Below are 72,089 nucleotides of genomic sequence, written 5' to 3' on the forward strand. Positions count from 1 at the left end.
ACGAATGGGAGGGGATAATTTTTTTCAATGCCCCTTCATCCTCGTTAAAAAATGATTTTATGCACATGTTGTCATCCTCCTCCATCTTCGAAAATGGAATACTAAATTTCTTTGCCCTCCCATGCTTCAGTCCACACATGAGAAATGATGAAGGGAATGAAAATATCCAATTTCAATCTTTCTCTCTCTTGTTTATCTCTCCTCTTCATTACTTGTTCATATGGTTGCATATGAGAGAAAGGGGCCGGGGGGTGCGGGTGGTGGGGGGATTGATGAATTGGAGATAAACGATGGCGTAATATCATATAGTTTGGGTGATTTGGATACATGCAACTAAAAAAATAGCATGAGCCACTCCTCTTTTTCAAAATGCAATGTGTATGTATGCGATTTTAAAGTAAGTAACTTTTATTTAATTTTTATGATAAATCTTTTGTGCATATGATGGAAAGATGATTAAAAATTATTGCAATATCTTTAAAATTTTTGCAAATTAAAAAACTCAGTCATTTTCCATTATACATATTAAAAATAATAAAACTACAAAACTTGAAACAAGAGATTTAATAAAAAATGGTGAAGTTCTTTTGGGTTTTGGGAAACAAACGATGTTCACATGGCATGAAAATGAGTATGCGAATGGATTACTCTTCACATTAGTCATATAAATAAGAAAACTAAAAATAATAATAATTAATATTAAAATACTTAGAACAATTTATGAAAAATAGTCAAATGAAGGAAAAAAAAGTAAGAAAAAATGAGTTTTGTGCATTATTGATATGGTATTAATAATAATTATAATAAACATTACGAAGTATATGGAGTGCTTTAATCCATGTAGCTCCTGATCTAAATTGCAATAGAGGGTAATAGGTCCATTGATCTACTTCTTAATTTTCAAGAGTAATTTTCTACCTCCATTCAGGGAAGTCATTGATTTTAAATTGCTTTGTGCCTCCATGTACAATGTCAATTTGTACTAGTGCTATTTTAGTCTACGTACTATTTAGTACTAAGATAGTTTAGTACTATTTACTTAAAATTTAGTAATTTTCAATTTGCGATAGTGCTATTTCAGTCAGGTTAGTACTAATTGCTTTGTGCCTCCATATACAATTTCAATTTGCGCTAGTGATATTTTAGTATGTGTTAGTGCTATTTAGTGCTATTTAGGTAGCCATTATATTCCAATAGATAGACCCAATATTCACGAAAAATATTTTTGAGAGACATATATAATTCCTATTGGCTTATAATAAAGAGAGGATTATGGACTAGAAAAAACCATGAGATGTAATGGGTTATGTCCTCCATGCAAAACATAATAAAGAACTATCGCTCGCCTTTTTTTATGTTGTAGGTTTAATGTGGAGGCTCTCCACTTTCTACGGGCCGTTATATCTGAAAATTCCATTCACAAGACATCATGGGAAAAACTTCTTTTGGGGAATCAAATGGCATTCTTACTTCCATTCGGGCATTTATTCAAGCCAATTTCCAATGGGAAATTTGGTATCAACAAAATGATACTATGTTTTGACTCTCCTTAATTTGGGAAATAAAAAAATCTAGACATATATGTTTTAAATTTTACATTAATTTTGATATTTACTTTATAAGCTAAAATCCTTCTAGTTTATAGTCTAATAGGAATTTCTCAAATCTAATTGGCTCTGCATATGATAAGCTAAGACACCACTTTCTCAAACACTTCTTTAGTACTAAAAACTAAGTATCAATATCTTTGCATAAGGCTGAAAAGTATTAGATTAAAGTGAAGAAAATATTTACAAGCATGCTTTAAAGCAATGGATAGTGGAACTAGAGACAAGTTTTACAAGAACTTATTTGAGAGGGAATATGTTGTTTGAGTAGTCATCATGTATACACAAGTTTACTCAAATATGTACTCTAGGCATCTATAGTGAAAGAGCTAATTTAAAAAAAGCCACTTAGAAACAACAGGCATCATCTTCAATGACAGTTGTAGTAGTTTGGGATTGTCAATAGCTGCATGTCTAGGGATTTTCAGTAATTGCATGTCTAGGATAGCTAGTAGATGGGAACCAACAAGCAATTTGCCAAATGAAATCCAATTTTACTATTTCTCTAACTTACTAAATCTAATTTTAGTGTTCTACTATTTCCCTAACTTACTAGTTTAGTATAAGTTAAGACTATCTTAGTATAGCTTTGTTTATGCTCAATAAAATTAGTTTTATTCTATCATAATTTTTTTGTGTATTACTATTCAAGTTGGCATAATCTATTAGAGGTGCGACTAGGCACCAAAACTGAAGCAGAAAATGAAGCATCTATGGTAAAAATAAAGAGACATTGGAGTTTTTAAAGCAAAAGTAGGTGGCCAAGAATGTGTTAGAAGAATCTATTCATCAATCAAAGTTTGTTATGGCCCATTTAAACTGGTGTAGCTTTAGTGTTACAAAGCATCTACTTAATCCAAATGCCAAAAATAACATCTAGGAGGCAAATTTAGTAGAAAACAACACTAGGAACGCAACTGCACTTTCAAATCTCGAATCCAAACTCGTTTGGCCCTCTGATTTTAGCGAAACCACTTGCTAAAAATGCGAACACAAAGGGGGTGAATTGGATAATTAATAACTAAGCTTAAGAAGCATAAAACAAAAAAAACTCAACAATTTTAGGGAGGTGGGCATTTTCTCAACACCCCCTCATTTCTCATGATTTCTTGATTTTCCAATTGTTTGATTCAACAAAAATACTCTTTGCCATGATTTGTTGAATTTCTTTGTCATCCATTGCTCTAGAGATCACACAAAATGATGCATTCTATCTTCAAAAGATCAATTTTTAGTCTTTCTTCTCTTTCTCTCTCACCATAATAGCTATTCATATGGGCTGAGAGGGAGAGGGAAAAGGGGTACTAAAATGTGATATGATGCAAGGTAATGGAGCAAACAAGAGTGAAGGTGTTATTAATGACTATATAGAGTGTCAACAAGCTACCTAAGCAATCCTAAAATCCTAGAAAATAAAGCGATTTCATGGAATATTTTACGATAAGTCTTGTTTTATTTGAAAATGGTAAGAAACGAATGGTAAGTTGTCTTGTTTTATTTGAAAATGGTAAGAAATGAATGGTATATGTGTGTATAAAGCATTCCTTAGTGAAAATAAAAAATACATTTTGTGAATGCTTAATCAATGTATTTTTATAATAATAATTGGATTTTAAAAGGCATTCATATCCAATAAATTACAGAAAATGGAGTTTTGAGAGAAATTGAATTATTAGATAGATCCAGATGTTGTGGAATAATAAATATATGTTTGTGCCATGTTTCTATGGGTTCCATAGCATGGATATTGGTTCAATGTGGCCTCATATTGTGTGTTAAGGTGTGTCCTTATGTGGTTTTTCTCATTTCACTACATATCTAAGAACATAACAATGCTTGCGAAATCTGTTGATAGGGGGTGGTGAGAAGGGAAAAATGAAATTAAATGTGCTAATTTTAGGATATTTTTCATGTACAAATAAGTCAACTTTTTAGTCTAAGAAAGATACTAGCACGGGCTTTCTCGGTGCTATCTTCTACATTGTTGCAATACATATGGTGAGTGTTATAGAATCTGAGATCCAAACTCGACTTTCTTATATACTTAAAATATATATATTGAATATTATGTTGGCACAGAGGGAGAATATATGAGAGAAAAGAAAGATGTAGAGAGAGAGGTAGAGAAATTGGCAACACACTAGGGATTGGGAAGATGGGCCAGTCCCCCCCTTTGTGGAGTTATGTTATTGACAAGGAGCAAGCTCCTACATTACACATAAGCCAGTTCTTACTTGTAGATCTTGGAAACAAGATCATGGTTCCTTGCACAGTATACAACCGGCTAACACTTGCACAACTTGGAAGTTGGCACCTTTTGATCCTTCTTGAGTCTCCTTCTCTGGAGCCCCAAGAGGAACACCAAGGAAAAGGGGATTCTCTTGCAAGAAAATCTATATTGTAACATCAACAAGCTTTTATTTCATTCTTTTGATCATCAAAACAAAGAAAACAATAATTCTTCACGCAACATCATAGTAGATTTCTCCCATGGATTTGATAGAATCAACCATAATCTTCAACATCTTCATAAAATTCTTCAATAGAACAAAGAACACAAAAGAATACACCATCTTTGAATGGAAATCAATCACATAATATACATCTTCAATGTCTTCATAGTTATCTCTCTCAATCTCTCACATACAGTTACAATGTTTTGATAGAATTGGCTATCTCTGGCTCTCTCTCTCTCTCTCTCTATCAATAATACATCATATCCTCACTACAATGCTCTCATAATAACCCTAAATAATCCTTCTTAGGTCGTGGATGCACCTCCCAAGAGGTATGTCTGATATGAAGAGTCACCAGAGCCACTATAGTGTCTTTTAACAGCTCACTACTGTCACAGTTACTTAGTCTTCTCTTCAGTCTTAAGCAGGTGCTTCTTCTGCTTGTTTTAGCTCTTTTGAACTTAGATTCATCCTTTCCAAAAGCTAGAAAACTTTTCCAAAGTCACATATACATTCTATAGAACACTTATAGAAGGTCTACAGAACAGTTACAGTACAATACCAGAACAACTACAATACATTTACAGTATAGAGACAAAGCAGAGATAGAGGCTCTACAGAGGGTCTACAGAGGGTTACAGAAGGTCATCAGAACTTCATTACTCATACTCAAACCATTCCAAACTATAAAAAACTATTCAATAGGCTTTCAAAAGATCTCAATCTTCATCAATCATCGATTCATGCTTCATACAGAAGACAATCAGAACAAAACAGAAGCTATACAGAAGGTATACAGAACCAAACAGAACATATCAGAACATCACATAACCTCCTATCTCCACTGAGAATCATCATGAACTTCCAAAACATAATCAATATCATCCAAAACACTCTCAAATACTTCCATTAACAACCATACATCACTCTAAATCCATCAAAAATCAATCATTCAGTCCTCAAAAACAACAAAAATCGTCACAAATTTAGTCTTTTTCCATTCTCAACATATCCCCACACTTAGAAAGGAAGCGTCCTCACGACCTAAGGAAAAGAAGAATATAAGTTCATTAAAGAGCTCAATTTGGATCCTCCATAGGATCTTCAATAATCTTGCTAAACCACGATCCCAACTTATCACCTGTATCTGATAGAAAAATACTACTAAAGGAAAACTTCCATTATTCATTAACTCATCTGATTAATCATTTAAAAGCCATAACAAATTTATAAAGGATATAAGAGGTTCTCTTCAGCTTTTCACCGTAGGCTTTTCATCCACCATCAATCTTTTGAAAAGAGCTCTCGAACAAATTATTCTTAATCAGCACGAACTCATCACACACAATTAATACAACACACACACAAACACTAACACAACCATCTGAATGACATCTCCAAAAAGAGATATATATAATTAAGAATCATCCAAAATACATTGCAAAGGCATCAATGAAGATGATCCCTTTTGAAGGCTTGGTGGTTTTGGAAGCGATCCACGGACAAGGATTCATCTACAAATGTCTTTGGAGGATTTTGAAAGAACTGCAAGCAGCACATCCTTTCTAGCAAGACAAAGTATCTGCTAAGGAGACATAGGGCATGAAAATACAGGACATTCAATTGGTGGGAGTCAATGTTCACATTGACATTCATACAAGTTTTCGAATGGCCTTTTGATCATTATGAGAATACCTATGCATGTATGCTAGATACTAAGAAAAATGGGCTGTCAATCTCACCGAAGGATCCAGAGATTGTGAATATTGGTGAGCAAAATGAAGGTAGTTCTGGTATGCTTGACTGGCAGTTGTCCAATCCCCTGGAATTATTGGCTAGTTTATCTAAGGTCCTGTAAGAGAATCAGTCGAGCTCCATTCTCTTCTTCTGGGAATCTGCTGATCAAACCCTTCATATTCACTAACCAACTGAGGGGGTTGAGAGATAGAAGTGGCAGGAGATGGAAGTGGAATAAGTAAAAGTGGATGAAGAGATGGGTAGACAAAATCATAAAAGGAGGAATAGGTTAAAGAAGTAGCTGAAAATTTTAGGGAATCAATTAGGAAGGGTGTTAATTGATAAATAGGAAAGGTAAAAGGTACATGGATAGATGGAGAAGGGCATGGTGGAGAAGGGGAAAATACTCTATCTTCGATAAAAGAGCAATATGTAAATATTGGAATTTGAGGAAAAGATTGAGGTTGGAAAAGAAGGGGTAAGATTGCTGTTGAATTGGTTTGATAGAGGAAAAAATAGGTATCATAACGGTGAGCCATTTGTTGATAGTACAGTAGGCTAGGAACAGAGGGACCTAAGATAGATCTTCTTTGATAGGCATAAAAAAAGGTTGAATCAAATGGATTATTTTTGGAAAGCTAAGCTAAGAGATCCACCCTCAGTTGGTTAGTGCTCTGTACATAGGGAGAAGCAATGTTCTCTCGTTGATTCAGGACCACGGAATCAATCACTGAGTGCCATGAATTATCAGGGCAAGTAGCCACTTTTGAGGAGTAACTCTGGAACATGTCATCTATTCGCAACTCCAAATAGTTGACCTACAAAACAGCTTGTAAAACCACATCTCCCACATACCAGGCCATATCTACTTCATTTGGAATCAACAAGTCTCCTCGTAGATACATATATGACATCAACATGGTATCTGTCGTCACATAATCTTCAAACACCATACGGACCACTTCTGTCAGTAGCTCAGGAGACCAAGCCCCACTCCAACCATCCTCTAGAAGAGGAAAATCCATCGTTGAAAGCTTCAGGTAAAAGTCCAACTTTTGTAATTGATAGTGGACAAAGAAAGAATGGTCCGGAGGAACATATTCCTGGAAATGCTCAAAGGTAGACCATAGCAGATCCATTCTGGATTGCAATCTTTCCACTTTATCTTGGAATAGAGGACACAAGGTAGCCTGTCTTTGGAGAACTGCCAAGTCCTGCTGTGAGAGAGAAGGGATCAATGGAACATTAGGGCTTGGAGGAATAGACCGTGACTGTGCTAGTTGGTCTTGCAACTGCTTGATTTGGGAAGCTTGTGATTCCACTATGTCATTAGCAGCCTGTAAGGCGGAGAGTTTTGCATCTAAAAGAGTTTGAAATTCTTGCGCTTCTTTAGACATCCTCTCCTTCTCCTCTGAGATTTTAGTGACCTCTAATTGAGCTTCTGTTAACTGAATCTTCAAAGAAGATATCTCTTCTCGTTGGGTCTCAATCATTTTGGTTTGTTGCTCCATCTGCTTAAACAGATCTGCCAGTGTGTCTTTGGCAGAGGCTAACTCTGATGTTGCCTTATGCAACTGGTCTTTGGACTGCATCAGGTCTTCATAAAAGGAAGCATACAGCTGTTGAACACAAGCTGTCACTAACAGTTCAATTGAACTCTAGATGTCTTTACAGAGGAATGGAATGGCATCTCCCAACACTACACTGTTCAGTGAAGGGATTGATATGTCTAAGGAACCCTCTCTATGTGCTCTGAACAAGTTGTTACAGGTGAGATAAGTAGGGAGGTCACTGCCAGATGTAGCAGAAATTGTAACTGAAGGAAGAACTGAAGGAGCTTTATTTGCCACCCGCTTCAAGCATTTGCGCTAAATGACCGGTGGAGGAGGAGAATCCAAATCCTCTATATCAATTGGTTCCGACTCTTCTGAAGGTGGAGGGGGAGGTACTAGATCAGACAGAGGAGGTGGAGGCACAACCTTCTTTAAACCTAAATAGGTCAAGAAAGCAGACAGGTAGGATCCATAGGTGATATTTGTAACATTGCCCCTGGTTACTTTAACGAAATGTTAATCCATCTTTGTGAGTAGGTAAGTGCTCCAATCAATAGCTACTCCTTTTAACACCATCCTTGAAGCTGTAAAGAGCTCTTTGGACAAGTAATGGGACGGCGTTTTGGCATGCATAAACCTGCCTTGGAGGAACTGGCAGACCAACTTCCACACAGGATCAGTGATCATGGAAAAGGAAACTCCTGAAGTGTTGATCACCTTCTTGACATCCATAATTTGCTTGGCTTGTTTCTGTAACAACTTCAAAATCTCATCGTTAGAGAATAGCTGTCGAGTTATAACAAAGGGCTCGCCTTTGTAGGGAAGAGACAGAGCCTTCCCTAACCCGCAGGGTGTCAATGTCATGGAAGTACCATGAACCAATCCCAACTTCTTGCCGTATGAGGCAAGGAACTCATCACACATGGATGGATCTTCTGGAATCAAGGGGAATGAGGCAGCCACGAAAGTTGCGAGTCCTGCCTTCGTGAGAGGCCCAAAAGTGAGTAGGGAAGAGTAATCCCTACTAACCAGTGGGACATACTGGATAGGGGGAGGAGCATGAGGGGCCATTCAAATGGTAAACACACACACCACAACACAGACAATCACAAAGAATGCCTGCAAAACAACCAAAGGGCTATAAAAAAGGAATCAATCAAAAGAAGGACACACATATAGACATAGATGTAACTAACCCAGTTACCACCCCAGACAATACACAGCCTAGAAAATTTTCGGCATGACCTCTACACGGATGCGACCGAAAACTTCATGTAATGCAACAATCAGGCATCCAAATCCTCGTAGGCAAGAAAAAAAGAACTACACACCGTACCCGTAATCGTAACACATAGACAAATTAGACGACCATAAGAATGTACATCAAGACTTGACCATAACCTGGACCATCAGTGTCAACTAAAAGTCTTTTACGCGCCCATCCCACGAAGCGTGTTTATTAAAAAGGGAGAAAAAGAAGTGCAGTGAGGGGGAATTATTTTAATGAAGGGTTCATTTTAAGAAATTATTAACAATGGGTGACATTTTATTAAGTTATAAACCTTAATAAGAAAATAGCGGTTCCTTCTTAACATTTTAATTACAAATTATTAAGTTGAAACGGTGCTTTAATGCAACCCGGACTACGATTCCCAGACTGGGTCTCTAAATGCAAATTCCTTAATTAAAAATTAATAGTGATGTGGAGCACTTTTTTGCCAGCGCGTGCTTGTTCGTAACGGCTGGTTCATTTTTATTACAAATTAAGGTGCCTCTTAAGCGCACGTAGCGTGTGCAAACTGAACGGCTGGTTGATTTTAAAATTAGTAAATTGTGTGTTTAGCGCGAATGCGTGTGGAAAATGTGGGTGAATAAACAATTCATTTTAGCAATTAATTTGTGATGAAGGGAGTAGTGAAAATAAATAAAGCTCACAAAATAAATACTTGGAAGGGGTGTGTATGCAATGGCCTGAAGGCCCACGGAAGAGTCCAAAAGCAATGAATCCAGTTAAACAAAATCAAAGACCACCGACTGAACAACAAAGAAAATACCTTAGTGGGTTTGATAATTTTTAATATATTTTTTATTTTTAAATAATAATAATATTATTATTTTTGGTTTTTTAGTTTGAATTGTGTGGAGGTTATATTTTAGGTGTATTTGTTTTGGTTTTATAGTGTGGTTTGGCTAATTTATTTTATTATTTGTGTTTGTTTGTTTTATGTGTGTTTTTCGGTTTTTATTGTTTAATAAATTGTATATGGTTGTTTTTTTTTCAAAAGAAATAATAATTAAATCAAGATATATAGCACATGGATATGCGATAAAAGGAAAAAAAAATTGCAGCCATTTAGGAAATATCCACAAGTTATGTTATGAAAATAAGTACTTTATTTGTATGTTTATTCTGTTTTTTTTTCAAAGAATATTGGGGCCTTGTATGAAAATATTTTGAAGTGAGAAATTAGTGGAAAAAGGTCGGGGGGGGGGGGGGGGATGGGTGGAATTTTTTGGAAATTTTCATATTTTTTTGTATTTTTTAAACTAATGTTAAATGAATTTTATACATTTTTAAGGTAATTTCGAAGGAATTGTCAAATATTTACTTTTCGTAAAAAAAATTTGGTTGAAATTTCCACTCGACAAATTTTCCAAAAAAGTGCAAAAATCTGCGAAAATTTTTAGAAATTTTGTTGGAATTTTTCTGAGTTGAAATGTAATTTTAAATTAACTAAATCAATTAAATTATGTAAATCAGGTTAGTTTGGTAAGTAGGGTCAAATCAAGTCAACTAAGTCATGTTAGTCTGAAGAAGTCAGGTTAGGTCAAGTTAGGTTAGTCAAGGTTGATTAGGTTAGTCTGGGTTAGTCTAGGGTTGACTAAGTCAATTAGGTTAGTCTGGAGTCAGTCTAGGTTAGTTAAGTTAGTCTAGGTAAGTTTTAACTAATCTAGGGGAGACTAACTAACTAACTAACCTAGGGTTAGTTAGTGGGATGGGGACTAACCTGAGTGAGGTTAATGGACTAACTACAGTTAGGTTAGGGTGAACCTAACCCTAGTTAGGTGAAGGTAGAATCTAACCTCGGTTAGGTTAGTTTTGACCTAACCCTAGGTAGGTTAGTTTTTAACCTAACCCTAGGTAGGTGAGTTTTTAACCTAAGATAGTTAGGGTTAACTAAAGCTAGGTTAGTAATCAATCACAATTAGGTTAGTGTTAAATTAACCTTAGGTCAATGGCTAACCTGGGGTGGGTTAGAGGGTGGGAGGAGGTGGGTAGAAGGACGAGGAGGTGGAGGTGGTGGGGAGGAGGAGGAGGAGAAAAAGGTGGGAGAAGGAGGAAGGGGAGGAGCTTGCGCACGGACGACAGGTGGAGGAGGCCGCTCCGGTGGCAGACGATGGCGGTGGTGCGTGGAAGAAGCCGGTAGGGCGGGAGGAAAGAGGCCGGGGCTGCGGCGGGTGGAGGAGGTCGCCGGGAGGGGAGAGAAGGGAGCCGAGGCAGGAGGCCATTGGGGGGCATGGAGGGCTGCCGGGCAGGGCGTGTGGGTCGTCGGGCAGGGGCGCATGAGGGATGCTGGGCAGGGGGAGGAAGGCGCTGTTGGTGGAGGGGTTGCGGGAGGACATAGAAGACTCAGCAAGAGGAAGGCGCTGTTGGTGGAGGGGCGCCGGGAGGATATAGAAGACTCAGCGGCGGGTGGGAGGCGCTGTTGGTGGAGGGGCGCCGGGAGGATATAGAAGAAGAAGAAGAAGAAGAAGAAGAAGAAGGAGCAAGAGCAGGAGAGGAGGAAGGGGAGGGAAGAGGAGGAGGCGGGAGGAAACCAACCAACAAGTACGTGGGGTTGTTTTTTTTTCTTTCTTTTTGATTTTTGATTTTTTGTGTTTTCTTTTTCCTTTTGGTGTTTTTATAAAAATATGGATTTTCCTTTGGGATTTATGTGTATGTGTGTGTGTTTTTTTTTTTCCTTTTCTTCTTCATTTTTTTGTTTTTTTTTAAAAGTTAGATTTTTTTAAAAATTGTCTTTGTTTTGTTTTAAATTGTGTGTATAGTTTATGTATATATATTTTTCTTTTTTAAAAAATATTAAATAATAAAAAAAGAAAAATAAAAGAAATAAGAAAAGAACACATCCTCGGCCCATGCGCATGCGTGGGCAGGGGTAATAAAATTTGCAATGACGGGTTCAAACAGATAGGGACGGGGACACATGAGCCATAGACGCCACGGGGCGTCCCGAGGCGCGTAAAACCAAAAACAAGCGTGTTCACGCGTGAGGCGAGAAACACAATTAACGGGAAAAATAAAGAAAAGTTAATAAAATCCAAACTGTTTGTCAGAAAAAAAATCTGTAAAAAGGAAAAATGGGCCGGGAGACAAGGATAAAATGTTGGAAATATGCAACACTGGTTCCGGGACAAAATCAGGGTGTTCACATGGAAAAAACACAAAAAATAAACCCAAAAACACATACGTGCATTAATATCGAAAAATCCATGCATTGGAATGAAGTACAGAAAGAAGGAAAAGTGTGCAGAACAATGTGTCAGACAACCCTTCACGAGAAAACACAGTTTTGATTGAGATAGGGCGCGTTCACATGGGAAAAACCCAAAAAATGGGCCCGAAAATGGACTGAGAAATTAACACAGGAAAAATCGTAAGTCGGAATAGAGGATAGTAAAAAGGAAAAATGTTCAAAAAAAAGGGATTCACAGGGCTGGCACATCAAAACTCAGTTTGGGGGAAATTAGGAGGGGTTCACGTGAAAAAAACCTAAAAAATGCATTAAAAAACGCTTGAAAAAATTAATAACTAAAAATTCGACAGTCGAAAAAGGGGTAAGAGAAAAGAAAAAAATGGGGGAAAGGCTGGCAGGACACGACTGTCAAATCAAACTGGAATTCTGGTGAAAATAGGAAAGGTTCACATGGAAAAATGTGAAAAATAGGTACGAAAAAGGTCCAAAAACTCACAAAAATTAATAACGGATGAACCGTGCATCGAAATGACATGGACTAAAAAGGAAAAATGTCAAGGGGAAAGGGTAGAATAGACCTGACTCATCAGATCAGGGTTCCGAAGCAAGAAAGACACGTTCACATGGAAGACTGTCTAATTTACTGGAATTACTTAAAAAATTAATAACTTGAGAATCGTCTGTCAGAACAGGGGTTGGTAAAAGGGGAAAATAGACAATTTGAAGGGACGAACATGGCTATAAGGTTGGATTGAGTTTTCGGTAAACGTAAGATCTGTTCGTATGAAAGAAGCGCAAAACCAAGAATAAGGGCAAACGGTCAAGGAACAACCCCAAGGATATGGTGAAATAGAAAGGAGGAGTAGGGAAGGGGCCCCATTAGGGTAAAATGAAATCATGGCATAGATGCATGATCAGAACCGGGTGTATGCATGGGGGTATGCAACATGGATGCACAGGGACGCGTCCCCACACTTAAAACCTTAATAGGAAGGGTAAACCGGACAATCAAGGATCTAGTACCACACCTCAGACCAACTACAAACGTCCCCAAACTTAAGACATGACCGGTACTACGAAACATAAGGTGTAGGGTTAGAAAAACTTGGCCCATATTGCTGAGAAGGAATGTCGACTATCGAGATTATATCTGGAGGCGTCATCGGCTGTTGCAGGAGGTAACAAAGTATCTTCACAGAACACGTCCTTCGTCCTTCGTGGCAGGGACCAAGTGACAACACCTAGGGAGGCAGCTGGTTGAAAGAATCACAGGAAATTCGTCGATGGCGATGGATATTACACTCAACTCACAATCACTCAAATAGATTGAAAGAGCAGGCACTCACCCCACTACTAATATCCCTTGAGGAAATCAAGATGAAACCCATAGCTCACACCTGGTTTAGAAATCGACAAAGGAATGATGTAGAGGGAGTATGCCAGAGTGTACAATTGATGGTGCATCAGTGCGTCTGACCCGTCTGGCATAGGTGTAAGGAGAAAGGCTAGGGAGCCTTATAGTGCAGTTGTACAGAATGATGTGTCTTGTGCTTATGGCAGAAACCCAGCCCGTGGGTGCATAGGGAAACGAGAACATACCTTACTCCAAAGGTCGTAACATCTCTCAATCCTCACCTCTCGGTAATTGATTGAAGAAACACTAGTCACACTCAGCCTACCCTCTGTCTCACGCTCTGTTGAAAGATACAGAGGGCAGCCCGTTCCTGAAACCTGTTGATGTAATTCTCATGGTCACTTGTGCAGAGATTGTATGCCTTGTGTGCATTTGATGGTGCAATTGTGCATCCCGCCCTCTGCCGGCATACAGTGCAAGAAGGAAGGCCAGGGAGCCTTATAATGCAGTGCACAGAAACAGATCGTGCTTTGTGCATTGAGAGGCCCATCCCATGTGTGCAACACTCCATTCATACATCTCACCTCTCATTTGATAAGACTAGTCACTCACCCCACCCTCTATCTCATTCTCTGTTAGATATAGAGGGCAGCCCATACTCACATCCCCATCCTGTTAGGATGAAAGCTTACATCACTCAAGGGCTTGGTGATGAAGATCATGTCAGCTGTTGGTGTCATTAGGATCTTGAGGGCAAGGCATACCCAGAGAGGTAGCCTAGAAATCTCGTACTTCAATGATTGGTAAGAAGAGTCGCCTGTTAAGAAGGGCAGACGGATTGATATTGCAAAGATAGTGCACCAAGGGAGGTGTCTTCAAATTACTTGTTGAAGAGGTTCTACTGGTGAGTTAGCTCTCCTGAACTGCGGGGTGTTATCACCTTTTCCACAGTCAGCTTCTCGCCCAAGGGTGTTTTCACATTTTATTGGAACGAGGCATGTTATGAAAGGGAATTTCTTCATTTTCTCCCATAATAGTTTTGTTGTTATTCTTTTTTTTTTCTTTTGCTTTTTTTTTCTCTTTTTTTTCTTTTGTTTTCTTTTTTTTCTTTTTTTTCTTTGTGTTTTTTTTTCTTAAAAAATAGAATGGTAGAAATACCATATATCAGGACTAATCTCGCTATCGTTGTTGGATCAGACGAGAAGAGAACAATGTTGGGTTGAGATATTTCTGTGAAGGGGTAGCAAAACGAGACCGCCTCATGAGGAGAATCACAATGGCTATCAGAAGCACGACAAGAAGGACAGTGCGACGCCCAAAAGGAAAGGGGTAGGTTGATTGTGATTGTCAAGATCCTCAGGGAGGGAAATACTTTTTCAGGCGATAGCCATTGATGAGGAAAGGATCATTAGAGGCATCAATGGTCTGCACCTGAAGAGAGCCATTAGGATTGACAACAAGTACCTTGTACGGGCCCATCCACCATTGTTGGAGCTTGCATGGAAACTTGCCAAATCTTGAAGCATAGGCTAGGACAAGATCACCTTCTTTGAACTCCTTGTGCCTGATGAAACTATCATGATAGGCCTTGCGTCACGCTTGAGTGGTTTCCATGCATTGTAGGGCCATCCGCCGTATCTCATCCAAGCATTCTAAGTGCAGGAGACGACGTTGCAATGACTCACGATCTCCCAAGCATTCTTTAACTGCCACTCACAAAGAGGGCAATTCCAGCTCAATAGGGAAGACAGCTTCTGTACCATACACTAGCTGAAAAGGGGTCTGTCCCCTGTAGCTGCCTTATGGGAGGTTCTGTATGCCCAGAGAGCCTCTGTAAGTCGATCGTCCCAGTCGTGACGATGTGTGGCAATCGTTCTTGTCAGAATCGAGCAAAGGATGCGATTGGTGACTTCAACTTGGCCGTTGGCTCTGGGGTAATAGGGAGTGGACTTACGATGGTGGATCTTATACAGTTCAGTCAGCTCCTCCATGATTTTGTTAAGGAAATGAGTACCTCTATCACTTACTAGCTCAAGGGGATTGCCAAAACGGGTGATGATATTCTCGTACATGAACAGGGCGACACTATTACTATCGTCCCGCTTCAAAGCTTTAGCTTCACACCACTTTGTGACATAATCTGTACATACTAAGATGTATCTATTCTGCTTTCATCTGGTGGGTGGATCAATGGGACCCACCAAATCAATCCCCCACTTCTCAAATGGCTTTAGGGGAAGAATGGGTTGCAATGGCATGGCACTTGTTTTGGTGGGTTTTCCCATTCGCTGACAAACATCACATCTTTTACAGTAATCATATGCATCCTTATGGAGGGTTGGCCACTAGTATCCTGCTAAGAGATCCTTCTTGGCTGTCACTTCTCCTGCGAAGTGTCCACCACATGGTTCGTCATAGCATGCTTTCAATACTATGCCAATTTCATTTCCTGCAACACATCTTCGTAGCACTTCATCTTTGCCTTTCTTATACAGGGCTTCGCCTAGCAAGGTGTAGGGGGCTAATTCTAACAGAAGCTTCTTCTTTTCACGGCTTTAGATACCAGGAGGATATTGTTGAGTTGCTAGGAGATTGGCTATGTCTACATACCAGGGAGTAACTGTTTCAACTAGAAACAAGGAAGCGTCAGGAAGGTCTGGATCATCCTGTTCCTCTTCTTCTGTTTGAGGGATCTGTGACAGATGATCGGCTAGGACATGGGAACGACCATGCTTAGTGACTACTTCAAAGTCGAACTCCTGGAATATGAGTAACCATCTCATCAGTCATTCTTTAACATCTGCTTTGTTCATTAGGAAGGATAGGGCTTCATGATCCACGTAGAACTTGAAATGCATTGACAATAGATAGTGTCGAAACTTCTCCAGTGCAAACACCATTGCCAAGCACTCAAGCTCTGTCACTGTATAGTTCTGTTCCCTATCAGTGACCTTTTGGCTTGCATAATATATCGGTTGATCTAATTTAGAGGGGTCCTTTTGACATAGGACAGCACCTAGCCCTTCAACTGATGCATCTATGTGCTTGGACTAGGCATTGTTTTAGGGTATTAAAGGATTCTTCACAGTCATCCGTCCAAAGGAAATCAGCTTCTTTTCTTAGGAGCTTGTGCAGAGGGGCTGCCTTAGTTGCAAAATGTGCAATAAATCTTCTGTAATAGCCCACATGGCCAAGAAATCCTCTTAATTGCTTGAGGTTTGTTGGTGCTGTTAAGGTGGAAATCTTCTCGATCTTCACCGGGTCTATTGCAATCCCTTGTGCAGAGACAATATGGCCTAAAAGAACTCCTGAGGAAACGCCAAAGACACATTTGTCAGGGTTGAGAGAAATCCCATACTCTCGGCATCTATCAAAACATTGCTCTAGGTGTCCCCAATGCTCATGGATCAAACTATAGACACAAAAGTCATCAAGATACACCTCAATGAAATCATGAAGATGATTCTGGAAGGTAGCCATCATTACTCGTTGGAAGGTGGGAGGAGCATTACAGAGTCCTCTTCTACAAATTGAACTTGGTTATATCCACTGAATCCATCCAAGAGGGAATAAAGCTCATGGCCTGCCATTGTGTCCAACAGTTGGTCCGTAAAAGGAATAGGGAAATGATCTTTCTTCATCTTTGAATTGAGCTTTTGAAAGTCGACACATATTCGAAGTTTCCCGTTCTTCTTGGGTACTATCACAATGGGCGAAACCCATTCATTGTTAGCCACGGGATAAATGAACTCTGCTTTAAGAAGTTTCAATAATTTGGCCTTTACCAAAGTAGAGTAATTAGGATTCATACGCCTTTGTCTTTGCCTTACAGGTTTGGCATCAGGCTCTAGATCAATGTGATGTTGGCATACTGTGGGATCAATCCCCTTTAGGTGTTTGTAGGACCAAGCAAACACGTCTAAGTTCTCTTTGAGTAGGTCTCGCAGGACCACTAGTTCTTCTTTTGGAAGATTGAGACCCACTTTCAGGTGATGTTCGATACCTTTCGTATCCAGGAATATTACTTGTCTTTCACCTTCCACTTCGCGGATAAATGTCCCAAGAATTGCTTCTGGGTAGAGGTCTGACTCGTTCAAGAGAGTAGTATCCTCGTCTGATGTCCCACTATAACCGGTGTCCTCCTTCTGAATAGATGACTCCTTTGTCTGTTTAGGTTGCTAGAAGGGTATCAGAGCTTTGTTTGCTTCGGTGTGAGTGGTAATTTCTTCTGGACTTAGGGATTCATCTTCAGAAGATGCATCCAGGAATGTCACGTAGCACGAACCTGCTAGAGGTTGACGGCTCTAGCTTCTGTTGGCAAGGGACATCCTCATCATCTTTTCTCTGGACTGAACAGTCAGGGCCACAGGAACCATTGGTGAACTTAATTTTTATGCTTTTAATCCATTGCTTATACAGATTCTGCATACTTTATGGTCCATTGATAAACCCAAACGGAACCATGGTCATTCCATCCAGTATCCTGAGATATTCGGCCTCTAAGGTCTCTGTAAGGACATCAACAAGATCGTCCACTATCAGAGGGAATTCTTCATCTACACTTTCATAACCTGCTTCATTTTCTTCCTCATCATTTTTATCCTCTTTCTCTGGAGTCTCTGCCTCTGTTTCTGTAGAGGCTCTGTAGTAGGAAAAGAACAGATCTCCTGCCTCTGCATCTACTTCTACTTCTGCTACAGCTTCTGACTCTGCTTCTGGCTCTGGCTCTGGCTCTATATCTGTTACTATCTCTATACCTGTCTTTGTATCCGCTCTGCCTCTGCTCTGTAGCCGCTTTGTATCTGCTCTGCCTTTGTACTGTCTCTGCTTTATAACTGTACTGTCTCTGCTCTGTAACTGTACTGTCTCTATACTGTCTCTGCTCTATCTCTGCAACTGTCATGTAACAGGGAGAACAGTACATCCATGCTTCTATTTCACTGTCAGAGATGATTTCAGAAGTTAATTCTAATTGAGGCAGGAGGTATTCTCCCATGGACAAGGATTTTGCTTCCCTTGGCAGTTGGCTTACAGTGCCCACTGTTAGGGACTATGCTTCTGTTTTCTTAAGAAAGATCTGCTTAACAGTCTCTTCATCTCTTGATGTACCATCTGTTACCTCATTAGAGGAGTCAGTTATAACTTCAATGGATGTGGATCCATTGCCTTTTTGCGATCCACATAGCTTTAATACCACTTTATTGGGTCCTTTGCCTAGGGTTAGGGTTCCTTTGAACCAGTCCGTCCTGGCTCTTGCTTCAAAAAGCCAAGGTCTTCCCAACAACAGAGGGTATAAAGTCCCATAAAAACTTGGTTTGACTACCAGATATATCAGCCAATAGTCTCTTCCTGCAAGGGTTGTTTTTACGCATGGGAGATGCCCAACGGTTTGACTCTACTTTGGTCTGCCAATCTGATAAGCCACTATGTAGGTTGAATTCCTTGCAACCCTAAGTCCTTCATTGTGACATCCGTCATTATGTTTATTGATGAGCCTCCATCAATCAATGCATCTGAAATAAAGCACCATTCTATCCATACACTAATCTCTGGGGTTCCAGGATCTAGGAAGACATTAGCCACATTGACTTCCTTTACAGGCTCTGGGGCCTTATTGGTCTTGGTCGCTGTTAAAGGAGCGATCCTTAGTCCACGTCTTCTTGTCAAGATGCATTTGAATTTCTTTCAGAAGCTAGGAGACATCATCAGTAACTATCGGAATGTTAGGTTTGGTTTAAACGTGTCTAGGTCTTTGACCAAGCCCGGGGGGTCCACCTTATAGGCCCGTAGGTGTAGCACGTGCACTCAACAGGAGGGGGTTTAATATCAGTTTCACCTACAGATTTAAAATGAAAGAAGGGGGTTAAATATTGTATCGCTTTTCCTTTTTCTTTATCTTGCTTTAGGTGTCTCAACCAGGTTCTTTAGATCGAAGCGTCATTGTAGTAATAAATCGGACTTAAAACCGCTTACAGGATCCATTGGGACATTATTAAAAACAGTTTTATTTTTGAAAATCCAAATATTCCAGAGATAATGACTCCAAGGGAACCAACTTTTTGATCCGGTAAATAAATATAAATGAAATAACTATAAATATAAATATAAATATAAATATAAATAAATCTAAATATCAATGAAGTTTTGGGCAGGGCTGTGGGCGGCGGGCCGCCGACTAGGGCCCTTTTTCAAAGGGACTGGGACTGAGACAGCAGACAATTCTGCTTATTCTTCTTTTGCGGCTTCTCCTGTTGGTGCAGGTGCAATGGAGACAGGCTATGGAGGCGGACACCCTTACTCTGCGCCCGTGGGGCAGTTCCCCATCCCATCGCTACAGCAATTTCCTGGGCAGGCAGCCGCTCCTCTCATCTACCCCCCTGCGCCCCCGCCTCCCCCCCTGCAGTACCCTGGATCCTACCCCTCCATACCCTACCCTCACTTTGCACCCCCAGCTGTGCCCCTCCAGCCTGTTCCCCAGGCCTTCTTCAACCCCTGGGAGCCCCCGCCCCCCATCATGCCCCCTCCCATCGACCCTGAGCTCCACAAGCGCATAGACAAGCTCGTCGAGTATGCGGCCAAGAATGGCCCCGAGTTTGAGAAAATGCTCAAGGAGAAGCAGAAGGAGAACCCTGCCTACGCTTTCTTGTTTGGCGCCGAGGGCTATGGCTACTACAGGTACAAGCTTTGGATCACGGTCAATCCTCCTTTAGGTGGTTTCATGGGCCCCGTGGCGGCACCCCTGCCGCATTTGAACCCGGCATTATCGCCTTTGAATCCTGCACTGGCACCTCTGAGCCATTCTGTGAGTCCGTCTCTCAATCCGGCTTTTAATGCATCCCTCACTCCACCTCTTCACAGTGGCCCAAGTCCTCCAGTTTTGTCTCACTACTACGATTAGCAGCAACAGCCACATCATCAACTGCCACAGTCGCAGCCATACTTTGAACCTACTTACCAGGAATCTGGGTTCAAGGGGCTTTCGGGCCCTCTTCCTACAGATGTTGCAGTTGAATTACAGGGAGTCTTAGAGAACCTAACTGGCACCAAGGAGTCTATCAAGGGGGCTAAGAATTGGTTCATGCAAAGGTCCCCATTTGCTCCTGCGTTGGCTGAGGCCCTGCGTGAGCGAGTGCTTGCTTTAGATGATGATGTACGACAATTGCATATTATCTACTTGGCAAATGACATTCTATTCGACAGGTAAAAACTACCATATTTTCTTGCTTAATGATGTAGGAGTCATTTAAATTATCTGTTAATGATAGATGGTGATGAATTGTACTGCTATTTCTATTTTCTCACCATTGGGATAACCAGCGTAAGCATCCTTTAGTGTACACAAATTAATTTAGTAATTCATTCAGCTCTAGGATACGTGATTACCCCTTGAGATTTTGAAGATCATTGTCAAATGGTCCACGTTAGATATCCATGGACTTTGGTGATGCTCAACCAATTGATTTTGTTCATAGATGAGGTTTTGAGCATTTAGCAAATGGCATGTCCACATACCTCAACACAGAATGTCTTTGATTGGCTAAGGTTTCGGAACATTTAATGGCCTTGGGATTTGTATTTCTGTAGGAAACTGTAAACGCCCCGAACAACGTAGTATGCTTAACAATTATGATATTCGCTTGTTTTTGAGATTTAATATAAAAGAGAATGAACACTTAAAGCTGAAAATGAAAATTGCTCACAAAATTACAGCCATGAAAATGTAAAAGTAATGGAGACAAAATTGAGGGTTGAAGATGGGCAACCCCCCCCCGAAGGAATGTATTTCTGCTCAACCCAAGTCCCTTAGAGAAGAGCTCAGCTACAATCAACCTGAGAGTGAGAAGAAGTAATTCTCACTCTCACAAGATCATGCAAAGATGTACAAACACACATGCATTATCTATTATGCAATGATAAGAACTGATTTCTTTACAATATGAGAGAAGAAAAAGGGAAATTCAGCCTTTCTCCATCGTTGATCACCAGTGAAGAGTTCTGACGAAGATGTCCCAGGAACTCCTACAAGAATTTCTGATGAAGAGGCTCATGCATCTGCAAGGAGCGTCATGGACACCAGCGATGGGGAATGCATTCCTGTGGAAGCCCCAGTTGCAGATGCTTCCTTATCTTCTTACAAGGAGGAGGAGAAAGGGAAAGCACAGACTCTAGAGCTGTCAGATGTTGATGTAACTCATAAGTCAGATGGTGGCTTCTTTGCTGTATGCGAAGATGCCAAGGCTACTGAACTTTTGAAGGATGATAAATTGCCACACGTTGAGAGGGGTTGTCACATTGTTTCATTTCCCATGGAATTGGGCACTAATGAACGTCACGATAGTAAGTTTGCATCTGAGCCAGACTCTGTACCTCACACACCTTGGGATGAAGCAGCTGGAAAGGGAGTGCCAAGTGCTACTTTGTCTCAACTTCTCTCTGAGAGTACTGGCCAGGTGGTGCATATTGCATCCTCAGCAAGTGGTTCTGCATCATTTCGTGCTAATCTAGCAAGTGGAGAGCAATATGCGCCCAGAGTCTCTCCTATGAAAGCTGCGTACATGGCTAGCTCAAGTTTGAAGCGTCTAGGCGCTATCATTCCTGACTACTTCAGTCCCTCTGCTGCTACCCTTGTGGAGTCCCCAGTTGGAAGTCTTGCTTCTCGGGATTCTTCTGGAGTTCAGTATTCTTCTGATACGGATCTCACTCACTCACAAAAGAAGTTGGGCTCCTCTCAAAAGTCTATAGTAGTGATCGTTCCACCCAAAGAACCTGCAAGAGGTTTCAAGCGCTTGCTGAAGTTCGGTCGAAAAAGTCGCGAAACACCAGATATCATTGTGAGGGATGGTGTATCTGCATCTGCCCCTTCAGAAGGTGACGACGAACTCGAAGAGGTCAACAAGGAAGCAAATAAGCACTCCTCTAATATAATACTCCAAAAACTGAAGCTTCAAGAGAGGCTTATAAAAGATTATGGTAGTGGTAGTCATGCCAGTAACACAGACACAGGACCAGGTAAGCTCTATTGTTCACTTTACTGTTTGTATTATGTATTTCTTTGGTATAAAAGTTTCACAAGAATAAGTGGAGCCTAAGTGAAGGAGGTCAGTGGCAGTTATATTTTAGATTCCATCTTATCTTTTTCATTTTTTTTAAATGCAGACCTATCTGTACAAAGCTCCATTGTTCCATCTAATTTTAAGCTTCAATATGATCATGCTCATGGGAGTACAAAGCTCAAAGGTAGCTTCTTCTGTTGATTTGCATTGATAGCTTTCCACTAGACGAAAGTTGTGTAGCTGAACATATTTCTTTTTATACCTGTTACAGCACCATGATCATTCTTTTCTTTGTCGACTTTTCGTTGCTGTAAACTTGGGCTGATTCATGATGAACATAGACTTGATATTTTTTACACTGTTGAGCAGGAGCAATCTTCTCAATGTATTAGACTTTCTGAAGCGGCCAAATTCTACTCAACTGGTATCAGGCACAAGAGACCGTGTAAATTTGCATGACAAGTTCAAGAGCTTGTATGTCCAGATGTTTCCTGGTTCTATTGAAGAACTGGAGAGTAAAGCTGCAGCAAAAACTAAGCAAAGAAATGCTGGCTCATTTTGGGACACAGTGATGGATGCCAAAGTTGGCAGCTTCAAATTTGGTTTCTGAAATGCAGTTTTTTAGTGACCGCTATGTTTAGGCAGGTAATACTCTCTACAATCTTCCTGGTGCATGGTGAGAAAACTAACATATTTGCCTTGAGTTGTATCATGTGATACCTTATTAGGTTTGTTGGCATGCAAAGTCAACTTTGTACCGATTATCCCATTTGCCTGCTGGTGGCATAAAAAAGTTCTCTTTGGTGCTCAAATCATATGCAAGGAAATATATTGAAGTCAAAAATTTATATTTAGCAGCCTCATTGTCTTCATGTCTTTGCCATGTAGTAGCGTATTATTTTTGTAGCTTCATACCCTAAATGTTGAGGGTGGTTGAGATGTGACCAAAATGTCAGTGTTGATACACTCGTCATTTTCTTAATGTTGGCCTCTACTTTGTGTCTCATAAGAACAGGAAGAACTTTTTGCAATCTGAGTAGGGACTCCTGCTTTTTCGAGCTCTTGGCATCAAGGGTTGAACTATGGAGTGATCTCACAAGGACACACTTGCCTCTCTTCTCTATATGGAATGCTGCGCTTTCTTTATTATTATTTTTTTACTCCATGGCATGCCCAATATTGGCAAAGGGCTGATGTGTTTCACCGCACTACGTTTTACAAGATGGACAGTTGCTTCTTATTGCTGTATTGGCCCTAATAGTATGGATTTCAACCTGCATAGGTGTTTTTCTTTGTCCTAATGAAGGTTCTCAGTCAAGGTTGGAAAGCCACTCTCTAGTTGCAGTATCAAATACATTTGACAAAGATCTGCAATCAGACGAGCCAGTTTTTTAGATTACTTTTGAACCGAGTGCTTTCAAGTGCCACATACGATGTTAAGGAAACTTTTCACATAAAATGTCTTCTCCATCCAGTGCCTCAAGTGAATGGGCCTGGACGATTCAGCAAAAGCCTCGACACATGTCCCATGGACAAGAATGGTCTTTCTCTGAATACCTAGCTAAGTGTCGTTGGAGGGTCCTTCGCTAGAAAATGTCTCTATGGGTTGCATTTAAAGGCTGTGTTAGCTTGGAACTAAGTGCTAGAAGTGGGCCTGAATGATTATTGCAGCTCTGACAATGTCTATCTTAGTACCCAAATGTGCTAGATTGTCACACCTAGCATAGTTCTGTTTTAAGAATTTATCAAAGCAAGGTCTTAGTGCCCAAGTGTGCCAGATTGTCACCTAGAATACGTCTATTTTAAGACTTTATTAAAGCAAAGTCTAGACTCATGCAAGCCCTATGCAGTCTGGCATTATGAAGTTGTGTAGCAGAAATGTTGAGAGTAGACCTGTTTTTCTGTTACTAGGCTATCAAAATTTTTTTTGGTGTCTTCCATCTTTCTACTAATGGACAGTTTTGTGGATAGAAACATTTGTGTAGCCGAATAGCATAATATTTAATTGTGGAAGGAGTGGTTGCACACATGGTCATAAGCCATAGTTGCCATGGTTTGAAAGCCTATGAGCCATGCGAATATGTGCGAAATAGAGTCATAAAATGATACTCTTACAAGGTTATCACACCAAATCAATATGGTGAAGCATGCAATACTGTCATTCTTTATTTATCTCTTCAAGTAAGCCTATTTGTGACTTTTGAGGGGTGTACCTATGGTTGAAGCTTGGCTCACCCAATGGTTCATGAAAGATTGGGTGGTTCAAGCAGTTAGGGTGTTCTTTTGTAATCCTCTCAAAGTCATGCCAATTTTGTCTTTTATGGATTGGAGAATATACTAGAAATAAAAAGATCAGATGGGTCTGGCAAACCTATTCTCAAGGAAATATTCTCTCCTTAAGTGCAGCTACTATTGTCCATCTATTCTTTGTCCCATTCTATTAGATGGGATGGCTATAATATACCTCTGCATGTGGTTCCAATTTTGACAACTACGCTATTTTCTTTTTGTTTTCAGTTGTTTCCCACTTCAAAAGGGCATATGGTAGTGGTGGATCCTCATAGACATCTCTCAATTTTGTAGGTCTTACAAAGGCTGGTGCAATTGAGGCTATTAATACTTTTTTAACCCTTTATTCTTCCCAACTCCACCATCTAGTTGTATTTTGATACTCGTCGTTGATTCTTCAAGCAAGAGTTCAATTGCATATCTAACACGTGTATTTTTTTGCATATTCATTGGGCATTTTGCTTTCTCAATCTAGAAACTCATTGAACACTTCTCTTCATAGTTAGGGACTTCTCTTCATCGGGTCTGGCAATCCACTCTTGCGTAGTACCAAAGATCTTGTAATGTAAATTATACAGGGAGGGGGGGGGAGAAATGCATAAGCTTAAAATTTTAAAATTACAGGAGGGTTATTATAATATACCACAAAGATAACAGGAGGTATATATTAAATAGGGCAAAAAAGGTTACAGAGGGGTTTTAAAATATGCCTTTGCACGCACGTGATATCCATGATTTTGTAAGGTGGACCCCCCGGGTGACCAAGTCATAATCTTTGATAGGGTCCACAGGCTTCTCTAGCCTGCTGGGGAATGGAGCTACACCCATTTTCATCTTTCCTTTTTCTTCTAATAATTGATGCATCGGCACTTCTTCTTTTTCTGGAAGTGCTTCTGTATCTTCTATCTCCTGGGCCTCTGGTCCTGTCTCTGTATCCCTCTGTGGCACTGTAGTGCTCTGTACTGTACTATTCTATTCTGTACTACTCTGTCCCTCTGTAGGTAGGTTGAACTTCACAGTCTTGGTAGGAGAGTCATTTTCATTCTGAACCACTGGTTCCTTCTTCTTGGTGTGTGTAACAGCGGCAACTTCCAACTCTACCAAATTGGAGGTAGGCTCTTGTACCTTCTGTTGGCTTTCAGTGGCATTGGCCTTTACAGGGGATGGACTAGGACAGTCCTTTGTAGTGTGGCCTTCACCTTTGCATCAGCTGCATAAGGGCTTATAATCCACAGATCGTCTAGGGTTTGGAAAATTTGGGAAGACATGTCCCTTTTCTCCACACCTATAACATTCCACCTTTGATCTCTGACCACCGCCAGACTGTCGTCCTCTGTAACTTTGAGAGGGAAACTTCCTTGGACCGAAATTAGGACCAAACTCCCTAGGCTTTGGTCCAATATGTTGTGTTGTCATTTTAGATTCCAGCAAGTTCAATCTTGCATTTTCATCCTTCTGTCTTCATTCATACATCTCTTTCAGAGAGTAAATATCCTTTGTATGGTTCTTCTGCAAACAGTAGGAACAGAAGGCTCCAGGAATGGTTGGTTTTCGGGTACATCCAGTGGCTAAATGTCCCGCTTGATGACACTTCCCACACCAGGTATTAGAACGCATCACATCTCTTCCAGCTCCCGCAAGAGTGGATATATTGGTGGTATTCATCTTTAGCGTCTGTAGCTGCTCTGTAATTACATCCAGAAGCTCTTTCTTGATACTTGCAACTGAGTTAAATAAGTAATCCTTCAAATTTTCACCTCCTGAAGTACTTGTAGTAGGGTTTTGGGAAGTGTCTGTAATTATTGCATAGACTGGTTGGGTCAATCCAGAAGGTCCTCTATTCTGGCTTTGATTCAGAGCTCTTGTTGTAACTTGGGGTTGTTGATTCCAGTGTTGTTGAATCGCCATTGGAGTAACTGTTTGAGGCCACTGTTGTTGTGGTTGAACCATCATTTGAGGCACTGTTGTCTGTGGTGACCATACTGGATTAGGTGCATTATACTGTGGCACTGTTTGTATCTAGGGATAGGGGTAGGGAACTGTCCCTGGGACTGTATTTGGTGGATATACCATTCCTGGCATGGGAGGAGGTAAGACTCGTTTTCCTGGAGTCATTGATAGCCTTGCTTCAACCTTGTCATATAATCTTGCACCTTCCACTGCAGCTTGCAGATTGACTGGTCTTCTCAATTCTACGAACTTGAAAACTTCTAGTTGTAGGCCCATGAGAAACACTCCTTTTTGGATTCCTTCATCCAAATGATGGTTAGTCCATCTCTTCAAGATGGATTCCATTCGCGAGACATAAGCTTCTACTCTTTCTCCAGAGGATTGACTTAGTTTCATGAACTCCTCTCGCATCCGCGGCGTTCATGAAAGTGGTACGAGAGACAAGTAGTAGGAACTTTTGGCACATGGGACGTGAAGTTGGCGTTCATGAAAGTGGCGGGGAATATCGCTAACCAATGCTCAGGGGTTCTGGCATTGTTAACCACACATGCTACCATGAATTTTGCTACATGAAGATCATGGTCTTCATTATACTGTCCCTTAAAAACTGGCAATGGGACTACATTTGCTGGCCTATCATCAATATTTCCAGGACGAATCTGATTAGGAAGGGGACCTTGAGTTGCAATGGGGACTTCTATAAAGAGTGCTTTTAGGGCGTCAAAGGAGGCTTCTGCTACAAGCTCGTTCTTAGCTTTGATTTTTGCCTTCTCTCTTCTCACGTACCTCTAGACTCGTTCCAACGCTTGCCTCTTTATTGCGTCATTCATCAGGGAGTTGGCTTCAACTAGTTGATCTGGACTCAACAGGACAGTATCAAAGAGGGCTTCAGTCTCTGATGGATTCTCTGGCCAATATCTCTTCTACTTCTTCTTTTCAACATCTCTGAATTCAGCTTTCAAACCACTACAGAGGGGAAGATATTCTGTTCTGAAAGTATCAAAACTCATTCTTCTTAGGATTGTTGTTGTGTCATTATAATAATGCCAGCTTCTGAGGGTTTCAATAGTGTATGTTGTGAAAAACACTCTATCTACCAAGTTCTAGTGGTTTGCTAATTGAACAAACAAAAGATTATCAGTGCACCAAGCATCCCATGTATCTTGCTATTGAGCATCCACGAACAAATTCCAACTCTTTTTCTTCTTGTCTTCGTGAATCTCCATAGACCAAGACTCCTGAAGCTTCTTCACAATCTCCCACTTGATGATGTCTGGAAACTTCTCAATGAATGCCAAATCTTCCATGGATGGTCATTCTCTCTGTTTCTTCTCTTCAGTTTGTTCCCAAACAGTTTGCCACCAAGATGCAAGTTTCTGCTGCTTCAACAGGAAGAGGAAACAGTCCACCACATAGAGCATGCATCATGATGGTGATATGTTTCCGCCATTGTGGGATGAACTTCTTGTGGAAAGTGGCTTTGATAATGGGAAATTCCAACTCTTTAGTGGAAGAAGAAACTTTACAAATATCCATTGAATTCTCCTCTTCTTGGCAATGCCATTTCCTTCATTTTCGGCCTCTTCTGGTGCTTGTTGATGGCAAGTTTCCCCAGCTGTGCACCAAAAACATGGAGCCCCAAGTGGAACACCAAGGAAAAGGGAATTACCTTGAAAGAAAATCTATCTTGTAACATCAACAAGCTTTTATTTCATTCTTTTGATTATCAAAACAAAGAAAACATCAATTCTTCACGTAGCATCATAGTAGATTTCTCCCATGAATTTGATAGAATCAACCATAATCTTCAACATCTTCATAAAATTCTTCAATAGAATAAAGAATACAAAAGAATACACCATCTTTGAATAGAAATCAATAACATAATATACATTTCAATGTCTTCATAGTTCTCTCTCTCAATCTCTCACATATAGTTACAATGTTTTGATAGAATTGGCTATCTCCGGCTCTCTCTCTCTCTCTCTCTATCAATAATACATCATATCCTCACTACAATGCTCTCATAATAACCCTCAATAATCCTTATTAGGTCTTCGATGCACCTCCCAAGAGGTATATCTGATATGAAGAGTCACCAGAGCCACTACAGTATCTTTTCACAGCTCACTACTATCATCGTCACTTAGTCTTCTCTTCAGTCTTCAATAGGTGCTTCTTCCGCTTGTTTTAGCTCTTTTGAACTTAGATTCATCCTTTCCAAAAGCTAGAAAACTTTCCCAAAGTCACACATACATTCTACAGAACACTTACAGAAGGTCTACAGAACAGTTACAGTACAGTACCGGAACAGCTATAGTACAGTTATAGTACGGAGACAAAGCAGAGACAGAGGCTTTATAGAGGGTCTACAGAAGTTTACAGAAGGTCATCAGAACCTCATAACTCATACTCAAACTATTCCAAACTATCAAAAACTATTCAATAGGCTTTCAAAAGATCTCAATCTTCATCAATAATCAATTCATGCTTCATACAGAAGACAATTAGAACAAAACAGAAGCTATACATAAGGTATACAGAACCAAACAAAACCTATCAGAACATCACAGAACCTCATATCTCCACTGAGAATCATCATGAACTTCCAAAACATAATCAATATAATCCAAAATACTCTCAAATACTTCCATTAACAACCATATATCACTCTAAATCTATCAAAAATCAATCATTCAGTCCTCAAAAACAACAAAAATCACTCACAAATTCAGTCTTTTTTCACTCTCAACATTCTCTTCTACACAATATGTGTAGGGCTCTCCTCTTGGCACTTGATTTCAGTAGAGCTTCCGCATCACTTGTACCTTCTCTTCTCCTCTTGGAACTTGATTTGAGCAGAGCTTCCGCAACACTTGCACCTTCTCTTCTCCTCTTGGATACATGCAAAGTGATGCTTTCTTCACCTCTCCCTTACATCCAAGGAGAGCCTCCTCTTTTATAGGCTTTTAAGAGCTTCTCTTCTTGGAGAGAGAGTTGAGTTGATCTTCATGCAAGATGTGGTTGTTCCACTATGCAGCGCTAATTTCAAGATATCTCTTTGTGCATTATTTGGATGAAAAAACATCCAACACGAAAGTTTAGATCTCACTGTTTCCAATAACCCGCGGCCCGTTTTTAGAGATCGTTTTTCTATTGCGAGATATTTTAAAAATGGATTTTCTAAAAAACATATTTTTAAACTGTACTCTTAACTTGTGGTCCATGCAACCACCTTGAGTCATAGATAAGGAGAGTTCATTAGATTGCCTTGGGTCTCAACCTTAAGATTGAATTCCACACAAAATCTTGTGTCATTTTAGAGCTTAGAAAGAGAAAAATAGTCTCATGGCCATGCTAGATCATCATCAACATATAAAGAAAAGTGAGTCATTAATTTATTGACATGAATTTATTAAATAGAAAATGTGTAATAAGCAATCAATTTAGTGACAGTGAAAAGCATAAAAAGATATGATTATGCATATGGAATACAATACACTTTTTATTTGGTTTGTGCACTTTAGAGCATTCCATGTTGCATGGAAAGAGCATACAAGCATTGTATTGGAATAAACCTCCTAAATGCATAGCAATTGTTTGAGAAAACCCTTTTGATTCATGTGGAGTGGAAGAGGATGTCTAGCTATAGGTTAGTGCATTTATTCTTAGGAAAAAGATTATGTGACATTATGAAAAGTCTCTTGGAATGATAAATATCAAGAGAGGAGTTTGTTAGATGTTTTATATGTTGCAGATGGCACATCCTAGGCCAATCCCTGGGGTGTAGGATTGCCATAGAAGCCACAACAGTCAACTGGGTGGGGTGCCCTCCATGTATGTGATTCGAGGTGAGATAGTTCCTATGTGTGGAAAACTCATTTGCTTGGAGTTAGGAAGGGTGGACTATAATCCAAAATTACATTTATAGAAGCAGTAGTTAGAAGAGTTATTTATAGTATCTAGATATGCTAGCCATGAGGCAGTGTGGGGTTGTTTGGCATGCTTAGGAGCCTTGTTAGAGTCATCAAAGCCAATGTTGAGCTTGTTTTAGGTCTTGGCAGGTGATGCGTTTTCCAGGAGCTATTAATAAGTGGCATTTTCCAAACCTTGGATATAAGGGGCTCGGTTTCTTTTAGTTTCTACCTCCTAGCCACCTTAAAACGATGGATTTTTAATTGGGGCTAATTAAAGCATATGTCATGACGGTTAGTCTAAAGAATCCCCATAACCCAAAATATAATCTAGCACTCCTGATGAATGGTTTAGTGGGATCTTTGGTTGGTCATGTGGCTCACTATTTCATCCTTTGCTCCATAGGTGACACCATGCTTGAGTTTGGGCCACTATGGGAAAGTACCCATGGAGCTACCTATGAGATTAATAGCCCATGGAAGTTAGAGAAAAGAGAAAGTAAAAGTAATGTTAAGAAATCATAGTCATCTATGACCATTAATTATGATAATTTTGTAGAAGAAAAGATTGTTACAACAACGGTCAATATGCACACAAGACATGAGTATGACCCAATGATATATTCAATGCTATTGCTTGAAACAATTAGGTACCATAGTGAAATGACTAAGATCCATAAAGCATTGGATGATGTCTATGTGTGTGAAAAACCATGGTAAGCAAGGAAGATTCTATTGGGACCTATCCTTGGTTCTAGTAAAGTGGTGGTAGATGAGAATATAGTTACTAAAGCACCACTAATAAGTGATGGGGTAGATCCCCTATTGCATAGTATTGGACTCCCTAAATCACCTTGTGATTTGGCAAAAAGGGAAGTCACTGGAACACATAACTTTCCCACACCCTTAGGGGTGGAAACGAAAGAGAGCAGAATCTCTAAGACACTAGAACTAGGTTAAGATGAGTATGAAGATTTAGATGGACCAGTATTGATGATCCCAAAGAAGAGGAATAAATGCCCTCCTCCTTATAGGGATATCCCAGTGTTTTATTGATTGCTAGATGAAGATCTGGTGCTACAATTAAAATAATACGGCCTAAATTGCCTTGCAAGTGGGTGTGATGATATACATTGGATACTTGTGTTTTCAAGTACCTTGAAGTGAGAGGCCATAAAATGGTATTGGAGCCGCCCAAGAGGGTCAATTAGAACCTTTGAGAAACTTTGTGACAAATTCCTAAATGAGTATGTGATAAAGGTTCCCATGACTTAGGTCTTGGGATAGCTTACACAGATTCGACAAGAGTCATATATCTCCGTCAAAGAGTATAGAAGAGCCTTTGATGACATTCTGAAGCTTTTCCCAATGAAAGTTAATCAATTGCCAAAAGATATGCTTTGTGACCTCTTTGTCAATGGCCTTGAAATAAACACATTGTTTCAAGTTAGGATGAGAAACCTTAAGTCATTCAAGGAGGCAAAGATTCAAGTAGATGATTATGAGAGCTATATATATTCAAAGGTGTTGGGAGAACTATTGGAGTCTTCCCCGCACCTTTGAAATTCATAAGGATTGGCAGCATTTGTTGAATGTTAACAATATTGGGGTGCAAATGAGAGGTGTATTAGGGAGATTCCTAGCATTAACTATGAAGATCCCAAGGTCTAGGAACCCTTACATTAGGAAAAAAATGAACTCACAAATGGACCTTTTAGCCCCCCCTCTCTCCTCCTTAAAACAAGGAAAAGAGGAGAGAAGAATAGTAAAATAATCCTATTCACTCTCCACGTTTGCAATCTCGTTTTGCATTTTTTATATTATATACAAAGATATACTCAGATTCCTTCTCTCTCCTCATTCAAGAAGTCTTTTCAACCAAATTTTATATTAAACATTAGGGCCAAAAACGCTTCAAAAAATGCACTTTTGTAAATCATGGGATTAAGGAAAGGGCCAAAGAGAGTTCGCCACGTGTGCAAGAATATGGTATTCTTGTCTCCTCTTTTTTAGAGATAGTGGAGTCCATTTCGTGATTCTCTCTTCTTTTTTAGCCAAAACCCCTAAAGTCTGACATGTTTTGGAGTCCCAAAGACATTATTTACTTACAAATCTGACAAAATACGTGACAGAGATGTGATGAAATTAATAATGAGTTTTTTGAAAGTCGGGAGGTCTTTCAATATTGTTTTTGGCGCCCAATACATACTCATTTGGGTTCTTGGCGCTACTTTTTAGTTCATTCACCTCTCTTTGAGCTTCTTTCTCTGCGCTTTCTTTCTTTTCATGGCTTCCTCCAGGCGCCCTTCTCGTTTAATACACTCTTGCACAGTCTATAGCCAGGGAGTAGATGGAAATTTTGAGCCCAAAACCTTTACTGTAAACGATTGGGTTACCATACTGCCTTCTTGCAAGGGCTCTCATAAGGTGAAAAGAAGAAAATGAGAAGATATAAAACATCACTGGAAGGGGCGTATCATTGCCTTCAAAATTATGCCCGAAGGCTGGTTTGTCAAGGTGCAACATGTTTACATGGCCAAGGATATGCACTTGCCTCCAAACAAACGTGTTCCCCAACAAACACATTGTAAGTTATAAGTTGAATAACATATATAATTCTTTTCCATTTATGCAAGTTCTAACAAACGGTTCGTCATTGTAGATATCTTTCCGTCAACAAGTATTGAATGGCAACCTGTGGAAAGCCTAAGTGGGACTTTCCATGCCATTCATAAGGTATTGGCAGACATTATTTATGCTGATCAAACTGTGTCTTTTTATAGTGAATGCAGGGTTTTTATATATTATGCACAGTATGTGGTTCCCTCTAAAGCGGATAGGTATGGGAATATCGAAGATTTGCCATTGCCAAGTCTTTCATCTCTAAACTGGGAGATTCCTGACAAGGTAATGGTGCAGAGTTTCAAATTCAAAATATCTCAGGATATTAAAAAGTCCATGACAGCTGGAAGGATCTCAAGAAGAATACGTTTATCATGGTTTGTACCCCTCCATATCTTCGTGGCTTGCTTCAAAACAGCAAATTTACAAAGAACGAAGGTATCCTGGCTCAGTAGAAACTTTTCGGAAGAGGATTTGGACAACACTATAGGGACGCATTGGAAATCTAGAGAGTGCGATCATAAGGGTGATATCTTGAGGTGCAGTGAATGCCCTCAATCCTTGGCTTTGGCTTACAGTATCCCTCGCCAAACTCTTGCTTTGGGCTTTGATTACAGGAGATACAAACTAAGATTGGGTATTTGGGTTCCCTTGGATTCCGATACAGATTACACACCATATAAACTTGCGGTGCACGTTTTGCCACATGAAGAAGTAAAGAAGGTGAATGTTACTTCCAATTGGAGTCTGAAAGATGTGAGGGATACCTTGGAATTGCTAGACAATACATCCCCTAGATATAAGTTCAAAGTGAATGGTGTAACAATTTGTAAAAGAGCCGAGCGCTCTTTCTTTTGTACGAGTTGTTTGTCTCCCACAATTGTGAGTTTTGAGCCTTGAGAATGAAAACTTGGCAGGAATTTACCTTAATAGACTGTCCTTAAGATATTTTTTAATGGGAACTCATAAGGAAGCAAGTTGCCTTTCGAATGTGTATAAATAAAATGTACATTACATTCGATTTACAAGTGAAAATTGTCATTACACAATGAGGTACAAAAATTGCATAAAAATGTACAAAGCCAAAATAATAAGGCTCGTGTATGCTTATGTTTGCTATTTTCATTCTTTATCAATTTCTTCAAAGATATTTTTTCTCACAGGGCCTTTCTTTGATTGTTGAAAAAATTTCACATTTACAGGTAGTCTCTTTTCTTGGGGCTTAAGAGGGGATGGATCAAATTTAAGAGGAGAGAGCATTGGCATTCCTTTTTTCTTTGACTCTGCAGCAGTGGTCCCATTGCCTTTGCCCTTGCCTTTACCATTGCCATTGTCCTTACCCTTTCCCTTGACCTTTCCCTTGCTTGTGTCCTTGGCCATTGAAGTTTTCGGAGGAAGAGGGGAGTCAGGATCATACAGTGTGATTGCCTTGTCCAGAATCAGCTCGATGCATCTCTCCCTTATCCACCAAACATATGATTCGGGATAGTCCTTACACTGTAAGAATAAATGTTATAAGTTAGTGAAAAGAAATCATGATAAGGGTTGCACAAACATCAAATGAAATTAACTTACATTCACTCCTTCTATTTGTAACAACTTTGAATCCACTATTCTGCAAATGTTTGTGATAACTCTCCATCCACAAGAATGCGCATCGCTTTGCAATGGAACTTCTTGTAGAAGAAAAGTATAAGGCCTTTGAGGATCAGCAAGATCCTCGTATGTTGTATCCAAAAATGTAGAAACGAGTCTACCAGCACTGCAAAAGGAAACTTTGTAAGGTCAAAAATTTCTTTATAAATAAAATCAAAGTAAGTAATTTTCTTTCAACATACATTCGTGCTTGACCATGAACACCGTTGAGAGAATTCATAAAGATAATTTCCCTTGAAAGACAATTAATGTAGATGAGACTCCAATGCCCTCTGCAAATTCATAAAAGAGGTGAGTAGAAGGATGAAAGCAAATGAATATAAATTTTCCTCTACAGAAAAAGAAAAATACCTTTCTACATAAGGGAAAAAGATGTGGTAATTTGTTACACTATCGAAGCTACAAAAAAATGGTGAAATATTAGAACCAGATTTTGCAAAAAGTTCCACAGAGAGAAGTGGATCAACAATGTATATGGTTCTTCGGATATTGAGAGTGAGCGAGGAGACCAATGCCCTGCAGACAATAGCAAAAGCTATTCAATATAAATTTCATCCAAAATATACTTGAACCTTAAAGACTTAACTTACGCAAAAAAAAAAAAAAAAAAACCTTACCTTATGTAACAAAAAACCACGGAGTCAGATAGTTGGACATCCCTTTTTTCCAACATGGGCTTGTCCTTGGGAGATATACTAAGATATTCCTCCTCAGGTTGCGCAGAGACATTCACAAGAATCTGCCCATACACTTTGCCCATCCTCTCGCTGTTGATGGGAGCAAGTAATGTGGCTTTCCTCTTGTAAACATCGTCTTCAGTTTCAAGCACCTCCTGATTTTTTTCACTCAAGAAAGCCTCCTGCTGGGTGGCACCCCTTGTAGGGTAAAGGTGAGTAACATCCTCAACATTTAGCTTTTTCTCTTTCCTGGACAATTTTGGGGGAATGTTAAGGATTTCAAAGGCTTTTTGATCATTGGAAGGCAAGGGCCTCAGCACTTTGTCAAACCTATACCTGACTCTGCTGATGATGCTGAAATCTTTATTCATAAGGGTGATCCTATGAGCATGGGCGGCAGCAATGTAAGCGTCGTTCATGAAATCAATAACAAAATCTTATGCGGCCTCTTGCAGGGCAAGAATGGCTGAGAGTTGCCACTTCTTATTTAGACCAGAGACAGTTGCTACTTGAGACAATCTATCAGAGATCTCTTTAACGACCCTTATAAAAGCAGCTTTTGGAATGACATGCTGTGTAGCTCTCTGGGCTTTCCTTATCTCACTGAAACATCTCTGCATATAGAACAACCTGGACTTCCTCTTTCTCTTTTGTGGCTTGGGAGGTTCAGTGTGGCTTCAGCAGATGTAGCCTCAGGTGCCATTGTAGGGAATGAGTCTTTCACAGGGCAAGAATCACCCTTTGCTTCCTCAACTTCAGGAGAAGAAACATTTATAGAAGATGTAAGGCCAACACCAGGTGTAGGGGGGATTTCTGTTGTAAAATGCTCTGGGGCCTGTGATGGACCAGCTTCAGTAAACTTGGAAGAGGGCTCCTCCTCAGATTCATCAAATTTTAACTTTGTTTTACCCCCACTGTCCTTCCCATCCAAATACACTCTTCTTGCAGTTTGCTTTGTCCTTGCCATCCAGAAATGCAAAAATAACAACCAGAAGGACAATATCTGATATAGTAAATCAAACAGGCTAATTGGCGCGAAAAGGGACGAAATGAGCAACTCCGATACGGCACGATATGAACAAAACGAGCACAATGGAACAGCGCTCTCGCTCCGTATTGGACACCAGAATGCCGATACGACGCGATATGGAGGAAACCAAGACTGCGTATGGACGCACTCGCTCCGTATTGGCAATGACACAAGGGTGAGACCGAAATGCTGATACGGCGCGATATGGAGCAAATGAACACAGCATATGGACGCCCTCGCTTCGTATTGGCAATGCCAAAAGTGGAATGTCAATAGACCTGGTCCGTATTGGTGAGACCAAACTGCTGATACGGCGCGATATGGAGGAAACGAGAACAACGTTCGGACGCCCTCGCTCCGTATCGGCACACCTCTTTTTTACTAGTGAATAAAGAACTGAGCCGAAAGACCACCGATACAACGCGAGAGTTAAGAAACGGAGAAGACGCAAGTCTTGTATCGCACCGTATCGGTAAGCAAGGCGGGAAGAGCTCGAGAAATGAAAAGTGTACACGTAGGAAAAATTACCACTTATATACCCACGTCAATCATGATACGTGTTGGACACATGTCCGACGCTGATTGTGCCACGTATCTGCATTTATGGTCCGTGTGCTACGTGTCAAGTAACGACCGGTCCACTTCTTTGCCATGTGGTTATCGGCCACGTGTTGGCCAACGGTTACTGCCACGTGTCGGAAACCAACGGATACTGCCAGGTGGCATAATTCCGCACCTACATAAGGGTGTGTTCCTTATCTGTACGTTTTTTTTCAGTTTTTCGGGAGCTCTGTTTGTATTGTTAATATGGCGCGAGGGTGACTGTTTGCCTTCTTCGCTTTCCTCTCTTCGTGTCATTTTGGAGGTTCTGCAGAGTCTTCTTTCAGCTCTCCTCTCAAGCTCATTCTGCCCAAGCTCGTGTGACCACCGTTGTGGCGTTCAGGCTTCTTACTGGAATCACCGATACGGCGTGAGGGGGCCTATCCGTCTGAATCGTTTCTCTCTTATCGCGCCGTATCGGCAGAAGTTGTAAACATGTCTGAACCCATAGAATTCCTAGGATCCAGGGTTTCTCCAGGAACTGGTAAAAGAAGAAGGCTTTCAAAAGGCTCAAGGGCATCAACATGTGATAAGCCTGTGCATTCTTTTTCCTCTCCATCCTCTGCCACCAGTGTGAGAAGGCCAAGTACATCTCCAGGGAAGCGAACGTCGGTAGTGAGAGGTCAAGGAGTATCAGAGCTCATTGATATCACTCCATCAGAGAGGCTACTTGATTTTATGCTTCAGAATGGAATGGATCTCTCATTCTATGGAGTTGTGAAAAATGTGTTTAATCCTGATTGGGAACTTGACAAAGTTCTGAAATCTTGTGAAAATAATATTGTGGAGGACTTTTTGGAGTTTGAAAATCTTGCAGGTCCTTCTGTTGAAGTTGGCACAATTGAATATGTCCATGTTCCCATTGGGTCAACAGGAAATGAAAAGTCAGTATTTACTAAAAAGTGCAGGGCCCACTCTCTGGAGAGGTTTTATTCAAGAGACATATTTTGCTGCACTCATTCCAAAAACTGCAAGATGATGAGAAAATCTGCTCCTTTTATTGTTTTCAGCCTTGTCAAATACCCTGTGAAAGCTGAGGAGCAACAGTTGGAAGGAGCAAAGTCAGCCAGCTTTTGCATGTTAGATGATCTGGTAGATGAAAAGGAAATAGAGGAGGTTGTAGATACAGATTTTGAGGCTTCTATTGCTGAGAATTTGGATGTTGCTCACTTCAGAGCTGAGACTATCATTGAGGAGAGCCAAGGAGATACAAACCCTCAACCTGATGAGAGTTCTCACCATATTGTTCCTTCCCTACCATGTATACCTTTCAAGGACAAGGAGTACATTTTACTGTCAGATATTCAAAAACTTTTTAATCTCAGGGAAGATTATTGTCTTGCAATTATTGCAGAGGCTTCTGATGCTGCAAATGGGATAATTGACACAGAAAATGAATCAAAGGAAGAGATTCTGAAACTTGATAAAGAAACTCTAGATGATAAGTTTATTGATGCTGGTGAGGCCCTCTCTCTTTGTTTTGAAAAGGCCAAAGAAGCTGAGAAAGAGTTGAGTATTACTAATGAGGACTTCGATCGCATTCCAAGAGAACTTGGGATTTCCAATTTTGGAAGAGAGGAGCCTGAATATGTTAAAAAATTGACTAACACCAATGAGACAGCATCATCAATTAATTTATGGAATCCATTTAAATTGGAGTACGATGAAAATCAAGTGGTAAGATAATTTTGAATTTGCTTTTACACATTGGTAGGTTTACATTTCATGCTCATTCAATATGGGTTTTATTTGCAGTTGGAGATTGCTGATACAGATAACTTCTTGGGGCGTGGCAAAGGATCGAGAGCTGCTAGTAACACCACCAAAGACATTGCACTCGGCCACTACTTGGCTAGGATTGACCCTGATTCCTTTTTTGTACTTCATAGTAGTTTCTCAAAGGATGCAACATGGCCGATACTTTGTATTAAAGCTATTACAAGGCTTCTAGGTTTCTCAGGATTACAATATAATGCCCAAAAAGTAATGTTTTTGGAAAAGACTGCAGTAATTAGGATTTTCGGCTACGGTCCAGGTTACTCTGCTTCTAGAGCAGGATACTTTTTGGCGTTTTCATCTGTAACGTGTCCACTAGAATCATTCCGGACACGTCTTAGCAGTCCATCGGGAAGGATGTCTAGAAAGCTCCGCCCGGCACTCCCATGGAATGTTACGGGACTTGCGATCTAGGTCTTCCCGCGTCTGCCACGTAGCGGAAGTATCCTGGCCGTTCCCACTTAGGATCGACCTGAATTTGGGTTTTCCTGTTTGGTCATTAGCTAGCAACAACTAGCGTCAGACCCGAGCGAACTACTTTACGCAGAAACGCCAGGTCCGAAGCGGATTTACGCTACACTTGGTTCAAGGAGAATGGGAAACGAGAGGGATGCAAAGCTCGACCTCTCTGCCATAAGGCATAGTCCCATTCCGTTCCCCTAAAACAGCGTGAATCGGGTAATAGTTAATTCTAAGTCATCGTTCTCGTTACTTGTTTCGGAGATGACGATTATCCTCTGTTCGTCGAAGACTTTGAGAAAAGTTCCCGGCTAACCGGGACCACCCATCCATAGGACGGACCCATGGTCCATCCTCCGCACTTTCCTCGGTTTGTTTTAGTTATGTAATTACCTACCACATTAGTTTGACATATACAAACAGCTTCTTTGATTAACCCTGTTATGTACTGGTTCCTTCACGTAATCTTATCACAGGACATAAAGAAAACAATGCCAAACAACTTCTTTATTATCATTTTATCCTTTTATCTTTGAAATACAAGGAGTTCCCGCCCGTAGTCTTGTTCATAATCCGCCCGAAGGCTATCCAGTAATCCACCAGGGATCACTAATCCAAGTTTCCGCCCGTAGACTAGTATGCGGGCCTCGAGATCCAATCCCGAGTCACGTTAGCCTCTTGTGCAGGGCCCGGAAGGCGAGGGATTTACGGCCAGAGCCCCCCCTGGCACCCAAGCGTCCTCCTGCTCCAAGTAGAACTCAACGGAGAGACCTCTCACGGCGGGTTCGGTCCACGTTCCCGGCGCGGTTAACAACCCCCTTGGTTAGGGTCAGGCAAGCAGTCAGGGGTAACTGAAGCTGCCTCTCCCTTCAGGCTTCAACCTGAAGTTTTAGATATCTTTTCATCCTTTAGTTCCTTGAGCAAACAATGCAAACAGTGCTTTCTAAACTATTACAAGCACAATCAATTCCAGTGGTCGTTTTATTTGGCCAACTGTTAAAAAGTGAATCATTCTCTCCGAATGCATCCAACATTCGACCTGGGATCAAATTGCGACTTTGGCAAGATCCCCAAGGGTTTGTTTGTTCACCCTTTTATCCTTGGGTTAGGGCCATACCCTGTTAACCCAACTTAATCAATACCTTAGGTAATAGTAAATCCTGGCGACCATGTCGCTTTAGTTTATTGACTGGTCATTTGCTTTCAGGCAAATACCTAACTCTCCTTTTTCTTGGTAATTATTCCCCAAGAAAGGTGAAGTAATAGGATGATTCTCATCCTCCTGTAAGTTAAATTCTTTCAATAACTTGCCAACCTCATTTCGAGAAATGACAAAACTCTCTTGTGGACAAATCTCAAGTCTATACGATGTTGCAACCTTTTTCACATGTGTTGCATCTATTCCTCGGGATCATTTCACCCATTGAATGGCGTTTTCTGGTCACGGAATTACCTCCAACCGAGTAGCAGGGTTTAGGGTGTCTTTTTACCCAACTCATTCCTAATTATATTAGGCCGACCACGTTCGGTCCTAGGAATTCCAACTCAACCCGAGTTTCATCATATGAACGAGTGATCCTTAGGGTAGAAACCTTAGATCATTTTATGCATGAGTATCCAATTGACTCAACATTTAGTGAATGTGGATAAGATCTTTGGGTTTGCGGGTTTTAACTTGGCAACAAGTGTAAAACTAGGTCAAATCCTTATCGCGCTAAACACTAGTTAGCACTTGGGATATTTGTCATATCGACTGAACCATACCCATATGAATCTCTTGTGGTTTAGGTGACTTAGACAACTCAATATACTTGTCTTGCGACAGGGATGAAACCTTTCCTAAAGGTAATAAACTAGATCTAAAGGAGAACAATAGATACAACTTTACCAATACGTGTAAACATGCGATTCACTGCTTCTACGCATCACATGGTTCACAATAACCCTATCCTTCCTTGGCAAAGTAAAAAATGCCTGATAATCTGAACACTAACTTTCCTAGGTCCTACTAGGACTTACATCAAATAATCATGCCACTTGCAAGTCCATAGATCATTTTCCGCCCTTCTATTCCTTTTCGAATAACATCTTACGGGTGTTAACTTTTCCTCATGAATCATTACAAGGAAGATTTATCTAAAAATGGGACATGCCATTAATCTTTCCATGCCTAGTAAAAAGGTGTACCTCAATAATTTCAACCTTGTAATGAGGCAACAGTTGTCCTAGGTTCGTCACTTTTGAATGCACAAAAGGAAACTTACTAATAAGGTCCTGCAAATGCATAGACACCTTATGCTCTTTTCATTAACTCCATTGAACGTACCAATGATCAATTTTCATATCTTAAGCTATTTCCAATAAATGTTCAAATAGCCAATTCATTTTCCAATTGCATTTAACTTGACTAGTTGCATTTGACATGCATGAGAGCTTCCTAATCCATGAAGTTTATCATGATTAACTCAATACCTCTGTGTGGAATCCAAATAGATCAAACCTGGACTTGTGGGCTCCGAGAAATATCCACGTAAATACTAGGAGAAGATCCTTCCGCAGGCGCGTCTTGTGACTTTTTAGGGGCCCTTATGACATAATTACGGACTTCCAGGTTGCCTTTTCCCTTACGCAATCGGTGAATTTGCTCGCCCTGGTACGCAGCCTCAAGATCTTTGTTCTTTTCTCCCTGGTACGCAGGAGGTCCCTTTCGAATTGTGGATCCTTGGGAATACCAGCTTGCGGAATTTGGCCTTATGGAAGGCCTTGCGGGGTTGGAGCTTGGATCTTGGAAATGGGGATTTTATGAATAGAGTTTCAACAATTGAGGCCTTACGATGATGTTCGCGGGAAAGGGCTCTTGCGAATGGGCCTTCTAAGATGGAGGCTTTAGAGTCCTTCTTCTCTTTCCCTAAAATCCTAGGACCGGCCTTGTAGGTGATTAGTGGGAAGGGCCTTTATGGGCTTCCTCTCCTATTCTTCAAAATCCCGGCCCAGGGATGACTGGTGGGAAGGGGTTTTTGTAGCCTCCTCTTCTTCAAAGTCTCGGGATGGACTTATTGGGTGATTGGTGAGAAGGCTCGTAGCTTTCTTCTCTTCAAAGTCCCGGGGAGGGGTATGAATGGGTCTATGAGGGATGTAGTGGGAAGGGGGATTAAGGAGGCCCCCTCCTTAGAAGCTTCTAAGCTTCTACAAAAACGTCGAGGGCGGGGTCGTGATCCAGCGTGGCGGCGGCGGCCTGAGATGGCCTGGGTCTGGGCGGCAGCTATGGCGGCTGGCAGCTGGCGGCTCCCTTCACGTGGCGACGGCCTGGTCTCCTTCCCCTTTCCCAATGGCGGCAGCATCCCGTCCTTTCTCCTCTCTCGCTTTTCCTTCCCTCTCCCACGGCCGCCTTCCTTTACGGCTGCCTCCTTCACGTCCGTCTCCTTCACACGGCGACTTCCTTCACATGGCGACCCTTCCTTCACCCGGCGACGGTCTTCACACGACAGCCTTCTGCCGCCTTCCCTTCCTTTTCTTCCCCCCCCCCCCCCCCCCCCCCCCCAAGAGGGGGTTCTTATAGTCCAAGGGGGGGAGAGGGGACCTCCCCACGTGGCCCGTTGCATGGCTCTCTCCCTCCACCTACCCATGTTCCCCTTACTAGCCCATCCCTTTCCCCCAGCCAGACATCGGCTGGGGAAGATAATAAAAAAATTTGCAATTACCTTATCCTCTTGACCTCTTCCCAAGAGGCTGTTTTCCCGCGGCTATGCAGGTTTGAATCCCCGGCCTTATTTTCCCAAGGTGGAGTGTCTCCATTTCCCGCGTGTGGTTATAGATTAGCTGCTGGCACTAGTGATAATCTTTTCCCGAGTTTACGATGAGAGCGGGAGGTCGGTTTAGTAATATTCTCGAATGGGAATATTACATTCTCTCCCCCTTAGAAGAATCGAGATGTCCTCATCTCGAGATAAACTGGGGATATCGAAGATTGAGAGAGCTTTCATCCATCCAGGTAGCATCCTCTTCGGGATAATCTTTCCACTGGACGAGGCATTCTTTCAAGGTTCTAGATCTTAACTGTCTCTCTCTGACATCTAAAGTCTTTTCCGGTCTTAGTTCAAGGACTCCTTGACTAGGCATTACAACTTGTTGGTCATCAAGTACATGATTTGGGCTAGGTACATACTTCATTCTTCAATAGACTGTTATGGAATACTTTATGAACCTTTAGGTTTTCAGGGAGTTGCAGTCTATAAACATTAGGTCTTAAGCACTTGAGGATCTTGTATAGTCCACAATACCTTGGACTTAGCTTCCTGCAATCTCGTAAGGATAGAGAACTCTTCTTTGGGCATACGTGAATGAAGACCATGTCTCCTTCCTCAAATATTCTATCTTGACACTTCAAATCCGTGTATGCCTTCTGTCTATCCTTCGCAGCTTTGATGTCCCGAGAAAGTGAAGTCATGAGCTTCGCACAATATCTTCTATTTAAATAACTGGCTTGCTCGTATACATACTCTCGTCCTATAGTAGACAAGTCCACTACTGTCAGAGAATTCACGATACTTAGCCTCTAGCTTTTGTTCCTGGTCCTTGATAGGGACTTCCCTTAGCATCCTTTGATAGGCTAGATCATGGCATCCTTCCTCTCTAGCTAGCTCATGTATTAGGTCGTTTGGCATGGACACCTCTGTAGCTAGAGATCTAGCTATTGATAGATTTTGCAAGATTAGTGAATTAAGGAATGCCTTGCGATTGAGTGCATCAACAACTACATTCTTCTTTCTAGGTCAGTACTTGATTTCAAAATCATATTCCTCTAATACTTCAATCCGTCGACGTTGCCTCATATTGAGCTCGTTCTGGGTAAAAATCCATTTGAGACTCTTATGATCTGTTACTAGAGTAAACTTGTTACCCAACAGGTAGTGTCTCCAAAGCTTTAGAGCATGTTGACAGCTAATAACTCCAGATCATGAATGGCATAATTCTTTTCGTGACTCTTCAATTTCCTTGAAGAATATGCTACTGGATGACCTTCCTGTATAAGAACACACCCCAAGGCAAGAATGATGGCATCAGTTACTACCTCGAACTCCTTATTGAGATCAGGAAGTTTCAGAATAGGTGCTGATACCAAACATTGCTTCAATTGGACGAAGCTATTTTGTTCGGGAGTTGACCATGTAATAGAAGTCTGCTTCTTTAATAAGTCGGTAAGAGGTGCTGCAATCAAAGCATAGTTTTTGATAAAGATCCTATACCATCCTGTCAAGCCAAGAAAACTACGTATCTCTTTGACAGATACTGGTATTGGCCATTCAAGCACATCTCTGACTTTGGCTGGGTCTACTGATATTCCTTCTGATGATACTATGAATCCTAGATATTCAATCTGACGTTTGAAGAATGCACACTTCTTCATTTTTGCATATAGCTTATGGAACCTCATTGTCTCAAGGACAATCCGAAGTTTGAGGTTCATGATCTTCTTCCTGTTTGGAATAAACTAAAGTGTCATCGAAGAAGACAAGCACGAAGTCATCAAGATATGGTCTAAAAATATCCTGCATTAATCTATTGAAGGTATTAGGCACCTTCGTAAGCCCTAATGACATAACTAGAACTCAAGTGTCCATATCTAGTGTTGAAGGTCGTCTTTGGGATATCTTCTTCCTTTGATATCCATTCTTCTCATGACGTCCCAAAACCTCGATTCGGTCGGCAGGGATTCTTTGAATCACTTCTCCGTACACATACTTATTCTGGTTAACCCTTCGACCTCCAACCTGTAGGGTCGCGTTTACGTGAGCCTCAACAAAGATGAACAGCTTCACGATCTTCAAATCCTCCATCCACTTGATTCTCTTCAAGTTAATTTGAAGGTACGCAGGTCGATAGGCAGTTATGTAATAGATCCCTGAAACACCCATCCATCTCTATTCCACATACACAGGCGATGGATTGTAAATGCGGTCTAGGATGTTTATCATCTCAACCCTCTGTCGATAATCCGTGGAATGCATCGCGGTCATAAACATGTCTTGGAACACTAAGAACCTGTTCCATGCTTCATAATTCTGGAAGACAGCAATCAAAGTAAGGAAATGTTTGGGACACAACATTTGCTTTACTTCTTCTTATTAAAATTTCCTAAAAACAAATCCTTTGTTGGTTTGCTCTGATACCAACTGTAACGTGTCCACTAGAATCATTCCGGACACGTCTTAGCAGTCCATCGGGAAGGATGTCTAGAAAGCTCCGCCCGGCACTCCCATGGAATGTTACGGGACTTGCGATCTAGGTCTTCCCGCGTCTGCCACGTAGCGGAAGTATCCTGGCCGTTCCCACTTAGGATCGACCTGAATTTGGGTTTTCCTGTTTGGTCATTAGCTAGCAACAACTAGCGTCAGACCCGAGCGAACTACTTTACGCAGAAACGCCAGGTCCGAAGCGGATTTACGCTGCACTTGGTTCAAGGAGAATGGGAAACGAGAGGGATGCAAAGCTCGACCTCTCTGCCATAAGGCATAGTCCCATTCCGTTCCCCTAAAACAGCGTGAATCGGGTAATAGTTAATTCTAAGTCATCGTTCTCGTTACTTGTTTCGGAGATGACGATTATCCTCTGTTCGTCGAAGACTTTGAGAAAAGTTCCCGGCTAACCGGGACCACCCATCCATAGGACGGACCCATGGTCCATCCTCCGCACTTTCCTCGGTTTGTTTTAGTTATGTAATTACCTACCACATTAGTTTGACATATACAAACAGCTTCTTTGATTAACCCTGTTATGTACTGGTTCCTTCACGTAATCTTATCATAGGACATAAAGAAAACAATGCCAAACAACTTCTTTATTATCATTTTATCCTTTTATCTTTGAAATACAAGGAGTTCCCGCCCGTAGGCTTGTTCATAATCCGCCCGAAGGCTATCCAGTAATCCACCAGGGATCACTAATCCAAGTTTCCGCCCGTAGACTAGTATGCGGGCCTCAAGATCCAATCCCGAGTCACGTTAGCCTCTTGTGCAGGGCCCGGAAGGCGAGGGATTTACGGCCAGAGCCCCCCCTGGCACCCAAGCGTCCTCCTGCTCCAAGTAGAACTCAACGGAGAGACCTCTCACGGCGGGTTCGGTCCACGTTCCCGGCGCGGTTAACAACCCCCTTGGTTGGGGTCAGGCAAGCAGTCGGGGGTAACTGAAGCTGCCTCTCCCTTCAGGCTTCAACCTGAAGTTTTAGATATCTTTTCATCCTTTAGTTCCTTGAGCAAACAATGCAAACAGTGCTTTCTAAACTATTACAAGCACAATCAATTCCAGTGGTCGTTTTATTTGGCCAACTGTTAAAAAGTGAATCATTCTCTCCGAATGCATCCAACATTCGACCTGGGATCAAATTGCGACTTTGGCAAGATCCCCAAGGGTTTGTTTGTTCACCCTTTTATCCTTGGGTTAGGGCCATACCCTGTTAACCCAACTTACTCAATACCTTAGGTAATAGTAAATCCTGGCGACCATGTCGCTTTAGTTTCTTGACTGGTCATTTGCTTTCAGGCAAATACCTAACTCTCCTTTTTCTTGGTAATTATTCCCCAAGAAAGGTGAAGTAATAGGATGATTCTCATCCTCCTGTAAGTTAAATTCTTTCAATAACTTGCCAACCTCATTTCGAGAAATGACAAAACTCTCTTGTGGACAAATCTCAAGTCTATACGATGTTGCAACCTTTTTCACATGTGTTGCATCTATTCCTCGGGATCATTTCACCCATTGAATGGTGTTTTCTGGTCACGGAATTACCTCCAACCGAGTAGCAGGGTTTAGGGTGTCTTTTTACCCAACTCATTCCTAATTATATTAGGCCGACCACGTTCGGTCCTAGGAATTCCAACTCAACCCGAGTTTCATCATATGAACGAGTGATCCTTAGGGTAGAAACCTTAGATCATTTTATGCATGAGTATCCAATTGACTCAACATTTAGTGAATGTGGATAAGATCTTTGGGTTTGCGGGTTTTAACTTGGCAACAAGTGTAAAACTAGGTCAAATCCTTATCGCGCTAAACACTAGTTAGCACTTGGGATATTTGTCATATCGACTGAACCATACCCATATGAATCTCTTGTGGTTTAGGTGACTTAGACAACTCAATATACTTGTCTTGCGACAGGGATGAAACCTTTCCTAAAGGTAATAAACTAGATCTAAAGGAGAACAATAGATACAACTTCACCAATACGTGTAAACATGCGATTCACTGCTTCTACGCATCACATGGTTCACAATAACCCTATCCTTCCTTGGCAAAGTAAAAAATGCCTGATAATCTGAACACTAACTTTCCTAGGTCCTACTAGGACTTACATCAAATAATCATGCCACTTGCAAGTCCATAGATCATTTTCCGCCCTTCTATTCCTTTTCGAATAACATCTTACGGGTGTTAACTTTTCCTCATGAATCATTACAAGGAAGATTTATCTAAAAATGGGACATGCCATTAATCTTTCCATGCCTAGTAAAAAGGTGTACCTCAATAATTTCAACCTTGTAATGAGGCAACAGTTGTTCTAGGTTCGTCACTTTTGAATGCACAAAAGGAAACTTACTAATAAGGTCCTGCAAATGCATAGACACCTTATGCTCTTTTCATTAACTCCATTGAACGTACCAATGATCAATTTTCATATCTTAAGCTATTTCCAATAAATGTTCAAATAGCCAGTTCATTTTCCAATTGCATTTAACTTGACTAGTTGCATTTGACATGCATGAGAGCTTCCTAATCCATGAAGTTTATCATGATTAACTCAATACCTCTGTGTGGAATCCAAATAGATCAAACCTGGACTTGTGGGCTCCGAGAAATATCCACGTAAATACTAGGAGAAGATCCTTCCGCAGGCGCGTCTTGTGACTTTTTAGGGGCCCTTATGACATAATTACGGACTTCCAGGTTGCCTTTTCCCTTACGCAATCGGTGAATTTGCTCGCCCTGGTACGCAGCCTCAAGATCTTTGTTCTTTTCTCCCTGGTACGCAGGAGGTCCCTTTCGAATTGTGGATCCTTGGGAATACCAGCTTGCGGAATTTGGCCTTATGGAAGGCCTTGCGGGGTTGGAGCATGGCTCTTGGAAATGGGGATTTTATGAATAGAGTTTCAACAATTGAGGCCTTACGATGATGTTCGCGGGAAAGGGCTCTTGCGAATGGGCCTTCTAAGATGGAGGCTTTAGAGTCCTTCTTCTCTTTCCCTAAAATCCTAGGACCGGCCTTGTAGGTGATTAGTGGGAAGGGCCTTTATGGGCTTCCTCTCCTATTCTTCAAAATCCCGGCCCAGGGATGACTGGTGGGAAGGGGTTTTTGTAGCCTCCTCTTCTTCAAAGTCTCGGGATGGACTTATTGGGTGATTGGTGAGAAGGCTCGTAGCTTTCTTCTCTTCAAAGTCCCGGGGAGGGGTATGAATGGGTCTATGAGGGATGTAGTGGGAAGGGGGCTTAAGGAGGCCCCCTCCTTAGAAGCTTCTTAAGAAGCTTCTAAGCTTCTACAAAAACGTCGAGGGCGGGGTCGTGATCCAGCATGGCGGCGGCGGCCTGAGATGGCCTGGGTCTGGGCGGCAGCTATGGCGGCTGGCAGCTGGCGGCTCCCTTCACGTGGCGACGGCCTGGTCTCCTTCCCCTCTCCCACGGCCGCCTTCCTTTACGGCTGCCTCCTTCACGTCCGTCTCCTTCACACGGCGACTTCCTTCACATGGCGACCCTTCCTTCACCCGGCGACGGTCTTCACACGACAGCCTTCTGTCGCCTTCCCTTCCTTTTCTTTCCCCCCCCCCCCCAAGAGGGGGTTCTTATAGTCCAAGGGGGGAGAGGGGACCTCCCCACGTGGCCCGTTGCATGGCTCTCTCCCTCCACCTACCCATGTTCCCCTTACTAGCCCATCCCTTTCCCCCAGCCACACATCGGCTGGGGAAGATAATAAAAAAATTTGCAATTACCTTATCCTCTTGACCTCTTCCCAAGAGGCTGTTTTCCCGCGGCTATGTAGGTTTGAATCCCCGGCCTTATTTTCCCAAGGTGGAGTGTCTCCATCTCCCGCGTGTGGTTATAGATTAGCTGCTGGCACTAGTGATAATCCTTGCCCGAGTTTACGATGAGAGCGGGAGGTCGGTTTAGTAATATTCTCGAATGGGAATATTACATCATCCTACGCCTTAGCTGCAGACCGAACTGATGTAAAATCTATAGCTGGCTACAAGAGAAAAAAATTTCTACGATATAGAGGAAAGATTCCTGAGGAGGAAGAGAATGTGAGAGTTTTGGAAAACTAGCTTTGTATATATTCTTTCTTATATATAAAAGTGCGATTGCTCATGTGTCATTGTCGTCTTTTATTTGCATTCTTTGAAGTTGTCGTCGAAAAAACCAGTTCAATAGCTCCTCCAAAGCATTGCTTTTTGTAACTCCTCCCCCATGCCTTGTGCTTCGAAAATAACTTGTGCGTGCTTGATAGTGGGATTTTTCCATGCCTTGGTTGCTATAAGTTGCTAAGGGGCCATGCTCCTCCACAAAGAAAGGTCCATGAATATGAAGAATATGCTACAATATAAAGTAACACAAATTTTATACCAATTGAAAAACCTATCAAAATAAGCCCATATTAAATAATTATTACTTTACCAGATAAAAAGTGATATCTTTTTCTCCCCATGCCTCTTTTATCGCCTGAACAAGCTTTGTGATTGATCTTTTGAACTCTTCCGCATATGTATATGTTGTCTTATGTTGCCTGAGGAGTTTCAGAAAAACATCAAGGTGTATCCAGACCTGGATTCTAAGAAACGCAAGCCTCGGTGTGCTTGCAACATTTGTTGTGATCTCACATAGCTCTCTCCAACACTCCCAAGCCGCATTCACCTGCCTTCCTGAATGGTTTCCTAAGAATCGTCTAGCTTTTGAGCCTCCCATAGAGACATCGGCCAAGATATCTCTTGTTTTTCCTGAAAGTATTGGATCCTTTCTCAAGTGAACTTGGCCCCCATGAAATCCCATTTTCGATAGCAATGCCTCGCATTTATCAATACACTCATCTGATAAAGATAATGGCTTAATGGAATATGCGTAGTCAAGATGCAATCTGAGAAGCTTATCGATTATTCTAATCTCTGCATGCAAAGTACAAATATGAACATTCTTAAGAGAGATGGAAAGAATGGGATCCCAGATGTCTTTTATGTTTTTAAATTTACTCAAATCTATAAAGTCTCTATTTGGGGCTCTTCTTACTGGTCGCAAACTACTCCAATCTTTGGATCCAATACTTTCCATGCAATAAATGCAAGGATATTTTGCATTTGCACCATTACATATTCCAAGCATACATTTGATAGTTTTCAAATCAGCACTCATATGCCATTCCACATTAAATTTACCAACCCCATCAACTACCAACATTTCGCCTTCACTTTGAGACTTAATGATATTTGGAATACCTATATGGTTGAACAACCATTTCAACGTTTGATGATTTTCAATTGGTACCTGGGCTGCACCAATCCACCAAATCTCCATCTCGGATTGGATCTTATGTAATGGAGCTTTGCCCTCACCATTGCCATGGTCCAATGGCATGTTCATGAGGCAAATGCTAATTCTTTCCATCTTCTGTCCCTTTTGAATCTGTGCTTCATCCAACTTCAAGGCAAACTTTAGAACACCATAACTTTCTTCTACTGTGATTTTATACATGTGAACCATTGCAATTTGCACCTTTTTTAGATCAACCCATATATTGTTAAACTCATTGTAATAAAAAATTGCCTGTTTTTTTTGTTTTTCATAGGACATAGACCTTTCGATGTGAATGTAATCTCCAAAAACATGTGGAATCTTGTGATTCATGGAAATTCTTGCAGTCGAAACTGCAAGGGCTCGGGGCAATCCAAATATAGTTACCCTATTGCGTTTAAGATTTTTAAACCATAATCCAGAGATAGCACGATAACCTTTTCGACTTATACCCACAGTATCACATGTCTCTACGATTTCATTTGCTTTCACTGTGCCTTTTAAATCCTTCACTAACTCTCTCAGAGTTGGACCTCTCAAATCCACATTTTCTGGTGACTTAAGAATCCTCAAAATGTCTTTCTTATTCATGGTTTCCTTCAAAAGTTTGATTCTTTCCTCATTCTCTCGGATATTTATGCCTAGTATGTTAAAGACATATTTCTTTGTAAGATTTAGTCTCCTTTTCTTTGCTCTCTCACACAAGCTGGTTATATTTTTTAATGGTCTCTTCCTCTCTCTAAATCCTACTGGAGTTTCTCTCAAGCGTGTTAGCTTATCCTGCAATGAATTGTTAACATTTTTCAAAATATCAATCTGACTTGTCAACTCTAAAATATTTATTTGTGTAGTTTCTAATGCTTTTTTCATTTCGTGCACTTGAGCTATATATGTGTAAGATGCAGAGTATAACCTCATACAGTAGCCAAGCATTCCATTGTAACCTTCTCCAGCATATCTTATATAGTCATGGACATTCAAAAAAGGAGGTGGTTTACCTGTAGAAGGATCCCTGGGATAGATATTTCCATCCACCCACAAATCTATATGCTTCATTCCTTGTGTTCGCAACCTGTTGGCTTCAATCTCATCTATCAATACTCGATGATGTATACTTCTCCAAGATGTGTAAGTCGGATCTAGTTGAATAGATAGCTTGTATTTATGTGTGCTTGCGCCTGTGTTATTTGAAGTAGTATTGCTAGACATTCTAGCAAATGAACCGAGCAAGAATCTCACAGTGGTAGGAAGCAAGTGCAACAAAAGGAATGGTAAAAGAGAATAGTGTATAGAAAGAAAACGCGGGAGCAAACAAATGCGATGTTCGTACGAAAATCTCGAAAATACAAAATCTCTCGAGTTCCAAGACAATAAACGGCCGAAAAGGTGACCCCTGACCTGGATTAAAAGATGAGGGCAATTAATGGCCGACCTCTTCAATGAACCAAATATTCTCTCATTAATCACATCTGGACAACCAAATTTAGAGGTTTTATTCTTCCTAAACCTCAACTAATTAGCAACTTAATCACTTTCTTACAAGTGCCATTTTTGAAGCGTTTTTGGCCCTAATGAAAAGGAGTTAGTTATAAGAGTGTGGTGCTTCATTTTCAATGCAAAATGATTAGTAGATACGATGTAATTGATTTTTTAATCGAGAACAAGGAAAATGAAAATTTGAAAGTTCCTTTTAAGATATTTTGGGATTTTTAATATTCTAGATTTTTGTCAAAAGACAAACCAACTGGTTAAATTTCGTGTTTTTTGAAAATGATTTTGGAGTTAAAATAGAAATGTCTAAAATATGAAAAGTTTTGGACATCCCTACCCTCTGAGCTATTTTTCCCATATCTATACTCTCTCGTGACTCTATTGTGACCTCTTCTCTGTGTTTATGCAACCTTCATTAATAGAGTGAATTACTTACACCCTCCTTTTCCTTGGCACCTTTGTGTGCCTCTCTGTGCATCTCCACTCTACCTCCTGTGACAACCAAGTAGGCTCCCCGTTTCTATTAATAGTAAAATGAATATATGAAAGGAGCTGCATATTGAGGTAGAGATTGAATACACCCCATTATTCAAAAGAACCCAACATACTAGTGTCAACCCTCACGTTTTGTAGAATTACAAGAAAATGGGATTAAAACATGTGGACTTATGGGTTGATGGGGGAATCTATCCAATTGATCCCTTAAACAATAGACCTTCAACTTTCTCAGGAATCACAAATTTGTTGAAGTATGGGTGCGAGAGTGAAAATGGGTTGCTCGGTTACATGAAGCGGCTCTCAGGCGTTCAAAATATTTATAACTTGCCAAGCAACCATAAAAAATTGTCATGATGTGATCGTTGCACATCAACTTCATATACAACAACTCATAGCACAAGTGGTACAGTTGAATGACACTGTAATTCAACAAAACAATCAAATTATTTCAATGCAGGACACTATCCATGACATTAGTATCTCATATGAGGAGGCAAAGGCACAATTGGACGACCTAAGAAAGATCAACATCAAGCTAACACAGGAGTGCAAACGAAAGAATAAGCCAATCAATGAGTTAATTGTGAATAGCGGCTAGCGAAAGCGACACATCAAAGCATGTAATGTAGCTCCTCAGAATGAGAACCTAGGTGAGGGTGAGGTTGGATTGTGTATTAGTAGATTGCTGAAGGAAAGTACACTGGAAAACACTTTGAGAAATTCTAAGTTTAAGGCTGACGAATTAGACCCTGGGCCAATACCTTGTCTTCCTAGGAGTAGCACCTAGGCAAAGGAAAATAAGGATGGTTAGAGCAAAAATAAAAGTAAGTGGGACAAAAGGATTTAGCACCACCTCGTGAGAGCTTGGTAGGTTCTTGGGTATTGAGACTCGATACCCTCTTCTCCTTGGGTCACAATATGCTCAGCTCTTTCCTTTTTACATATCCAAGTACCAAATAATAAAGAATTGAGAATGAGAAAAAATGGAAAAACTTATGAATTCAAGTGGCCCAAGCTATAGGAATACTTGCCTAGTAGAAGTTCCTAGCACAATTAACCTAGGTCAAGTTGGTGGGTCAGACCACCATTTAGGATGAACTATTTGATAGATTTCTTTTAGTTGGTTTGTGTCATACCATGCCTAGGTGCTTACTTCAGTCCATGCAAGACCTTATGAAGCTTGCATACATAATCTAGATGACTCTCATCCACATAATCAAGTGGCTACTCCACATAAACTTCCTCTTGTAACTCCTCCTACAAGAAGGCATTTTTAACATCCATTTGATGCATGATCGAACCTTTTGATGTTACCACTACTATGACAACCCTTATAGTGGCCATTTTACCCATTGGAGCAAAGGTCTCCTAATTCCTTGGTTGTTATTCCATTGGTGGATGCTTGGAAACTTCAATTCCTTTAGCTTCGAGCAACTTGGAGAGCCCAATTTTGGATGATGCCAGGGACACTTGCAATTTAGGAATCGGTGATGGTTTGGGGGGGGGGGGGGGGGGGGGTTCAATTGTAGCTTTTAATTACTTCTTGACAAGGCAAGAAGTAGGAGATGCTACGTGCATTCCTCCACATTGGAACATTTTTCCCCCTTGCTTGTTCAAGAGCAAGTTTATGCATAGAAAATGAGAGACAAATGGATGTCTAGCCCTTTGCTCCTCTTACATGTGTACTTGCAAATATACTTGCAAAACAAAGATAGGGAATGACATTGAGAGCTAAGCTATATATGGGGAAAAGAAAGGGGATTGGGCAAATCAGTTGGTGTTGAGTTAGAAGCATAGGATTTTGATTTCAAAATAGTTCATACAAAATTATGGTGACATGTAGTAAAGGTTGCATCTTAGTAATTAGGATAGCATGTCGTGGTTGGGCGAGTGGGACTGTTTGAGGCTGGGTTCAGATGAGCGGCGGCAGAGATATCTTGAAGGGGCGTACTTTTGACATGGCATCTCACAAATAGCTAAGACTTCCCTCCTCTTTCCATTGGACCCACCCTCTTTCTACCGACCCCTTCTCCTCAGAAGAGGCTTGGCACTAAGAAAAAACCTCTTTACCTTCTTGTAACACACTGTGCCTCCGACTTCACTGTTCACACAAAGGAGGTGGAAGGTTGGTCATGTTTTACAGTGTTGCCGCCTTCATCTGAACCGAGCCTGATTGGATTGTGTGCTGTAAAGGAACATGGATAAGAGCAGATGGGCACGGAAAAGGCCACAATCACATATGAGAAGAGGAGCGCTTTTTTGTCACAATCAAGAATAGAGACGTGCAAATTCACTAGACCAAGTAAGCTCCTCCCAAAAGAAACACCCCTTTATTTTTGCCCTTCTTTTGGATACTAAAACTACATCTATTTTTGCCCTTCTTTTGGGGGCGGCTGATTTTTTGACTTCATGTGGGCTGTACGCGACACGGCAAGCATACGTGTGCCTTCACGAGTCCTGCTGAAAAAGGAAAAGAGCACACGGATGCGTGCGCGCGAAGATCTATCATCTCAGAGTCGGTTCTGATCAGGAAAATCTGAGACACGGCCTGCATACCTGTATATATACTTCCGAGTCAGTGCTGCCGATCTCAGAGACAGAGGCCGCTGCAGTAGGCATGAGGAGGGAAGGGCGGATCCACGACAAGCCTACCAACCGCTCCAGGCAAACTGGCAAATGCCGCAGGGCCAGGTGCCGTGGCTGCCATGAAGCCCCCGTCTCCAAGTCCATCCTCAAGTGCAAGGGCTCCCGCAAGGCCCTCTCCCTCTCCTACATCGGCCCTGATTGGGGCCTGCCCCCTCACTATATCGTCAGGTACCATGATGCTAATTCCGATGAGATCGCTTGTTATCATGATAGTGATGATGGTGAATATGGTGATTCGATGCCTGATGATGACCATGCCCTGATCGCCCACGACGGCCGCCGCCATGCCGCCTGCTCCGCTCGCTCCTTCGACCTCATCCTCCCTGCCGGCTTCCTACGTCGTGGTGCTACCCCCTGCGCTAGCCCTGTCAATATGCCACTGCCTGCAGCTGCAATCGAGGCCGGTCTCAGTGATTCCTCGAGCGACTCTGAATGGTGCTATGTGAATCCGGCCAGCAGTTCCCTGGATCACATCATTTCTAGTGCAATTGATGACGATGATGATGATTGGTACCTCTGTTAATACCAATTATATGCCGCAGCCTGCAACACACTCTGATTGGTGCAATCTGACACAAGGAACTTTAGACACTAAACTAGATGGTAAATAGGCTTATATCTAGTAGATGCAAAATTTTTTCTAGTTAGTAACTAGGATTTTTTAATTTGGAACTAGGTTTTTAGTTTTACTAGATAGATGTGAAGCTATAACTAGTAAAATAAGTGTCTATATGGTAAAGCAAGGCGAATTTCTATATATTACCTAATATAGCCATATTTATTGGATAAAATTATGAAGCTATTGATCATAGGATAATGTGCATGCACAGTAAATCAAAATAAATTTGTATATAACATCTAACATAGTCATGCTTATATAGTCATGTTAAGTAATATACATTACAATTGATAGGCCTAACCATCAGCCATGTAATCAATCTCAAATAAGACAATGTTGATACACACTTGTAATTGATATGTTTGTATGCATCCAAAATGTACATGTGCTGTAATATACATTTGTGCATTTTAATAACTTTTAATTCTTACTCACATAGCACAAATAGTTTACACATCCACAAATAAAATATCATTTTTAACAATATAAATATTTCCTTGTCACATTAAAATAAAGAATAATCTCATTCAATTCAACTCAATGCCATGGCTTTAAAACTTGAAATTCCCCTTAAATTTCCCCTGAAGTGTGGGATATACCTAGCATCCATATAAGCGTAAATAGTTATTGAAAGTTATTTGAGCCCCTTACAAACTAGGAGCATATCCATGCATTAGCAAAATAGAAACAGGTCAAATTGTAATAGCCTTTTCCTTAAATGAAAGACATAAAATCTCTTTGAGTATGTGGAAACTTGAAGAGGGGAGCTCTCAATAGACAGTCATGGCACATGGTCTATTGACTAGGGTAGCTGTATTAAGTTCATTAAAAAATAAACATTTCCTACCAACATGTGGTATATGCTCCACCTTTCGTGCATGTAGCATATTCAAGGGGGGTGAACAAGGAGTAAGAGATGATGGAACACATCACACAAACATAAAGCAATAGAAGCAAGGCAATGGGATGGAGATGGATTATGCTAACATTGTCATTGCTAGCATGAACATGGAAGAGCTAGAGAAGAAGATGTGGGGTGACCAAAATTATTTCAATGAGAATTAAAAGAGAGTCACAATAGAATTTGGGGAGCAAGTGGTATGTGCATGAGTGGTATCCTTTTTGCCATGCATCAGCAAAGCAATGCTAAGTATTCTCTATGAAACATGTATATGTATTTTTAAGGGAAGGTCCCCCTTGAGGATGAGTTTGCTAGATTGTTTTGGCTCACCTCTGGATCAAAGTGGTGCTCACATTGTTTTGCTTGCCATGAGGTTTCTTTTGGGTCTTGCTTTCATCTAAAGCAAAAAGAGATTGGGTTTTGGGTTCAGTTGTTTGGCTTAAAGTGAGCCTTGTTTACATACTTCCATGGCATGTTGATTTTATTCCTGAGGAGGTATTGCAAATTGAATGTCCAATATGGGATAGTTTTCATGAACTTCCTACTTTGCCAGATAGAGAAGTTAATGTGCTAGTAGAAGTGCTAGCTAGAGCGTTCTATGTTCTTACAATAATATCAACTAGTGGAGCAAGTGGCCTCTCGTACTTTGGGATAAGAGAAAGAAGATCCTTGAGATATTCTAGCTTTTTGATCCTAATGGGATTGAGTTGTTGGTCAATGTCAAGAAGATGGGTGCTTTGCAAAGGAATGCCTAAAAAGGAATTGAGCTAAGAAGAACCCAAGGAGAAAATAGTGGAGATAAGGAAGAACTTCAAAAGAAGTAAAAAGAAAAAAGCATAGGTTGAGGAGGATAAATTTAAGGAAACAAACAAGCCTCAGAAGGAGCAACCTAATTATTAGTCGTAATCCTAGAGATGCCAAAGTTAAAGCAGGATGGAAACAAATAAATTCAACTACCAAATTCTTTGAAGTCTAATGGAGGTAAGAAATAAAAACTTTCCCTTTAAAAGCTTCTTGCAAATGTTTTGTTGACAAGGCTATTTGCTATTTTGGATTATAGAGGTTCAAACAAATATATAATGTTAGTTAGCTAGCTCACTATGATCTCTTGGAATGTGAGGTGCCTAGGAAGTCCATCCAAGAAGGATGTGTTTAGTAGGTGAAAGAAATGGAAGCCCCTCTCTTTCAATAGCTCCTTTTCTGGAAAAGGAAGGATTCAACCTATAGTTGAAGGATGCTTGGAAAAAAACCAACAATCCAATGGCTAATCCAATGTAGAATTAGATGAGATCCATAGCTATCATCTTTGAGATTACCAAGATGTATGGCAAAGATCAAGATAGACTTCAAAGAGGGTTGCATGTTAGTAGTTAGCAATGCAGGGAGTATATTATTACAACTCTTGCTAAGTGTTCTAGTAATGGGATGTCTTATCAACTTCTCAAAGAAGTGGAGCATTACATGGAGGATTTGCAAAAACATAAAGATGAAGTTGCCAAAATTTAGTCTAAGGGAAATGGTATCTTATGCGACTGGTGCTTCGACCAATTAATTTTATAAATTGATGAAGCAAAAGAAGCAACAAGAGTTCACTACTATGATAGATGATGGAGGAGGAATCGTGGAATTTTTGTACGGATGTTTCAATCTCTTTAGAATGTGTTTGTAAATGGTCTATGCTTAGGTCCATTTGAGGTAAAGAGGTCGATGCGAAAGGGTGTTCCATTCCCCCATTACTCTTTGCCACTATAATCACCAACCCTTTGCTTAGGAATTTGGATTTGAAGGTGCAACATGGAGTAAGCAAGGGGCTTCCTATACCATTAAGAAAACACTTGGTCTCCCAATTCTTTGCCAACAATAACTTACCAATATTGTGCGAGTAGAGAAGCAACTAGTAGATGTATTTGATGAAAGTGTATGAAAGTTTTCTAGAGCTATCTAGGGTTGTGACTAATGTGAGCAAAAGCAAGCATATTTACCTAGGATTGAATGAGCCAGCAAAGTTGCTAAGGGAGCCAGGCTTCCAAGTAGCAGAATTGGAGCAAGGGATTAGGTACCTAGGATGCCCATTGGGCATAGGTAGTAAGACACATGTAAAAGGTCATTAAACCTTGGGCAATGTAAGAGAAGAAAAAGAAAGATGCAAATAAAATTAGCCGTTTTTTTAAATGGGAGCTAAGCATTCCTCCAAGATTCAAGGAAATAGAAAAATTTTATTTGATTCAAGAAAGGTCCATTCTCTCACGCACAACCAAGTCCCACAGCTTCTCACATTCACACAATCTCATCATCCATTCTCTCGTGCACAACCAGGTCCATCTTCTTGCATGCACACAATCTTATCCTTGTTCACCACACCCCCCGATTTCCTGGGATGCATGCATGTGTTGTAGTCATCAATTGCGCAGTACAAGTTTTGTTATCAAGCATTGAAGGACACTTTTCGTGGCAATGCTTGGATTATCAACAAGCTGTAATCAATCATTCGTATTGCATCAAAGAATTGTAAGGCACAACATGAGAGCAATTCTGAAAAACCAATAAAAATGAATTTGTATATTTGTGACAAAAGTGCATCATATAGTTTCCCTTCATTAGAGTCTTGGAATATATGTATACCACTTTATAATTGAAGATGATACCAAAGGAAAACCCATGTCTATGTGTCATTCATTAGATGCCTCCCAAACCTAAAAAAGTATTGAAAACTCTTGGAAAAATAGCACTTTCTATTCGATTGCCAATGTGGCATCACTTGGGTGCTTTTATTACCCTCCCCCTCTCCCTACCAGTTTGGTACCCCCCCCCACAACCACACACACACACACACACACACACACACACTCTCTCTCTCTCTCTCTCTCTCTCTCTCTCTCTCTCTCTCTCTCTCTCTCTCTCTCTTTGTGGTGCCCTCAAGGGTCTTCAGGCGATGTTCCCCAAAGCCATATGGAAACAGATTACAAAAAAAACTTGTGAACCCATCACTTTGAGAAAAAGTTGTTGGCTTAACCATTCTAGATCATGAATCCAAATGGCAAAAACTTTTGGCTTCATTTGTATGCTTACTAGAAGATCCTAAGCTTTTTTAGGTAGCTAGAGTATATAACATACTATCCTTGCATTTTAAGAACTTGTACAATAAAATTAGAGCTCATTGGAAGCTTATGATCATTATGGTAGTCAAAGGCGAGCAACATCATCCTTAATTAAAGAGTATATTTTCTTCTACTAAAATCAATAGGATGCCCCAAAAATTTCAACCATTTGACTAAGCAATTAAAACACTACAACAATTGATGGTTTCTCATCCAAAGCATATAAGGTGTAGAACCAAGACTATGTTTATATTGGCATGTTCAAGTTTGCAATTAGGAGTAGATTCTCACCATAGATCTTTAGCCTTGTTGTAACCCAGATTATAAAAGCTTGCCTTAATTACTACAACCATATCAGCCATAGCTTTAAAAACACCCATCCATTACGTAGATACGATGTGAAAATGGACACACTAATTCAAACAAGAAATCTTCATAAGTTGGGAACAAGTATTCAACCATTGTATCTAGAAGACATTCCCAATATGTTCTACCCAGGGATAGTAAGTGTTGTAGAGCCACGCAACAATTGGGAGGAATTGATCCTTTGACTAGTTGAAACACATACACCCACCTTAGCCAACTAAGCTAGGGCTCCTTGTTACGGGTTCACAAGTTACCTTTGGCTCTTTATGTCCTTAACCTAGTACATCCAAGTGACATTGTAGCACCGTTCCAAGTCCATTCATACCTTGGTTGGTTTGTTAAGAGCTGAAACATGCTTCAACTTAGAATTATCACTATCATTATGAAAGGTACAATTTTAATTAAATTGATGAGAATACGTCAAAGAGAGAAACACACGCGAACAAAAACACTGAGAACAGAGAAGCAATAACAGTTTTTATTCTAGTTATGTTGCATCAGCTCCTAATGGAAATGGAGCCTTGGAAACTAGTGGTGATGATGATTGAAGGCAGATTCTAGGCTCTCATCATATGCTGTCCTCCCCCATCCTCTCCTACAAGGACAAGAGCCCCTGCATCCAGATCCGCACAGTCCCCCAAAAGAGCTGTCGCAACCTCCTCTGCTGCTCCTTCGCGTGCCACTACTGCCGTTGCAATTTTTTGGTGCTCGTTCCATGCCTGCACGCTGCATTACTGAACCCGGGGCCAGCATGGCAAGACCAGAATAGGAGTTATACCAGCACATGGCGAGCATGGCCACGATGAAGATGCGATGGGAGGCGGCCCAAAAGATGCGGCGCAGACCCGAGTTAGGCTTTGGGCAGAACATGGCTGTGAGCACCTGCACGCGACCACCTGCGATCACTGTGAAGCCAGGGTGGCCCGCATGCAATGTGCCCCATGTGCAGGCATGAGATGCAGCCAGCCACTCGCCTTCTGCCCTGACTGCTTCTCCCTCCACTCCAAGAAGGCCCGGCATCACCACCAGGTAGATCCCTTGCCCTCGCTATCCTCTTCCTTCAGGCAAGAGAATGCCCTGCATGCTTTCGCTGCACTGAACAGAACCCTAGCATGCACGTCGCACGAAGCCCTAAACGGCCTGCAGTGCACAGAACCAGACCCTCACCCGCACACCTGAGAACAAACCCCTAGCCTGCTTATCGAACGAAGGCCAAACGGCCAGCGCACAGGACGCAGCCCAGCTAGTTTCCACACACATTGTGCAGGATGAATCTCAGGAGAGTCAGAACAATAGCATGGTCCTGTTCAATGTCCCTGGTAGCACAGACTCTCCCTCTCATCCCCATCGAATAGAGCCCCCTGTTCAAAGTCATGTAACTCCACCTAATTTGGAGCCCCCTCAGAGCCGTCATCAGCATCAGTACGCCAGGATATTGGATACACGATCCTGGTCAATTGGGTCCGTAGCTCCCAGCCAAGCTCTTGGCACTTTGGTCTCCAGCTCCAGTCAAATGAGCCCCATATATCCACCACAGGACCTGGATCAGAAACAGCCTGCCTGGCCGTGCAGAAACAGCCCGCCTCTGCAGGTTCTAATTTGTGTACTGATCAGAATACTACGAATTGGAATCAGATTCTGAACGACTTTGAGGATGATCATCGCCAGATGCACATTGACCACATGAACACCGCAAGTCACGATGATGCTGCAGTACCGTCGTCATCGACGTCCGTTAATTATCAGGCGTGGGATCACATTCTGGACGACTTCGAGGAGTACGAGCAGCAACAGCAGCTGTTGCTGCGCATGACTTATGAACAGGATCAAGTGTCCGTGCAGAATACCTTGCAGACAAGCAAATATAATATTGATCTGAAATTTATACACGGCATGACTCTGCCATTAATGGATAAGGCACAGATGAATGCAAGTACCGATGTTCCTCAAGGGTACTGGGGCCAGATTCTGGACAAATTCGACAAATATGAGCAGCACTAGCAGGTGCTGGACGCACAAACCAAGAACGGTATATGTGCTGAGCATTCGCCGGTGAGCAGAGTCGATCCACTGCTAGCAGATGATTATCTGCAATATAATATGGTTATGAATGTAGGCGGCACCTGCATGAGTACCCATTGTCCCTCTCAGTTTGCAGAAATTGGTAGGAGAAATATATTCCCCTGGTGCCATGCAGAGCAACAAGAACCACTGTCTGAATTAATAGCAGAAAAATCCACTGGCACCACGGACGCAGGTGATCAACATGATGTTTTTGTAGTGCAGACGTTGAAGACCGATAAGGATGATTAGTTCCAACTGATTCATGACTACATGCATACATGCCACGGTATTGATGAAGCAAGCATACCGTCCTCGACGTCTGTTCCGCAGTCCTGGGATCAATTTCTTGACGACTTTGAGGAGTACAATCGGCAGCAGTAGCTACGTAACATGAATCATGATCAGGTGAGCGTGCCGCAGATAGCCCCCTGCTTGTCTGATAGCCAGTGTGGTGGGAACTCCACATGCCTGCCCGACTCTACAACTGGCCTCACCAAGGTCTGTTTGTGCAACAAGGGCTACCTCTGGGAATCGAGCACAGGCATATGCCCCAAAGGTACTGTGCTTGTTTGCTATTTTGGTAACTTTTTACTGTTTACCTTCATGGTAATTGTGTCACCAATAACCAAATAGGTATTTGCATTTCCAAAACCTCATGGAGGTAAAATTATTGCTGCTGGAGAGGTATATATCATCTTCAAAATGACTGCAATTTCAGTCCTCCACCAACAGTCAGTTGAAAAGTTATGTAGAGAGCCATAGGGCTGGAGGTTTCCTGGCACTAAGCTGGGTGGTTTTTTGCTGTTTTAGTCTAGGCATCAGCTAGCTGCTATTATTTGGGATGTGACAAATGGGTCTTGCCTAGCTGAGCTGAAATTGCACAAATATGGAGTTCTTGTTATGACAAATGGGTCTTTCCTAGCTGAGCTGAAATTGCTACTGTTATCAAGTATGGCAGTGTGTTGTTCCTTGGAATCATAATGCCAAATGTGGTGGAAGCTTCTCAACTTGCTAACTTACCTATATCCATCATAGTGGCTCTGTTGACAGTTGTCAGTTTTTTTAAGCAAGGCCCTTGATTCTGAAAATCATTTGGCCCATGTTACTTGCCATGTGAGCTATATTTGCATGCTTGGAAAAGGTCTAAAGTTGTAGCTAGCAATCAAAATACTGGTAGCTACTTGTGGAGAGAGCTTGTTGTAACAGTCAGGATTTTTGAGAGCTGCTTAGAAGAAGGGACTGTGGGCTGCAGGAATAGAGAGATAATGAAGAATTCGGTCACTTCAGGCGATAATCATGGCGAATTCGGTCAAGATATCCTGAACAACAGCAACCTCCTCGGGATCAAGGCCAACATGGCTACAAAGGATTCTGATCCATCTGATCAGTCCGGCCATATCATGAATCAAGTGAATCGAGCTGATATTGCAGGGTCAGGTGGTATGATTAGCATGTCCTTAAATTGGCCATGGACATCCATGCTACTTAGCGGATCAAGCCCATGCAACACTGGTCAAGCATGTGCTGCAGCTCAACAACATGGGTGGATCAAGAGGCATGATTGGTGATGATGATCTACAGAATTTGCAGGATAACCTCAATTGGGTATCTTCTGCTGCTAGACATCTTCAAGTTGATAACTCAGCAAAGTGATGGATTTGGAATTAGTAAACAGCAGCCTGAATGCAGGTTTGGTTGGAGACGCTGGTTCTGGTGGCCTCTGGAGTCAATCTGTCTTCTCAACCGTGCATCATGAATAACCCTGCATCATTGTCCTACCATCATCAGCATCAACATCACAATGTGAGATCAGCTGGAGCTGGACTAGCTGCTGCAGCAGCTTGTTGTGATTTGAAGGTACATCTATATTACATCATCATCTTGCATTTTCTTGCAAGCACAATATTACAAGTCCTGACATTGGTGGTTGTCATGCCTGTTTTAAGTACGATCAACCCTGTAGTCAAACAAGAATATCAAGATGTGCAAGTACCATTAAACTGGCCTCCAGTGCTTGATCAACATCAAATCAAGATGCATAATCCTTTGAATTCATTGATGAATATTAGTGTTCCTAGTGATCACAGACTGGCCTCTCAAAACCAGATCAATTCAAACCAGAGCTCTATGCAAGCTGTGACAAATAGTTTATCTGTTAATTATTTACATCAGGGAGCTTTGCCAGCTACATCAATAGTAGGGCAACACATGCAGAATCCATGTATCATGAATAACCCTGCATCATTGTCCTACCATCATCAGCATCAACGTCACAATGTGAGATCAGCTCGAGCTGGACTAGTTGCTGCAGCAGCTAGTAGTTGTGATCTGAAGGTACATCTATATTACATCATCATCTCTTAAAAGGGACAACACTAGCCAAGAGTATGTTGGTGGTCAGGTTTTCTCACTCTCAATGTTCAAAATGTGTCCTAATATTTCAAGGAGTAGCAACATCAAGCACCATGGCATGGATTTCATTAGAGGCACCATTAGTAATGTTTAAGCACATGTACTAATTACCGGCAATTTTGGTTTCCAGCTTGCAAGTTGTCTGTGGGATGCTACCTTAAGATGATCAAATATGAAATGCCAAAGGATCACGACACAAAGGAAGTAATCACAAATGATCAGGTGAGAGTTTTAAGAATTCTTCTTGTCCTTTTCTTCAACATGGGTTTTTTAGTAGTGGATCAAATTTGAAGAGATGCAAAATTGACTTGATTCTTACGAGGACAAGTTTTGTAGTCAAATGTCTACATGCATCAAAAGTGGTGGTTTTGCTGGTCTACTTAAAAGAGGTAAAGAAAGGGATCATTGGCTCCATTTATGAAGGCAAATCACAACAACTACTTGAAGGAAGAGAGAAGACATTCTTGTAGTTGCAAATGAAGACAATTTGCAACTAGGTTGGGATTGCCAGGTACTTTCCTGCTTAGGGGTGGTCTAATAATGTTTTTAGAGAAAGTATGTTTGCTCCAATCATGCATTGAATTGTGTTTGAAAATTTAGAGCATATCTTTCCTCTCTCAATACTAGGTGGTAAACTTCATATAGTTTATGAAGTGGTTTGAGAAAGCTTTTATGTTGTGTAGAGTATGGTTTGTTGGCTACATGTTGGTAGGGTCTTTTCCCACTATTTTGGAGCTTGTGGTAGCATATGAGCTTGAGAAGAGCTTGTGGGTTGGGAACAGCTTCAGGGAGATGCTTGACATCAAGAGAGCTTGGGCAGTTGTTCCTTCATACTGGGTTTGCCTAGCTCCTTGGCTTCTCTTTCCCAATCCCCCCCAAATGGCCTTACGAGGCCTTGTATTCATGATGTGTGATGTCAGCTTTCAGCTCCAGCTATGTTGTTGAGCCCTTGGTAGTTCTTTAATGGTTCTGAATAGTAGTGAGGAAGGAATAATACGGAAGGGAGCTGATGTATGATGTACAGAAAGTTATACACTAGAAAGGAGAGGGGTGGGTCAGGCGGAGGATAAGTAAGGATGGGCATGGCAAGCTGGGAGGGGCTACCTTATGATTTTGTAAAACACTATTGCTAGGTTTTTCTGTGATTCTATAGTATTAGGTGGTGTTAAGGTGTAACCAACTAAAAGCTTTGTATGTATGAGTATATAAACAATGAATTTGGTTTCTTTATAATGCTATCAGTATATTAACTCCAAAATTTGCAGCCATCACGTGAAGGATCGCAAGCTGCAACTTTACATGGTGCTAATTTTAACTCTTCAAACAGGTTATTGCTGAGGGAGCAACAACACATCATTTGAAATTATTGATCCCTACATTGCTCAGGTACGAATTTTCACCAACAAAAATCTTAATTTTGATGCACAATCACTATAAATTTTTTTTCTAGGACAGCAATTAAGAACATAGTGCATGCCTTTCTCATTTGAAGCACCCCCTATCATAGGCCCTGTCAAAAAGCATGTGGATAGACATGTTTGGGAGTACACTCATCAGTGCAAACATCACTAGCAGCAATGGGTAAGCTAAGGACTGCAGGCTCACGGTGACATGTGGAAGAAGTAGGAGATGTATTTAGTAGATTTCAGTAAACTAAAAAATGATCCCTTTTGTATCGACTTCTTGGAGCTTAATGAATTAATAAGAATCATTGGGCATATTGGATTTGAAGGAGTGGCTTCTTGAGTTCTCTTGAGACCATCTATGGATTAGTACTTTAGTTCACCTTGGATATTCAATAGCTAGGACCAATCTAACTTCTTGTGAAATATGGCTTGCTTGTAGGACATTTTTCATCAACATCATCATTTCTAATAAGAGTATCAATGTTTAGCTAGTATTTGAGCAAATCAAGGCTTATTTCTTGTGAATCTTTGTCTAATCTTTTAGATGAAGCCTATGCGCACTTGAAACCTCACTACTGAGAGGCTTGTTCTATCTAGCAGCTTTTCCCTATGGAGTCAGAGTGATCATGGTAGGAGCTCTTCTAGACACATGCAATGCCAACAATGTGCTTGGAGGAGGTGAAGCATATCAAACCCTGGACTGCCACCACAAGGTATGTATCCTTATGAAGGAAATCCATAGAAGGTACATCTATTGCTACTTTGGTGCTCTTACATTAGATGCACCTCTTGCTACTTTGGTTGTAGCAAGCCCAATAAAAGGTTAGATTGGTTGAAGTTTGAGCTTGATGGATCTGTGTGTTTCATCCACCTATCTAAAAAACTTGCTAAAACATTGAAAATGAAGAATGTAAGTTGAGGGTTTTGATATCCTATTTGCATGTAGTGGTAAGCTAAATCAATTTGACTTGGTATGATACTTCAATCTATTGGATTCCTATCTTGTGGGGAAACTCAACACTAGCATATGTGTTTGGTAAATCTTATTGTTTGAGAGTCTAGATAGCTTTGCATATTCCCACAAGAGTATTCATTGATTTGGATGGGCATTACGTTTATCCCCATTAGTAAGTATGATACAATATGGTTCCATGAACAAATGATTTAAATATCATTTCATTATTTGTCTTGTTGTGGATAGGACTACAGGGTTTGAAGCATACAACCAGTAGAGTAGATCTATGTTGTGGAGCTATGGGAGATTGCAGTGCTTTTAGGAACAAAGGGAAGGAAGTTTGCTAAAAATGGCAGGTCTTCTCTCTTTGCTCTGAGCTTTTTTCGCTATGTACATGTTTGAGCCTTTTGATATCCTTGCTGATTGTAAGCACAAAATGTATCTAGGGACAACATTGTTGGTGAAGCAACAAGGATCTGCATTTTTAAAAAAAGGAAGGGAGGCTTAGGAAGAGCTAACAAGACTTAATTTTTTTAATGGTGGAGTAGATCCGAAGAGGATGACAACTCTAGACCTACCTTAGGTGCTGTAGAACATGGTGAAGTAGAGAGAATGTAGTGTTCAATACAATTTTTTTTAAGTGGATTCAATCACAATTCTATTGCTAACAATACAACATTGTGAACAAATCGTGATTAGTTTTCTCACATGATATATTAGTGTGATAATGGCTTGTATTAATGGTTCCAACTAGTTTTCTTGTATAGGAAAATTTTACTATATGTATGGTTTCAACTAGTTTTTTTATCTAGGAATATTTTACTAGATCATCAACTGGGAATTTTAAAAATTTTCTATATAGAAATATTTTACTAGATCACTAACTTGTAAAGTGTTCCACTTTTACTAGTTGAGACTTTTTCTAGATACTTTGATAAGTATCTAGAAAATTTCTCTTTTTTTTCTATATGGATAGGTGTCTAAAGTTCCTTGTGTGAATGCCCGTCCCCTGGATCACATGATCATTTCTGCAATTGATGATGACGATAATAATGATCAGTGCCTCTCTAATTAAATTATGCATCGTCACAAATCATGACGAGGATAATGATGATGAGGACGATTGATACCTCTATTAATGCCTTGCCGCTGTCCGCGATAATAGATGGACTTGACGGTTCCTCAGCTGATCCAAATGGTTCCGTATATTGAATCCCACTTTTCTGGATCATATATCAATTTTGCAAACGTTAACACAACAGAATAAGTATTCTCAAAGTTTGAGAGGCATACGATACAACTGTTAATGTACAGTTTCCTCTTGGCCTGTATGGAAAACCTGCATTTATCTTGCAATCCTCACATTGCATCTTGTGGCGCAATATGTGTGCTTGTCAGCTGGCTAATCTGTCTCTCTTTCATTCATGACAGACCATGCTAAAATGCTTTGTAACAAGAAATCCTACCATTAATAGTACTTCAAGCCTGTAACAAATGATTTTGGGGGCACATAGATAACCGCAAAAGATCTTCTTAAAGCCCAAGTCAAGATGGGTTTTCTCAGACTGTTATTATGCTTTGAAATGTTGTAGCCAAGACTTCACAGTGGACATGTTGAAGATTTTCCGTCCCAAGTTTGATTAAAGATTTGTTAATCATGTCCAAGCCCCATCAATCAACCTTATGATAATACCATAGGGTCGTCGTTTATGGGGTCCCATGTACCCACCCCATGCATGAATTTATCCTCTGCCATTGTTTGAGATCTTTATGCCAACTGATCACATCTAGAGCTCAGATTTGAGCAACACGTTTGGCATGGTTGTTTGACAGGCTGATTTTGTGGGGCATTATTAAGTTGATTAATGCTGTGTAGGCTTGTGTTGATGTGTTTGGCTTCGTTGGAAGGCTGCGACTGGGAAGCACTTCGACGTTGCGTTGATGTGCTTTGTATGGCTGAAAAGGCCGATATTGAGGAGCTTTGATGTCTGGTAGGAGGAGATTATAGGCATGCGCCGACATGTTTTGCATGGCTGACAGGCTGATTTTGGGTCATGCATGGTCCAGTTCAGGTGGAGATAGCATCGAGAAGTAGTAAATGTTCATGCATTGTGACTTGTAGTAGATGATTTTTCCCGTGGCTTCATGTCGATATTCTGTCATGGCTAAAGTAGCTGGTTGCGTATAATCATAATATATAGAGTGATCATGAACAATTAGATTGCCAGGAAAGTCTGTGCCAAGGTACTATATTTGAAGGATGATATGCATCTCCTTAGCTTCTTCTTTGAGCAGGCCTTCAATGTCTGAAGGCATGACAGCACTTCACTGAGGCTAATCACACTGCCTAGGAGACAGACACAAAGGGGCGAAAAACTACTCAGTGGCCAAGGTCCGCTAGCTCAAGTCTCCATTCTCTTGGCATGTGGCAAGGCATCCTTGATGAATGTCATAGAGCCTTACATGTTGCAATGGAAGAAGTTCCTCTAGTATGCTGATCACCCCATTGGATTCGGCGTTAGACACCAATGTTGAGTCAGCTGCGACTAAGTTTTACCAACCTTTATCATGTGATCACGCCTGGTAGAGAGGAGAGGATGGAGGCAAAGACGCACAAAATGGAGAAAAAGCATAGCCAAAAGAATAGGTTTTGTCCTCCCATTTACTTTTGACACTACTACAAGATTTCGATTGCAAAGTAGTTTAGGAAACCACATTAAACCACATTTTCATGTAGAGAACTATGCACCACATCACTTATATCATAGTGACATTATCATTTGCTAAAAGAAAAATGTTGAAAGAAGCGTTAACATCACAATAAACTTAAACGTGCCAAATGGCATCATTGCCTTAAATAAACATGCTTAAAAAAACATCACAACATTTATCGTATCTATATCATGGAATTTACAATGTTGCATCCTATATCATACCTATACAATCTCACCATATATCATATCTATATATTAACATCAACATTGCATCACCATTTATTCCAAAAGACGTGCATATTGGACATAGATAGTTGGGAAAATCCAAAGATAATGTGCAAGATGTAAGGCTATCACAAAATTAAAATAGGACTATTGTCACTAGTCTACCACACATAAATATTGAAAGATGTCATGCCTATATGATTACACCATATATCATATAACTTATATATTAATACTAGCATTACATCAAAATTTGTTGCAAACGGCATATGCACACTAGATATAGATACTTGGAAGCTAGTGTTACTAATCTACCACACATGATGTGAAACATAATAAAAGATAATAAGAATGAGCAATGGACTTTGGCCCCTCTACATATAACTAGAAATCATTTCCTTAGGTGGATACAAACACTTTTAGCTTCAAGTGAGACATCAGCTCTCAAAATATATAGCTTAAACTAAGTACATATGCATGCATGTACATATACATTGCGATGCTTAAAACTTATAATTTTTGTAAAGAGTAGGAAGAACATTTTCCCAAAGACCCTGACGTTCTAACATGCTATCAACATGTTGAATGGAATCACATGCTCTAATAGTGTTGTTGCATCATATACCATACATATATCATTAGGTGTCTAATACTAATGTTGGGATTAGAACATGCTATCAACATGTTCTATGTAATTGCATCACATATTCTAATACCAACATTGCACCATATACCATACATATATTGCCACATGTTCTAATGAATTGCTAAATATCATGTGAACCATAAACATTGAACTTCAAAGTAACCATACCACATGCTCTAAAGAGTGGAACATATGCCAAATTGTACATTGACCATACCACATGGTCTTAAAAAGGGGAAACTCACCCATAAATTGACGTGCTAAAAGAGGCATTAGAACATATCACTTGAATCCTAAACATTGAACTTCCAAATAACAATACCACATATGCTCTAAAGAAGGGCAAGATATGCCACTTTACATTTACCATAGCACATGCCCTTAAAAAATGGAAAAATAATCCACATTTCATAGTCCTATGTCTACAAATTATAGAACCTTGGAACTTCCATATAGACAATACAATACAGAGTTGAGGGTCTAAAGAAAAACTAAAATGCATGACATGATTTAAGAAAGGCATGGTCAAAATACGATCATCCTATTTCCTTAATTCATTGCTATAAAGGCTTTGTATATCCTAATTCTTTACTGCAACTATTTGTAATGGCAGCCATAAATGGTTTCACTCGGAATATGCGCGAGAGTTCATGAAAGTCGCTCGCCGCAAGGACGCTTTGTGAGATGGGAGCAAAGGATGATGAAAGGTACTCAACTCAACATAAATACATAGAATCTGAAAGACTTCAAAATCCCTTCACAAGATGATATGATAAGAGCTCTTGGCACATACTAAAATACTCCATTGGGGGTAAGTTACAAAGAAGTAGGGGAGTATGATCAAAGCAAAGGGAAAATTAGAACATATGTTGACTTGTTATCCTTCTCTCTTCACATAGTATGATTGGGAAACTCAAGCTTATTGACCTCCAACTTGCATATATGATGTTATTGGATGGTGTAAACTCTTTGATCATAAGGATAGAATATTTGGGAAGGAAAAGGAAGTGCATAAAGGCTTGGATTAGCCATACATAATCTTCAAAGATACATGTGACATTGGTGAGAGCCGTTTCCATACAAGACGAATGATGAGTAGAGCATTTTTGTTAGAAACATGAAGTGAGTTGATAACGTATAAATCCAAATTCACTAACAATTGTTCTCAATGGCTTGACTTGAGATGCATATCATCCATTCAAAGATGACATTGCAGTAAACTCACAAAGCTCTAGATCATTCTGATCAAAATAGAGAGTTGAGATGTCTGTCTTGTCCAAAGCTTTGAAGT

At 40.8% G+C, this 72,089-nt stretch overlaps 1 protein-coding gene across 1 annotated transcript; it reads left to right on the forward strand.

The window, feature by feature from the left end:
* The first annotated feature begins 19,318 nt into the window (after positions 1–19,318).
* Positions 19,319–20,386, forward strand: LOC148040330 (SUPPRESSOR-OF-WHITE-APRICOT/SURP RNA-binding domain containing protein 1-like). Its single transcript, XM_087663757.1, has 2 exons — positions 19,319–20,071; positions 20,105–20,386. The coding sequence occupies exons 1-2, from the start codon at positions 19,319–19,321 to the stop codon at positions 20,384–20,386; spliced, it is 1,035 nt and encodes a 344-aa protein (XP_087519883.1).
* The last annotated feature ends 51,703 nt before the right edge of the window (positions 20,387–72,089 follow it).

This window comes from Lygodium microphyllum, chromosome 2 (assembly GCF_053477565.2).
Source record: "Lygodium microphyllum isolate KBCC chromosome 2, Lygodium_microphyllum_v1.1.10, whole genome shotgun sequence".
NCBI classification, from domain to species: Eukaryota; Viridiplantae; Streptophyta; class Polypodiopsida; order Schizaeales; family Lygodiaceae; genus Lygodium; species Lygodium microphyllum.

Bases quoted from the DNA above. Each gene is read 5' to 3' on its own strand.
- LOC148040330 (XM_087663757.1), top strand. From the start codon at position 19,319: ATGAAGTTTTGGGCAGGGCTGTGGGCGGCGGGCCGCCGACTAGGGCCC. The intron at 20,072-20,104 runs TACGATTAGCAG...CATCATCAACTG, and splicing joins CTCCAGTTTTGTCTCACTAC to CCACAGTCGCAGCCATACTT.